This window comes from Coffea eugenioides, chromosome 4 (assembly GCF_003713205.1).
Source record: "Coffea eugenioides isolate CCC68of chromosome 4, Ceug_1.0, whole genome shotgun sequence".
Lineage (NCBI taxonomy): Eukaryota > Viridiplantae > Streptophyta > Magnoliopsida > Gentianales > Rubiaceae > Coffea > Coffea eugenioides.
The window spans coordinates 40,496,196-40,568,284 of record NC_040038.1 but is presented as its reverse complement, the minus strand read 5'-3'; the positions used below and the strand labels follow the sequence as shown (position 1 = coordinate 40,568,284).

General features: G+C 34.1%; 3 protein-coding genes and 6 non-coding genes across 9 annotated transcripts; 6 read left to right on the top strand and 3 right to left on the bottom strand.

Annotated features, from left to right (window-relative positions):
* Window positions 1-8,922: 8,922 nt before the first annotated feature.
* On the bottom strand, window positions 8,923-10,622 carry LOC113768380 (expansin-A15-like). The gene is made up of 4 exons (XM_027312716.1): window positions 10,560-10,622; window positions 10,308-10,438; window positions 9,901-10,213; window positions 8,923-9,758 (listed from the first exon to the last, which is right to left on the bottom strand). Exons 2-4 carry the CDS (start codon window positions 10,432-10,434, stop codon window positions 9,452-9,454), a joined length of 747 nt encoding a protein of 248 aa, XP_027168517.1. The 5' UTR covers window positions 10,435-10,438; window positions 10,560-10,622; the 3' UTR covers window positions 8,923-9,451.
* A 15,730-nt stretch (window positions 10,623-26,352) lies between these two features.
* Window positions 26,353-26,434, top strand: LOC113769737. The gene has a single exon (XR_003468283.1). It is a non-coding gene; the product is annotated as a small nucleolar RNA Z267 (small nucleolar RNA).
* Window positions 26,435-26,552: 118 nt separating this feature from the next.
* On the top strand, window positions 26,553-26,644 carry LOC113769741. Its single transcript, XR_003468287.1, has one exon. It is a non-coding gene; the product is annotated as a small nucleolar RNA R44/J54/Z268 family (small nucleolar RNA).
* A 247-nt stretch (window positions 26,645-26,891) lies between these two features.
* On the top strand, window positions 26,892-26,966 carry LOC113769735. The gene has a single exon (XR_003468281.1). It is a non-coding gene; the product is annotated as a small nucleolar RNA Z267 (small nucleolar RNA).
* Window positions 26,967-27,098: 132 nt separating this feature from the next.
* Window positions 27,099-27,183, top strand: LOC113769739. Its single transcript, XR_003468285.1, has one exon. It is a non-coding gene; the product is annotated as a small nucleolar RNA R44/J54/Z268 family (small nucleolar RNA).
* Window positions 27,184-27,560: 377 nt separating this feature from the next.
* On the top strand, window positions 27,561-27,637 carry LOC113769748. Its single transcript, XR_003468293.1, has one exon. It is a non-coding gene; the product is annotated as a small nucleolar RNA snoR122 (small nucleolar RNA).
* A 4,470-nt stretch (window positions 27,638-32,107) lies between these two features.
* On the top strand, window positions 32,108-32,185 carry LOC113769750. Its single transcript, XR_003468295.1, has one exon. It is a non-coding gene; the product is annotated as a small nucleolar RNA snoR122 (small nucleolar RNA).
* Window positions 32,186-35,962: 3,777 nt separating this feature from the next.
* On the bottom strand, window positions 35,963-36,313 carry LOC113769353. The gene has a single exon (XM_027313809.1). The coding sequence runs from the start codon at window positions 36,311-36,313 to the stop codon at window positions 35,963-35,965; it is 351 nt and encodes a 116-aa protein (XP_027169610.1).
* Window positions 36,314-58,373: 22,060 nt separating this feature from the next.
* LOC113767841 (thioredoxin-like 1-2, chloroplastic) lies at window positions 58,374-60,074 on the bottom strand. The gene is made up of 4 exons (XM_027312044.1): window positions 59,588-60,074; window positions 59,289-59,471; window positions 58,965-59,129; window positions 58,374-58,880 (listed from the first exon to the last, which is right to left on the bottom strand). The coding sequence occupies exons 1-4, from the start codon at window positions 59,801-59,803 to the stop codon at window positions 58,617-58,619; spliced, it is 828 nt and encodes a 275-aa protein (XP_027167845.1). The 5' UTR covers window positions 59,804-60,074; the 3' UTR covers window positions 58,374-58,616.
* Between the last annotated feature and the right edge of the window lie 12,015 nt (window positions 60,075-72,089).

Sequence of the window (72,089 nt, the reverse complement as noted above, 5' to 3'; positions counted from 1 at the left end):
CCTCTTGATGTAATGTATTCCTCCTTTGTCTATGTAATGTTCTTTCAATTTTCGGATCGAAATGTGCAACTTCTCTATTTGATCGGTGCATACACTACAAATAAAAACAAGAAAAATTTTACAGTTTTAATTCAACAACTTGAATAAAAACAATGAAAATATCTAAATTAATAGAGATGATTAGGCCCTAATATTGCCGCTCCCCGACAATGGCGCCAAAAACTTGACGGGATTTTTATATCAATGCAAGTTTAATTCCGATTTTACACCCGTTGGATTGCAAGTATACAGGTCGCAATTGTAGTACAAGATGTGTATCGGGTCGATCCCATGAGGAGCAATTTAAACAATTACTAGGCCCTTGTTTTCTCTATTATTTAGACTTACAATTAATTTGAGCAGAGAAAGTATATTGCTGTAGTCTACAAATCTGATTTACAGATCTAGTTCAACAAATCCTGAATGCAAATAGAGAAATTTCACTTAAGGAAGATTCTAGGGATATAGATTCCACTTATGGCATAAACAACACAAATGAATGGATTTACTTCTTGCTATTATTCTTGTTTAACTAGAGATTCATTTCCAAAATTACCAAGTCTCATTTTCATGATGAAATGGCCTAGAGCAATATAGATTTCCCAATTTTCATGGTGAAATACTACTACTACTCCGTTTTATTTCATGAAATGCTAAATAATCCACCTAAGTGTATCTCTATTTTCATGAACATACAACTCAAGCTCTACTCATGTGTTTCCATTGTTATTACCAATTCTCATTGAACAATAATAACTATAAACAAGCTATTGGTGATCAATCAACAACAAGTAATCACAGCTACACAAGTAGACAAGTTAATACAAGATATAACAAGTGTAAATCACATTCAATTCATATTATTTAGCCATAAGTTTCATCTACTCCCTAGACAAAGAAAATTAGCTACTCATGAATGATTTAACAATCAAACTCACAAGTTTATTAATGCAAAACATTATAGAGTACAAGTATAAGAAAGATAAAAGAAAGCATAGCCAATTGAAGGTGAAGTGCTCCAATTCCTGCTATGCTCTTGCACAATATGATTACAAGTGAAAAACTCCAACAATGCTTCTCCAAGAACTCCTATCTAGAGAGAAAAAAAATGTTACAAGATGAAAAACTAACTACGTATATTCCCCCTCTTCCTTCTCCCTTGTGTTTCTGCTTAAAAGGTGGTAGAAAGCGTACTCTTTTCCCTTCATAATTTCCTCCACTCAGATTTTGTAAAAAGAAGTCAAATATATGATATTTCTTTTTGTCTACACTCATTTGGTCTTCTCTTTTGTTGCAGAAGCATGTGCCACCGATTTCTGTCACTCAAAATAGCTAGAAAAGTTGTGAGAAAGGTAAAGAAAAACGGCTGTGCCACTTGCTGAGGAGAGAGGCAGATCCGAGCCACAAATCCGAGGAGTGAAAATGGATCTGAGCTCGGATCTGTGGATCCGAGGACTTTCCATGATGGATCCGAGGTCGGATCTTCCTGACCTCGGATACACTCCGCCAGAAATATAGACGACGGATTGGATCTATCTTGTACACACGGATCCGAGCTCGGATCCACTTTGAGCAATTTTCCAGTTTTTCACTTCTTCCCTTTTCCTGCATTTTTGCTCCCAATTTCTTGTGTACTTTGTCCTCTGGATGACCCTTACATTTCTTTCAGCTTGTGCATGAATTTCATACATCAATTACCTTCACAATTTCACAAAATTAACGCATTAATCCACTAATTTATCAATTTTTTAACCTTTAAACAATATTTAAGCAATTATCACCAAAAGAGTTCAAATATGGCTTTAATCTTCTCAAAACATACCAAAAATTCATGCCAAATTTGTACAAAATGTACATTAAATATTCACTTATCAATAATCAATGGTGTGGAACTCTCCAAGTGCAATATTTCTACTTGAATTTATGTGGCTTTATAAGTGGCTGCCCTCTTTAGGATAGAGCCGCAAGAGCATTCCTCAAGCAACCCTCTCAAATGCCAAAATAGAAAATAGGTTTAAAAAAAAAACCATGCGTCCATCACAATACCCAAGCTAAGAAAAATGTGACAACAGTAATTTTTTATTTGAGAATCGGTTGCGATTATAAAAATCCATTCTTTAACAGTATTATATCAAACATTTTCCAATTCTCTAGTCTAAGCTAGATACTATAGTCTTTGTTCTCCAAAAATAAAAAAGTGGAAGTTGAAGGTCATGGATTCGATGTTTTCATTTCAATCCAAAATGATTGCCCTCCTGATGTTCATCGTCCTTTGACAAATTTTCATCCCAATATTTGGAGAACCCAATTCCTCATCTACTCCCCTGATTCCGGCAAGGTGCTAAGATAATTTTTCCAGAACTAGGGTACACAAAACCTATTCAAAAGATAACAAACTTACCGATAACCCTATTATATATCAAACGTACTCAGGTTTTTAAGAAACTTTCTTGCATGTTTTAAAGAAACCTTAACTTCCATCAGGCTTTTTTAGTCATTATCATCATCATCATTATCACGACCATTTATGATTACTGTTAAGACAAGAAGCTTTATAAATGATTTAAAGAAACCTTAACTTCATCAGGGATATACATTAACTTGTCCTTTGATTTGCAGGCAATCTGGACATTGAAGACGTAGTTGCTTGAACAGCTAAAGGAAGAAATCAAGACGGAGCTTCATGCAACTGCTAATAATCCTTCACAACAGCTGCAATTGATCCATGCGATTCAACGACTAGGTATAGAATATCACTTTCAAGAGGAGAAACATTAGAGCTGGGAGGAGTTGATCCCCTAAACTTTTTTTTTTGTCATTTAACCCCCTAAGAGACAGGAATACCCCTCTATTATGCTAAGTTTTTATTTTCAAACTCTCTACTTCCTTTAATCACTGAACTTTAACCTACATTTGACTTTGACCACTCTAATTAATGGTGGTAAAGTTCACATGAGATAAATATCAATATCAATATAAAAACATGAGTATACTAACAATTGATTATTTTTAAAAATTGGCAAAAAAAATATCATAATAATCTCATTATAGGAAAACAACAAAAAAAAGGTACAGTATTGACATATGAATAAGTGATTGTAAAAATGGGTAATTGACTTTAAATAGTGTAATTAAAAGGAAGTGGAATAAAATTTTTTTCTTAATTTCTTAAATTGGAAAATAGATTAAATTGATTTGTAAAAATATATATATACTCCCTTCATCCTATAAAAATAGACTCACTTTTCTTTTGTATCTGTCCCAAATTATAGGCCTATTTCTTTTTTTAAAGAGTAGTTAGTTTGTTAGTTTACTAACATATCTATATGTTGACCTTGGTTGATCAGTCCTTGGTTTTGATGATTAACAAACCAAAATGTAGATTTGGACTAATGTTTTTATGTGAGAAATTTGTTAGAACAGGTCATTGATCCAAAAGAGAATCGAAAAGATTTGAATCAAAGAGAAGTTAAGAAATATGAAGGTTCGGACGTAGAGGGTCGGACGCTCGATAGAGGATCGGACGTCCGACAGACGACGATACTCTTCGGACGCTTGGATCGGACGCTCATTCATTGTTTCGGCCGTCCGACACAAAAAGAATGAAAGTTGAACATTCTGACTTCTATCGGATGCAGGGTTCGGATGCAGGGTTCGGACGCAGAACAAATGGTTCGGACGTCCGATAGGTGGTTCGGACGCATGGTTCGGACGCAGAGCAAATGGTTCGGACGTCCGACAGGCCAACGGCTAGTTTCGACAGCATTTAATATTTGACCGTTGGAGAGCCTTTTGGAGCCATTTCTCACCTTCTATAAATACCCCAAAACACAAGAAGACACAGACTTTTGCCAACACTAAATACAAACTTACAAGTAAGATCTTTGAGTAGAAATATTCTTTGTTGGTTGTATAAGGGGTTGGGAAAGTTGGGTTGTGAGGTTGCTCAAGTGAAGGTTACTCTCTAGGAGGAGTAAAACCTTGGTGAAGGTGAACCTATCAGTTGGAGTGGTAAAACCTTGATAAAGGTTGCCTCACTTGTATAAAATAGTTCTTAATTGAGTGGGTAAGCTTTCAATTGTAGCTAGTTGAGGGTTTACTTGGAGAGTAGTAAAATTTCTTTGCTCAACCAAAGTATGTTTGGGGTGAGGAAGGAGTGAGCCTTCACTTGTACAAGTTGGTTAGCACTACCATCAATTGAAGAAGCTATTTGGTGGATTCAACTCCAAGTTTGGAAGAAGTTTGAGAGTTTGATTGGTTTGAATTTCTTTTACTTTATTGTTACTCTATTTTTGTGCTTTAAAATTGCTTATATTCTTTGTCATTGTATTTACTTGACTACTTGTCTGGTTGAGTATTTTGGTTGTATTTGGTTGCATCGGGGCTAACACTATATTTAATGTACATAGTTATTAGAAGTTTGTGAATATACATTAGTTGCCTTCTAATGACTCCAAATTGAAAAGTTTGATTGTTTGACAATTTTATTTTGTTGTCCATTTTAGTCAAACATGTAACATTAATTAGACTGACTCTTGCATTGAAAAACTAAAGTACTCTCTAAGTTCCAAAAATATTATAGTAATATGTGCCTCTTACTTTGAATGAATGATCTAATATTATTAAGGGGTATTTGAGGAAACTATGAACAAAAAATAATTGTTGTAACTACATTAACTAAATTTCTTAATCAGTGTGAAAAAAGAAATAGACCTATCTTTACGGGCGGAGAGAGTAATTTTTTTTTTTTACTTTTGTAAATCAGAGAGTGGACATCCTAAATTTTTTTTGTTAGAGAAATTTATTATTTTTCTAAGAAATAAAATTTTGAATAAAGAAAACTAATTTGGAATAAAGAAGAGAAGAGAGAAGAAAAGGGAAAAAAATTACACAGTAGAGATACTCTCAAGGGGTTAAGTGATACGGAACAATTATTAGAGAGTAAAATGAGAATCAGGATATACTTTAAGAGAGTCATTTACAATTAACCGATATAAAAATGGTACCATTTGTATTTTGCAAAGTTTGAATTGAAACCAAACACAATTTTGAAGCAGCTACAAATACATGGGCCAACATATAAATAAAAGGGCAAAGATGGACTCCGTCTGTCTTTTCCATTGGGCTAAGACAGAGTCCATTGGCTTCTATTCGTAAGGAAGAACTTATAACAAATATGACAGGGAATGGAGAGACAGCCCAAGGGTAATCTGAAGGAAGCCACTAACGTCTTCCATTGATAGCATCTTGACCCCATTCAAATTTTGGGCCAATTTGCCCCATATTTCTACCAAAACGAGACTCATGCCAAACCCACGTTTGACAGGCAATCACATTGCGCTCTTAAGAAGCATAGCTGCGATAGCGTTGTTGAAATATTAATATTGTCCATATTTAAGTACTTAATATAAGATAAGCTAACCACTTTACAATCGTCATGATCAAAGTTGCTTCCATCAATTTTTTACTTTATGTTATAATAAATGAGTTATGTGAATATTTTTGAACGTTAAATGAGTGATCTGGTGATGTGCAAAATCATAAGGGAAAAAATAGTAACTTACCCAAAAATTATTTGTTACTAGGTGTTGAGGCAATATTCAATTGCAAGAAAACAACTGAATCTTTTCATTCTACCATGTCAAATGTGAAAATGAAATTTGTGATATTTGCAGTTTGAACGGAAGGGGAACATATTCCTTCAGCAGTGGAATGCTACTTGAAGCAATATGGCATAATGGAGGAGCAAGCACGCGATAAACTTTACCAACAAATTGAATCTGCATGGAAGGTCTTGAATCAAGAACTGCTTAAACCTAGTAGTTCTGCTGCAATTGAATTTGCACCTTGCAAAGCTGTCTCCTTCGAGTTCTACACTTTGCTTGTGTGATTGATGTTTTCTATAAGCACAGAGACGAATATACACACGTGGGAGAAACCATGCGAAGTTGCATCAATTTACTGTTCATTAAGTCCATTCCTATATAAGTTGCTTATAGTTATGTATACCATTTGAAGGATACATAACTTGGGTCATTCCTAAGTTGAAAGGGAATGGAATGGGTTTAAAAACTTGGGTCCAATGGAATGGGTTTAACCATTTTGATCCAATGGATTTCGGCCCAAAAGTTACTTAGGCCAACTCTTAGACTTGAGTCGTGATAGTTGATATCAGAGTTATAGTTTCAACTATACAAGGAAGTGCAAGGAGGAATTAAGAGTCGTGATAGTTGGTATTAGAGTTATAGTTTCAACTATACAAGGAAGTGCAAGGAGGACTTAAGTGCCATGTCAGTTGGGCCAGCATGTTGTAGTTTCAACTATACAAGGAAGTGCAAGGAGGAATTAAGTGCCATGTAGGGTGGAGGGTCATTTCTAGAGTTCATAGAGTCTAGAATTAAGTACCATGTAAGGTGGGGCCACATCTAGAGTTCGAACATGACCAAGTGGATAGTTTGAACCTCGCGTGGTCTCTATGTTGGATAAGGCTAGGACAGCGGTTATAGTTTCAACTATGCAAGAAAGTATAAGGAATTAAGTGCCATGTTAGGCGGATGCCCCTCTAGGAATTAAGTCCCACGTAGGGTGGGGGCCACATCTAGAGTTCGAATATGACCAAGTGGATAGTTTGAATCTTGCGTGGTCTCTACGCTGGATAAAGCTAGGCTAGCAGGTTATAGTTTCAACTATGTTTCAGATATGCAAGAAAGTGTAAGAAGTTAAGTGCTACATCGGGCGGGAGCCACCTCTAGGAATTAAGTGTCATGTAGGGTGGGGGCTACCTCTAGAGTTCAAACATGACCAAGTGGGCAGTCTAAATCTCGCGTGGTATCTATGCGGAGTAAGGCTAGGCCAGTGGGTTCTACTTTCAACTATGCAAGAAAGTGTAAGGAGCTAAGTGTCATGCCGGGTTGGAGCCACCTCTAGAGTTTGTACGAATCACCTCTAGAGTCCGAATACGACCAAATAGACAGTCTGGATTCTAACAGGCTTTTGCAAGAAATGAGACATCCCACATCAAAAGTTGGAAGGGAATGGAATGGGTTTAAAAGTTTAGGTCCAATGGCTACATAGTAACTTCGATTAACCATTTTGGCCCAGTGAATTTTGATCCAAAAGTTATTTAGGCTACCCCTTGGACCTGAATGATGACATTACAAGTGTCTAGCTGTTTCATATTTCCCTCAAAAAAAAAATTCATTCGTGTTATTTCTAATAGTGGCACGGTTGCTACTTGAGGTGTGCAACAAGGGAAAGAAGCACGAATGATTAGTTCTGGACAAGATTTACAACATTTTGAAACGTTTTGAGCAACTTGTGACTCAATGTAGATAACTTGTACAGCTTTGTCATATAAATATAATTTAAAATACTATTCAAAATTATCTATATATATTATATTAATTGTGTCAGAATTATCATATAAATATAATTTAAAATACTATTCAAAATTAGTTATATATATTATACTAATTGTGTCAGAATTAAATTATATATATATATATTATATTAATTGTGTCCAAATTGGTAGTGCTGTTATGGGAAATGTAAATTTTGAATTCTTGTGATCACGGCCGTCAACCTTTGGCATCGTTGTCATTTAATAACTGCGCCGTTTCCGTGAAAGAAATGCTTTTAAACTATGCTTTTTTTTTTGGTGTACTATGCTACTAACAAGGGGCGGAGCCACCTTGATGAGAAGGTGGGCAATTTGTAAAAATCACAAAATAGACTTGAAAATTTTGTAAAATTTTAAGTTCTTCTCACTATTGTCCCGCTCTCAATTTTAAAAAAATTATTATTTCTTGACATTGCCCCCGTAATTTGAAAACTAGTCATCTCTAAACGACTAATTTCTTTCTTTTAAGTATCTTTTCTATGATCCACTTGATTGAAAGCTATTAATTAAGATACATTTAATTACTAGAATGAGAAAATTTGTAGGAAGTAGAACAAAAACCCCCCAAAATTTTTTATTTCATTTTAAGTGTACAATCTTAATCCCACCGAGCGGAGACCATGGTTTGACCGCTACTAATTAGCACATTAGTTTTAGCTTTGTTTGGTGAGTGTATTAAAGATTCAAAGTGAATAGCCCCATTGTGTTGCGTGGGCATCTGTTCTCTCAATCTTTGTGTAGACGTGCTGTTGGAGAAGAAACAAAGAGAATTCCTTCGTGTTTGGTTTCTCCTAATTTATCACTCTTTGATTTTGGGAGATCAGCCTTTAATATTTTTTTTCCCTAGTATATTAATCCTGAAGTGTCATACCCCAAATTCCCAGTCAAATGGGGCACACAAATTACTGCTCGCCAAGGACCTCCAACTCCGTTGTAGACCGGTATCACAATGGGACTTTATTAGTTTATATTTTTTCTTCTTGGGGAAAGAATTTCAAGCCAGGTTTTGGTGGTGCAAACTCGTTTAGATTGGAATTTTATTAGATTTTCTAGTGAAAAAAGTTTTAAAACATTTTCCAATTAAATTTTTTTTTTTTGGGGTCGAAGCACTTTTCAAAATGTCCAAAAGATAACTCTACTAGAAACTAATTTCTGTTCTGCCAAAACAGAATATAATTTTGTATATGTGTGATGGAGCTTTTGCTGCCAAGACTAAAATTGTCATAAGCGGCACCAGTATCAAAAAATGCAATGAGAGGTCTGGGCTGGGAATACTTATCCAAAAGGATATGAACTAATGCTTGTGGATAGGTCTTCTTCTTATTGTGACATAAAAGCTCAGGTGAAAAAACAAATAGTATTAAAAGAAATACTATACTACATGAGTTTTAGAAATTTTAAAAAAAATGCTGAAATTAAAATTAAATAGCAAATACAACCAAACAAATTTCACATGTAGACATTGAGATAGATAGGGACACAAGTTCAATTTAAGGTTCAGCACCCAAGGTGTCAAGTCCTTTTATTGATGGCGATTGTCAGAAAAGGAAGCAGACAACATTAACGGTTTACAGTCTGATAGAATCAGATACTATCAATAACCACGCCTTTACCAGAAGGCAACACCACCACAAAAAAAAAAAAAAAAAAAAAAATCAGCTTTAGCTGAGTACAATAACATTAACTTCACCCTTAATAATACTCTTGCCTTAATCAACTTAAAGACATTAAACCAATCAAACCAAAGATAGTACCATGAAGTATTAATTGGCGGGTGGTTAGAACCGTAACCTACCACTGCCCTATTTCTGCCTTCCTAAAAAGACCTAGACAGAAACAAACTTCATGTGACACAACTAAGGAAAAATGGTTAGGGGCTCTTTAAAACAAGCCCTGCCCCAATTTTTCTTTTTCTTTTTTTTCTTTTTTGACACGAAAATTGCAATCTCTAGTGACTCATCCATCACCTATAAAATTCATTTACCAAACTAATACATAACACTAGTGATTCAATTAAGTGAATTGTCCACCAGTGAAGGTTTGGCCATAGGACCAGCTAGCAGGTATAGCATTGTTGCAGACCACGGTTCGACCATCACTAGTGGTGACCTTGAATGAGATGCTTTGTCCATCAAGAAAAGAGTTGCTTTGCCAGTTCTGTCCCCAATTTCTTGACATTGGTTGCCAATTACTGCTTGACCCTTTGACTGAAACGGCATGGACATCACCAGCACCTCCAACATTTGTGATTAGGACCAGGTTGAAGTAAGAATGGCCATTGATGGTAAATCTGATGCCGCCCTTCCTTTGACATGGCACCCTGTTGTTACATGTTCATATTTTTGTTGTCAGAATCCAATCTTTGACAGGAAAATTAGTCTTGAGTGTTGTGCTTGGTGATAGAACTTTATTTACCTACATGAAACTGAATAAAAAGGGAATGAAAAGGTGCAAGAATCTACCTTCTATAAGAGACTGGGACAATTCCAGCTCTGTATTGACCAATACGCTGGAAAACAGGCTGAGAGAGGTCAAAATGTTGCAGAGGTGGATTGCACCAGCCTCCATCATTGTTTGGGAGTGCATTGTTAGGAGGGCAAAAGTTGGTAGCTGTGACAATAATGGAACCAGGAAGGCAAGCTTTTGGGTCATTCATACATTTGATTTCAAAGCAAGCTCCACAGCTCAGTCCATTGTTGAACAATGCGGTGCTCAGAGCAGCTGTGTTTGTCCCATAACCTTGGCTGTATAGATTTCCATAGCCACAAGCCCCTCCTGCAGATAAAGAAAGAATTTAATTATTCTCCACAAGTTTATTAATAATTGGACTATGAGAAGGATTGAAGAGGAATATGTGATGAATTCTTACCCATTGTGCCGGAAGCATCACCGCCTCCATAGAAAGTAGCATGAGCATCAGTCCACCCCTCGTCATATCCATGAACAAACGAGGAAATGGAAAGATAGCCAATGATGAGAAAACCAAGAAGTTCCATTTTCCTGTAGAGAAAAAAAATAATTCAAATGAGAGTTGTTAGGAGCATTTATGATCCCTCAACATAAAAATCAAGAAAGAGAAAAACGTTTTTTTTTTTCTTTTTTTTCATTAGAGAATATTAACCTTGATGCTTGCTAAGTTGCTTATCTTTTTTCTGAAAGAAGAGAGGAGAGTGAAAGAGTGTGTGAGGAAAATTGAGCTGGGGAGAAATGGATATATATAGACCATTGGAGGGGAGAGGGGGGCAACAGGGGCAGGGCATTGCATGGCTAACATCATAGTCTATCTTTTTTCAGCTTTTTGCTTTTGTTTACCTTCTTTTTCTTGGCTGAATAGGACCAAAATCCTCAGTCTTCACACTGTGTACGGCGGGGACTCAAAACTGGGTGCAAGCGGTTATTTCTGTTTGTGTTCTAGGCATCTTTTTTGACTTACAACCAAGCGGTTTGGAACCTCGTCATGGCTGTCTCATTATTGTCAATTACTGTTTACTGCTCCTTTTGTATGGTAAAATTCGATTGGATTAACACATGAGTTCGGGGCAATTGATAAGTGAGTTACTAATACCAATGAAAGGTCACAGTTCGACTCTTGTTTGTAACGTTTTGAAAATCTCTGGGTCAGACCTTCACTCCTGAGCAGGAGTCGGACTTTGCAGGCGCTCTTCAGATTGAATTCGGATTAATCTAACTGAAGGTCGGGATACTCGGTGTTTAAAGCCAAAAAAAAAAAAAAAATTCAATTGGATTGCATGATGATGCTAGGCTCAGTGGTCACAAGATGAATCTAACTCTCACCCTGTATTGCAACTAAGAGCAACAGCAGCGCGGGTGTAATGGAGGGCCATTACACCACTCCATGACACGGTCTCCCATTGGGGCCGTGTCATGGAGATTACACGCATCATATGATGCGTGTAATCCCATTAGAAGGTGGGACTCATGATTAAATGTAATCCCATTATGTTATGGAGTTCAACTAATTACATTTCGAATTATTAATTAAGTATGGATTATTATGATATCTTTGCATTTAAAGTATCAAATATTTGTTTAATTTCCTGCATAATTATTTTTGAAAAAAAAGCAATATATTATTTTTGAAAGATAGAAAAAGATATATTATTCAAAACTTAAAAATTAATAATATCATTTTTAGAAAATAAAAATTCAAAATGTAAAAAATTTAATGAAAGTTAGTACTTTATTTTTTAAAAATAACAAAATTATTTTTAAAAATTACTTTATTTATTTATGGGATATGAGTTCTGCATTATTAAAATAAATATTTGATTTGATTGTGGACCCATGCTATTACACCTTATGGAGTATAATCCATTGTGAGTGAAAGTGTAATAAAAGAGGAGAAAGTGGAATGCTGATGTGGCATGTGGATTACACTCCACAAGGTGTAATAGCATTGTGGATGCTCTAACTGTGAACAGCTGCATTAGAAGAGAGAGCCATAACACGGACCAAATAATTGAGAAATAATTTTACAATTTTTTTGGATAAAATTATTAGTAACCCACAATGATTGAAGAACACAACCAGATTAGTAGCTTATATTTACAAACTAACTTGCACCGGGGACAAATATTAAGGCCTTGTTTGGACAGCAATTAAGGCCTTGTTTGAAAAATTGTTTCGTTTTTCGTAAAAATATTTTTCAATTACCTTTTTATCTCACATATATCAAATTGTTACAGTAATTTTTCTACAAAAAAATTCAGAAAAATGCAATCCAAACAAAGCCTTACATTATGTTAGAAAAAACTCACATATAGTGAGATTTGAATGCATAACCTTTAACAATTAAATGCATACTTTCCATTCTGCATATCAAATCATGTATCAATCTTGTAGAATACCCAGGGTTACATTCTACAAATGAAAGTTTGTATATTGAATTGCTTATTAATTATTTCTTTTTTCAGGGTTCCTTTCTTAATGGATTATATTAGATAATTGGAAATTAATTACCCCTCAAGATTACTGAGTAAGAATAAACCCTCATTCCACAAGAGAGAGAGAAAGCATGAGATTCCATTCCTCCCAGTCTCACCGACCAATCCTTAGCACCCTGGTTGTCGCCATGCCAAAAGTGTAGCACATTTAGTACTCTTGCGGTCGTAGCACCTGTAATGATAAACCATAATATGGACCACATAATTGACAAATAATTTTACAATTTTTGTGTGATGCACTACAGCGAATCCACAATCGTGATCCAAGCAACACAAATAGATTACTAGCCTATAATATTACCGCTTAACCTATAAATAGACGGACAAATATTAACATTACATTTGAAAAAACTTAAATATATTGAGACTTGAACCCAAAATCTTTATTTTCATAATTAAATACACACTTTTCATAACAGTAGAGATGTCAATTACAACTCAATTATATTGACTCACCCAAACTCGCTCACTAATAAGTGAATTTAGGTATACAATAAACTTTAAATGTGTCTAAATAGGCACTCATTAAACCCATTTAATTGGTGGATAGTGAGTTGAATCGACTCACTCATTTAAATTCATTTAAAAATAATTATATATTTAAACTCAATTAGTGTTAACCAAATAAATTAAATTTCTTACCAATATGATAATAATAAAATATCATTATTTCTTGTCAAACAAAATGCCAAAAAAATAAAAAATGTAAAATTTCAAGAAAACATAAATGAGTAATAGGGTATGCCTATACCCATTTATTAAATGGGTGCAAATGGACTGGCTCATTTTGACCCATTTATTAAATGGGTTGACCCAATTATGCTCATTACCAAATTATAACCTGCCCAATCTAACCCAAGACACCCATTCTGATACCTCTACATAATGGGTATCAAATTACAATTGTATCAATCTTATAGAATCCCAAGTATTACACTTCACAAGTGAAATTAATATTGCTCAACTGCATTATTTTTTTTAGGGTTGCTATCTTTGCGGTTTATATAAAAAATTATTGAAAATTATCATTCAAAGATAGTTATAAAACCGAACTCAGAACTCAACCCGAAAAAGTGATCGAGTCACCGGTTCAACTGCAACTTGAGTAGTTCAACTGTGGGTTGCACAATAGTTATATTATACAATATAATAATGTATTTTAAATTATAAAAATAGTAAAATTTTTAAGTTGGCAGTTCAATCGGCGACTTTTTCTTGATTTATCAGTTGAACTGTCGGGCCGTTAACTGGCCAACAGACTTGTTGCTTCACTGATTTAATTAGCATCCCAACTCGATTCTATGGTCAGTTTACTGGGTTGATCGGTTCGACTACTGAACCAGGCCAAATTTTATAACTACGCATTCAAGTTTAAGCTGACTAAGAGTGCCCCCTCTAGTCTCCTCATTCAACAAGATAGAATGAAACCAAGAGATTGAATATCCCCAAGTCTGACCGACCAAAACCCTCTCACTCCAGCGGTCGTAGTACTAGTAAGTATAGCACATTTACTCCGATGTTTGGTTGTTGAGCCGATTATTGAGACCTCAGCAAGTGTGAAATAGGGAATGACATTAATACTAGTAGACTAGTTGTAGCAGCAAATTTGACTCATTTATTTCTGCTAGAACAATCTGCAGGAGTGATCTTGCCATTTAATTTCCTCTCTGTTACGTACATTACACCTCCAATTCCAGTCCAACAAAAACCAAAGCACACTGCACAAGTCACAAGCAGAAGATATACCAAAAAAGGGTAGGGCAAGGCAAGATAACAAGCACATGGGTGATGTATGGGATGACTAATCAATGATAAGAGAGCTGTCATTGTTAGTTGTCATAGGTTGGAAGGAAAACCCAAGATATGTAGCATCTCTTCTTTTTTTTTTTTTGTTTCTTTTTTTTTAATCAAGAAAATGTTGTGATTGTGAAATTGGCAGAGTCATCTTCTCGATACACATCTTACAAAATTAAAGTCGAGTAGATTGATTAATAGTGTAACAATTGAGATCCCTTTCATTCCTACTCAGCAAACTTGACAAAAATCGTCACCATTTCAACCGAAAATATTCAGTGACAAGTTTCAAGCCTAATGAAAACTCTTAAGAAAAGGATGTGTCGGTCGAATTGTCAAGCAAAACTGAAAAGTTAATAATAAGTATTTATAAGTATAAAATTAGTATTTCAAAAACATAATAAGTATTCTTTAATAATGTGTTGCTCTTGTGACAAATGCTGATTAGCATTTTTAACATTGTCAATTTTGAAACTATAGTAGAGCTCCAATCTGGCCTTATGCATAGACCACTTGCGGGTTTGAAAGAAAGAATAGCTGCTCTCGGGTTTTAAATTGTGGCTAACTTGTTACTAACTGCTGATGCCTGAACTATGTAGAGTCTAGAATTTGATTATCAACTTTGGTATTTTTCATTTCCAAAAGGCTGCAACCTTAGCTATGGTGCATGGCATGTGATGATTTTGAATATCAAATCCCCAAAAGCCAAAAGAAAGAACTAAGTTTAAATAAGAAGAAGAAAAGAGTCGGCTCGTGATGATGAGTGGTCATATATCCTCCCGCATGAGCGGCTAGCCGCCCATGCCTCAACTTGAGCTGCCGCCTCTGCCTCTTTTTTTCTGCTTTACTGCCACTATCTCTTTTGCCATCTTCGGCAGGGCTGTTCCCTCCCTCTCTCTTTTCTATCTTTTGGACCTTTTTGGTTTTACCATATTCTTGGTTTATTACTTTCTTTTATTGCTGTATTCTTTTGTTTCTTTTCTTTATTTACTGTATTTCATTTCTGTGTTGTTTTTGTTTTCCCTTTATAATATTGTTTTTTATGAAAGATCTTTGGGATGTGCAACGTACTTTCATTGTAATTTTTTATAGTTTCGGGTAAGTATGACTCCAAATTAATCCTGTGGTTACAATTAGAGCAAGGACCTATGTTAATTTTGTGACTAGTTTACAGTCAGTTACATTTGATATTTGGCAGGTTAATTATAAACTTTTTTCTGTTCATGTACTCCTATGAAGTAAATATTCATTAACTAAAAGTGTAGACAATTCATTCTCCCCATTAATTTGCTCTCTATTTAGAGCTTTTCTTTGCTAAAAATTCAACAATGATGATAAATATTGTACAAAGTGCCATTGCGCATGCTTGTCCTAACGACAAAATAAGAAATAAAGGGAATAACAGTAAACAATATGACGAAAAAAAAAAAAGAATTGCTTGTACATTATGTAGAATGACAATATGTTCGCCCCTCGTGGGCAGCTCGGTTGGTCTCAGCAAGCTTCCTTAGGAGCTGGTGTCCAGTGCCCGCAAGGGTTCGAGTCCCGTGGTTACCGTGTTCGGGGGATGGGGCCTCTCCTCCCGGGCCGGAGTGGGATTAGTCGGGCCCCGTAAGGATTGACCCAGACACCCACTCCGTCAGCAAAAAAAAAAAAAAAGACAATATGTTCGATTCAACGTATCAATTGTATTTCATTATGGAAGAGCCAACATTCTTCATGGTAAAATAAAAATACAAACGTGAACGTTTAATTGAAATCTTTTCTTGATGTAATTCAAATAATTCGTGCACATAGAGACACTAACTAACTACCAAAATTTTTTCGTAAGTATTATTTTGTTTGCATCATAAAGATGGATGTGAATTGACCAAAATACTTGACTCAGATTCGCGAGTAGCTCAATCAAAGACTTAATTGGACTTGGTGTTGATTGAGTTCAAGCGACTTGATAAGATAATCAAGTTGAGTTCAAGTAGAAAAAATTAATACTCGAATACTCGTCATATTTTTTCAAGTTGTGTGTTTATAATATAATTTTTAATTATTTATTTTAAATTTATTAAATTTACCAAAAAATCGAGTTTGAAAGCTTGATTGAAGTCAATTAAGCTCAATTGAGCTTGATGTGATGGAGTACAAGTTCGAACTCAACTTTGAAGAATTTGACGAGTTCGAATAGAACATTATTCGAACTCGATTCGACTCAATAGCAATCCTAATTATAAACATGTTTTTCAATTACGTTTTATCTTATATAATTATTTCTAATAATATTTTAAATGAGCTTCTTTTCATATACTTTTACTATTTTGTGTGCATGAATCTGCCTCTCAGGAGCTTGTAAGTTTTAATTGAATAAAATGCAATCCTCAAGTCACAAAATTCAATTTCCATACCCAATCTGGCAACCATAAAAGTTCATATGCATGCGTGAAAACCACTCAATAGCTAACAACCACAAAACAATCTGGATCTTGTCCCCAACGTTTGAAAAGTAATAGTATTAGCTCAAGTTCAAAGCATACTTCCCCGTCATTTTAAAAAAATGAAAGTGAAAATCTTATATGGGAAAAAGCTAGCATCAACGTCGATTTGCTTCAAGAAAGCCAACTTGAAAACGTAAATGGTTTTTTATAGGATCGCACGTAGGCCGTTGCCTATGTTATCAACTTTGTCATTTTGTTCCCAAATTTATTCGGCCTTTATTTATTTTGCAAAAATCCGATAACGACCGATTGAAAAGAATCACACGTTAATGCACACGACAAATTCTGAAGATATGACAATTAAAGTATTGAAAAATATAAATTTGTAGGGCTGTTTTCAAGTTTCAAGTGGGGTCTTAGGCCAAAATCTGTTGTACATAACTTTTGCAAGATTGTGTTAATCTACTGATTGTGATTACCATCAGTTCTGCCAACAGCCATTTGGTCTGTTGGTTACCACCAAAACTTATTTGATAAGAAAATGGACCAAAAAGTAAGAAAAGTTTTCCACATAATGAGAAATAATCAAGGAAAAATAGAAAGCACAAAATACTTTCAATTTTCAAGTAATACGAACAGCTTTATATGCTAACCTGGTAAATAACTACAGATCTTTACAGTTGTTGTGAACTGTGTTTATGATACAAGTATATTTTTCAAACAATTGACTTATAGGAAAGAGTTTTGAAATTCGCGACTGGTAAATTATTGTTTATACTCTAATTTGCCTTTTAGGTTTATAATATTACTACAGGATAGTATAATATGGTTGTTTATTTTCCTCGGTATACTAAAACAAACTAAATTTTGATGTGTTTCATTAAAGAGTTTGACAGCTAATTATCATTTGGAGGAAATTCCACTTCATTTTACTATTGGTTAATAATATTTGCTACACATTTTTTGTTCTCCTTTTATTTTGCAATGTTTATTTCCAAAAAAAAAAAAAAGGATTCTCATAGTTTTATTTAGGGTAAATTACATGTAACTTCCCTGTGATTTTATTTATTGCCACATGACCCTCCTAACATTTCAAAATATCTACTTCATCCCCCTATAGTTTTACATAAAGTGAAAAATTAACGGAAAATAGCTATATAACGTTATTAGTTGAAATACCAATAGTGCCCTTACTTAAATGCTAAATTAATCGATGGATTAACCACCTTGTATTAAAGTATAGGGAGATTACATAGATAAATGCAAAAACCACAAAGGAGTAAAGTGGATATTTATACAAATTATAAAGGGATTGCATTGATAGTAAGATTTTATCACGCGTGCTTTTAAAGTGCGTTTGGTATAAACGCCGTAATAAATTGTACATTTCTTTCATTTTTCACTTTACATGAAACCATATGATGGTTATGTAGCTATTTTAAAACCTTAGGAGCCATCTGACATTCTGTAAAACTATAGGGAGTAATAAGTAAATTACCCTTTTATTTATTACTGACACACAAAGAATGGAGATATAACCATATAAGTACTCCATACTTGTTTTTGAGAATTAAGAATGACAAACTCAACCACAAATAAACTTTTCCAGAAGGAAAAGTAATGCAAGAAATTGAACCATCTAATTTTTAAAAACTTTTGTATTAATGGAAACGTGGAATTTTTTGTAAGCAATAAATTGTAGGAATATGACATGTAAATCCTACTTTGAGTTCACTAATAAAATATGAAATGGAAGATCCATTTAGATTATTCAAATACATGAAATAGCTTAATTGCATGGTTCGACCTATGCAATATTATGTGTAAAGAGTGGAAGTCGTATACACGACTGAAGGTGATTTTTTTTTTTTTAGACTTGGCTCCACTACACCTCATATAGGTGGATTATATCATCACAGGCAAAGACTGAAGGTGATTGATCCAACAACACAAGGAAACTTTTAAAAAGCTCCAGAAGAAGACATAAATGGCATTTTCAGAAAACCAAAATTGAATAAATGGTCCTTAGACCTTGGTGCAGTACCTATTATATAACCTATAAAATAAACATTATTCTATATGATTTTGGTTTCTTCACAGACACTTACTCCTTTCATTTTATTTTATACTCCCTCCGTCCCGTTTTGTTAGTCTTGGTTTTTTTTTCACACAGATTAAGAAAGTGTAATTAATTTGGTTGGAAACATAAATTTAGATTAATAATTTCCTAAAATACCCTTATGCTAATCACGAAGAGTGCCAATTAATATCAGTTACAGCTAATGGTGCCAATAAATATCAGTTACCGCCAATAATGCACCCTGATTGTTTCAATTACCGCCAATAGTGCCAATAAATAATAAAGATAGACTTTTCATTTATCTATGTATTGGAAAAGCTCAATGTATTCAATGTAGTGGGTTAGTATTTAATAACAATGGATTAATAACAAGATATTTAATAAGGGTATTTTAGACAATTTAAAAGATTACTACATTCCTTAATGGGAAAGTGGACTACAATTTGGGACAGACGAAAAAGGAAAACAAGACTAACAAAACGGGACGGAGGGAGTACTAGTTTTGGTTTACTAGCATAGAATAAAATGTATAAATGGCCATTAGGGCATGGTGCACCAATAATGTAACCTCTCAATGATCAAATTTTGTTTTTTTTTTTGTTTTCTTTACAAACACTTACTCCTTTTATTTTAGTCCATATTAGTTTTTGTTTCTTGGGAAAGAGCAATTTTATTTCGAAAGAATCTTACTCCCTCCGTCCCACTTTGATAGTCATGTTTTCCTTTTTCGTCTGTCCCAAATTGTAGTCCAGTTTCCAATTAAAGAATGTAGTTGTATTTTAATTTTCCTAAAATACCCTTATTCAATGTAAGTTGTTGTTACTATAAACCTACCCCATTTAATGAGAGTTGATTCTTTTTTTACCATCAATTCAAGTTCCCATAAAGTTATACTCTAATTAATGTGAGAGTATTTTAGGAAAATAGCTACCTAAATTGATTTTTCCAATAAAGTTAACTACTTTTTCTTAAACTGTGTGAAAAAATAATGAGAACTATTAAAGTGGGACGGAGGGAGTATTATATTACGGCCATAGAACGGCGGAACCAAGACATTGGAAAATTGTATGAATTCTGTTTCACCAATTCCCTCGCACTATGACTGCTGTAAAAGCAGTTCCCGCTTTACATTTCAATTTTCAACCAATAATAAGTGTGCTTTCAAGAATTTGCTCAGAAAAAGAAAGAGTCTTACACTTTCTTTTGACCGAATTTTATTGGAGCAATAGAATAAACATATTACCCTAATTTACATGCCATGTTATCAAGCTTTTTTTTTTCTTTAGGTCACGATCTCAACATTTACTAGACTCAGTTTCAAGACTCAGTTTCAGTAATTTATTCAAATCTTTAATATCAACCCTTACTAGAATTTCACTCTTTGACTACTCAAATTGTTTTAAAGTGAAGGAAATTTGTTACATTCAAATGGCTTTTCTCAAACTAAAGCTAGAATTTATACTTGGTTTTTTTTTTTAAAAAAAAAAAACTAGAATTATTGTACATCTTATGGATTATGACCCTTGAGCTTTGAGGCTTTGGTCACCGTCAAATCCACGAAGAAAATCCAACAAAAGATTATAGAATGTGAAAGCTAGTGGTACTTAGCTTGACTTTTGCTAGTGAACGAACCCTCTTTTTCTTTTCGTATTTGGGGACAATCAAGAAAACATGGTTCCTTCCGTCACGGTGGACACCTTGACACTTGGTACAAGATGAAAATTTTCATGAGTTAATATAGAAAAGTTGTTTCCTCTCCCAGCAGAAAAAATGACAAAGAGAGAAAGAAACTTGTTACACTTCTTCTTCTTCTTCCTTTAGCTTTCTTGCCTATCAGCATCAAAATTACTTTTGAAATGGCTGTCAATGATTCTGGCTATTTTGCATAATTACTCTTAATCAAAACCAATCAGTAGCTAACAACCAGGAAAGACACACCTGACTTTGTCCCCATGATTTGATGATTGATGTGCCTCCAAAGTTGAAAGTATCCCAACACTAATTAGGCCAAATTTATCACTCTTGAGATTAAACTTTTATCTTGTAGAAAAATGTGATTTCTCAATTGCTTTTTAATTTTTCGAAGGGGCAGAAATTAAGCGACCACAATAGGAACGTGAATGGAAAATATATTTAAAAATAAATAAATAAAATTTTTTTCCTAAATAACAAATCTCAACCAGCCACAAAATTTTTTTTTTGAGTTCTATTATTGAAGGCCTTTCATGTTAGGTGTATTGATCCTGTTGGAGAGTTTTATAATCCATTTTGGGTACTGTACTGATGAGATTTAATTCATCATTAGATGTTAAGTAAGAGTTATCAACTTTTAGATAATTTTTAAGAGTTTTGTTCATCAGATGACGCGACAAGATATAATTGGATTAGAATTTTGAATACAGTACCAAGAAAAAAAACTATGGTATTTTCCATATTTTTATATTCATTTGAGGTTTTGCCTTTCTATGAGATTTCAACGTAATTATGAGTTGGTTGAAGGATTTTAAAATGTTAAGTTGTGAAGAAAAGCTAGCTTGGTAAGATATATCCTTTTGTTTTTTGAATCGTGGGCTTTTGCTCGCTTTTCATTTGAACTGTCAAGACATGCGCACGCTTTGTTCGAATCACTTGACAGCGCATCTTCCAGCTTAATGCGAGCGATGCGCGTGCATAAATCTATTAGGTTTCTGCTTTTACTCCTGAGTTCAATCTTTAAAACCTGTAGTAAATATTTCTTTTGATAAATTTTTAAGAGAAAAAAAACAAGAGGCAACTGCTAATGCCAAATTTTATTGCCGTAGCTGTTCTCGTAGTAAATACTCAAACTTGCCCTTCTTATGCCAAAATGGATGTTGAACTTGAAAGGGGTAGTTTTGTCATTTTAATCAAAATTTCTATGCATAAAATATTTAAGTTACGGCAATATTATTTGCCAAAAGAAAAAAAATAAAAACTATTTTGACTGCCTCTAATTTTCTCATGTATTGAATACTTTTTTTTTATATATAGGATTGCATCTAACTCACAATTATGGGATCAACACAGACAAACCACAACTCAGTGATATTACAAACTCACTCACAAATCATGGGTTAAATAGTTAAAGACTACATTATTAGACTAAACAAGTCACATATTATTCTCCGAATCACATGTAAGTACACTGACATCTTAGACAACTAGTACTTTTTTTGTCGTAATGGCACATGTCTAATCTACTCCTACTCCTACTCCTAAGGGGGCGGGGAAGGGGGGAATCTACTCTATGGGGAGTTCCAACTGAGTCGGGGGAACTTGACGGAGACTGAACCACCATCAGACCAGACTGGTGCACCACATACCCGTATGGATTTAGAACAAACGTCATATTGAGACACATTGATGGGAATCAAGATTTGAACCCTTAATCCTCATCCCATAATTAATGTGATGGCCGGCCAACTCCTCTAGAGGGAGTTGGTTTCGTAGACAACTAGTACGAGAATTGAGTTTATTGTAACTTCATAAATGAATCAGGTGATGCTGGGCATTGGGAAAGTACATGTTTGATTCCAAGAGGAAGTAAATGGCCTCTTCTCAGTTGCATGGATATAGCCAATAAGGCCGTGTTAATTTGTGACAGTAGTCAGTGGCAATACCAGGTTCAGTGAATATTGTCATGTAACAAAGGTACATAATTAGTTGTGGCACAATGTACAATTTGGAAAGCAACTTGCTTTGCAAAACAAATTATTCTGCATTACTTGTCTGCATTTATCAGCAAGGTGGTTACCCCAACAATGTACTTTGGTGGCTGGATGGCATATGCCATTGAAGATTATGAAAGGGGACTATTCTATGAAATTCAATGCAAACTTAGGGCATGGTCCTTATTGTAGGTTGCCTTTGGTGAAACCTTAGCCAAATTTGGATAAAAAATTAAATGTGGTAAAAATGTACTAGACAACATGGCGCAATGACAAGTTGATACAATGATTTGCATAACCAATCAACAAGTTTTTTTTTAGAGTGGTGAAGTATAATTTAAGTTTCTGATTAAAGAAGATTTCGGTATGTATATTTCTCATGAGTATTAGTTAACAAGAAATTCTTGTGCCTTTTTTTATTATTCTCTATTTTACTCGGGTTGATAATTGGCACTTGGCAAGGAACTTCTACTTGTTATTCCGCTCAATATCTAAATAGTAGATCTTTTCTCATTTTAGTTTCCTAATACTCTTTATGCTAACTTGAAGTAAATAGTAACACCCGATGTTTAATATGTTCACAAGATAGAACCATGCATGAATATTTGGTTTTACATCAAAGAAAGTCTATGAAATATGCAATGATGAGCCAATACTATCTCCCTCATGTCCAACTATGTTGGAAGAAAGAAACATACAAGATAGCAGCATGAGTTTGGATTCGACTCTCAAATCTTCTCTTTCACTTTGTAAAGTTTGGAGATTCCAAATAGGGGGAAAAAAAAGCACGGACAAAATTGTTGTTGACGTATTTTAAACCAAGCATATTTCGAATTTTACTAGTTTTAGAAATTGATTTGTTGTTTGGTAACTATATTAGATTTGGAATCATTTGTTTGTTTAGAAAATAGAGTTGAGTCATGTTTTGATATTATAATTAAAATAGAATTTGTAGTTATGTTTCTCTATTTAAACACTTGGAATCCTAGGTTTGTAGTTGAGGGAAATTAATGAATTGAAACAGAATATTTTGTTTCCTCCCGTGCCTTTTTTATTATTTATTATTCGTAAAATTTTAATATTTTTTTATTATTTATAAAATTTTAATGTTACTTCCGCTGCGTAATTTTTTGTTCTAACCATTGTTAATGTTTTCCTTTTATTTTCTTTTTTGGTTTTTCTTCTCTTTTTTATGACGGACATTATTTTACAACTTCAAAGGTGCCATAAATTTTGGTTTTCTTTACCAACCTTAATTTGTGGAAGTTTGTCTGCTAATCAAAATGTAATAATAGCGGACAGGACATTACTCTTTAGACCAGGTGCCATTAGATAAAAGCTTCACGTGCTAGTGTTCTTTTTTTGAAGCAAAACCAGCAAACCAAATTTTCTGTAGTACGAAAAAGTTGGCCAACTCCCATATGCACAGCCTAGAAGATAATTAGATAAGGAAAGAACATTACTGTCGTTTGGTTGATTAAACACATTAATATTTGTGCATAATGTCGGCTAAAGTTGTATTCTTGACGGTGTAGCTTTAGAAAGACTTTATGATGTGGAATACCAGTATTATATGTTTTTCAGACTAGACAATGCTACTTTACTTTTTAGATTTCTATATTTATTTATTAGCTCTAATATGTATTCTTGAACCAGAAGAGAGGAATCAAAAAGCTGTTTTGCGTCTTCTAAAAGCTTTTTTTTTTTTTTTATTGGGGGTTTTTCTTTTGGGCTTCTAACTGCATTGTTGCTTTAAGCTCCCTCTCGTGTCTGTCATTTTTCCACCTCACGACGAATCATTACACTATACATATATGAGTCGGAACTAGGGGTTTTGTGTGGGTCGAATATAGATGTTGTATAAGCGTTTAAACGAATGAAGTTCCTGTTTGATAACTCAATTCTGCATTTTAATTTAATGGATTCAAATCTTAACATATTCAGATTGTTTGATAATAAAAAATTGAACGTCTGAATTAATTAAGTGACACTAAATTTTCTAAACAAAACTTGCTCCCAAAATTAAGTGATAAACTATTTACTTATTACTGAATATGATATGCACTCAAATGTATTAGATTTAATACTTAACAATTTAATGAATTCAGACTTTATATTTTAAATTTTAAATTTCACATTTTAGTTTTATCAAACGCACTCGAAGTTGAGCACGGATTCGACTCCTAAAATTCTTGTACTTAAACTCGTCAAGTTCCGCGAGCTTGAAGAGCTCAAACTTGAGTTCGTTCTAATTTTAACTTGTACTTGAACTCGAATTCGAGTTCAATCGAATTTAGATAATATAATTAATGTCTTACTTAATTTTAAACAAAAGATATGATAGATATTTTAAACTAATAACTATAAAAGAAATTTAAGATATATCGAGAAAAGTTCAAACTGAATCAACATGAGTTCGAGCTCAAAAGCAAACTCACGAATATGTCGTTTAAGCTCGACTTGTTTGTATCTCTTGTTTTGTACGCCTTTAAACGAGTACACCTAATTCGTATAAGCCTAATACTGCGTACTTCTAGACGAAATGGAAAACTTCCAAGGTCTAAAACTCAAGGTTGATGGGATTCGGGACTTCGTAAGCTCGTACCAACTTCGCATGGATTTGCTTGTAACCTATTTTCTGGGCTGAACAAAAAACAAAGAATAGTTGAAGAGCCCAGTCAAAAAGAGAAGTGAATCACACATCATCGGAGCCAACCCAAGTTCAGCTATTAGGCGTTGAGTGAAGAATTACACCTTAGAGGGGCCATCAAAAGCCCAACACTGGATACTGGAAACCAATGTCCAATGTTCAAGATGAATTGGGCTTTTCCAGTTCACTTGTATCTTTGCGATATGGATTTCTAGTCTTCTCATCAACAACATTTTATCACCCAAGAGCCCAAAAAAAACTCTTCACTCCAAAACTACCCTTATTTTGTTCCTCTTCTTTTAGCTAGATAAGTGTTTTCCTTTTGAATTTTGCATCTTTTTTAAGAATTTGATACAAATTGGTTGTAGAAGAATCATTTATTTTTTTCACAAAAATAGAAAGCTAGTTGGACCCCATAAATCTTCAACAATATATATTGCTTCCACATTATTTCATAGTGTATCAAGAAAGATTATTACTATACTTTCATTGGAAGAAAAAAAACTTTCTGCAAAAGTAGCTAGAACCAAATGTGTTAAAACACGAATATGCAATCAACTCTAGGCTATGGTAAGCAGGCTTAAACTATATACTAATTGATAGTGCTTAGAATTCATTACCATTTTTACCATACTTATAATCGACCAAAAATTACTAGTAATATTTTTTTTTTTGAAAAATACCATATTTGATCGCTAGGGAAAACTACTTCTAATTGCTTTGAGAAGCAAATGCTAATCTTGAATTGATCTACAGCTACAAATGTGATTTGCAAAATTTTGCACTATAAGAACTAGTAGTATTAATTAAAGTAAAATTGTAGAGCTACGAAAATACACTCATAATGAAAAAGAAAAATGCAAGCGGGACAAACCGAAATACCATCAAATGAAAGGATCTCTTTGCAAATTTGCGGTTGTCCTCCTTAACCCTAATTTCGAGCTCTCTGGAGTCCCCTGTGTCCATCCTCCAATGTATATATATATATATACATATAGCCCCAATTCTCATGCCACTTGATAAACCCTAATATTCCTAGCAACCATTCTTCTATGCTCTGTTTAAATTATTTGCTAAAACTGTGTAATTGTTCAGCCATCTAAGTGCGATTTATCGGTTTTTTTGGGTACTTTTTTGTTGCAAGTGATGATAGACTGATACATCTAACTCCTTTTTGCCGGAGAAGGAAGAATTTGGATTTTAAGGAAATCAGAATCTCTGATGCGTACTTTTACTTTCGATCTTTCGCCAAGAAAAAGTACAAAAGGGTTTTTCTTTTTATTTTTTTTTTCTTTTTTGATTCATGTTATCCCTATGCCAGTGATGGTGTTAAATATACTTTGAGTAGCTTTACTCTGAAAAGAATTTAATTCTGAGGCTGCCAAGGCATTTTTCATTTTTTTTTTATTTTCTTCTCTGCTTTGTTTTAGATTTTATGGCAATTTTGTTGTTTTTACCATACTTTTTGATTTTTGGTTTTGCTGCATAGATTAATGTGTGTTCATTTCCTAAATGCAAGGGATGATAGAACAGACAGGGACATCAGAACTCCTTTCTGGAGAAAGATGACTTGGTCTTACAATGGGAATCTCTCTGATGCATTTTGTTTTTTGAATTTCTGCTTTCTGATTTTTGTATTTACGTTTAATAGAGCATAGTAGTCTCAAATATAATAGCTTTGAGCATGATTTAGGTGTCTGATTGGTTAGTTAGCTTCAATAAATCGCCTAGTTTAGAAGAACTCTTGACTTGGAGTGCATCTACAAGAAAATTTTGTGAATTTGTTTGATTAGTTGCTTTTCCAGCATTGGCGTATAGTATTGCCCTTTTAAATGACTTGAGGGTTTTAGGTATTGCCCAGGATGGTGTTAAATATACTTTGAGCGTTTCTTCTATGAAAACAAATAAAATCTGAGGCACAATCTTCTGTTTCTCTTAATTGTTTAGATTTTTCAGCTGCCGTCTGATCTCTCACTACTGTATAATTTTTGGTTAAAAGTTGATTATGCTCATGATGAGGTTGAAATTGTAAATTTGACTTCTATTTGAATGTGTTTAGTGCAAGTGATGATAAAACAGACAGGGACATCAGTACTCCTAGTGAGAATGGTGATTTGTCAATGGGAATCTCTCTGATGCACTAGTAGAGTTTTTGAAAGATTTTTTACTGGTTTTCTCGTTGTGCATGGGATTTGTGCAATTAAAAGATAGGCCAATGCTTGAATTTTGAAGTGTCTTCTTGTTTCATGGTTACTTTTATAACTTCATTTGAAAGAGTGCCCTCAGCTTTCATGACAGCTTTTTGTTTATGCTGAGGTTCCAAAGTTGAAATTGCCAATGATGAATGTTTGCAATATCATGATTTGGCATATTGATTCTGGAAACATCATCGCAGGCTGAGGCTCCTTTTTTTATTTCTTTTTATTTTCAGTTCTGTTATTTTTCCTTCTTTACACTGCCCTATATATTTTGCTTTAGATCAAATAAATGATGTTTTTTCCGTCGGAGAAATACTGGTTTGCCAATGACGATTATATATTGCACGTGTTATCAGAAACTAGGTGATGATAATTAAATTGTCACTACCTCTGAGGCAAACTAGCTTCTCTTTGTAAAATCTGCTGTCTGCTTTCTTTCCCCTGTTTCGATCTGGATCTTCCTACTTGTTTTAAACTTGCAGTTTTGTATTTTGTAAACCACATTTTTTTTGGGGGTATAATAAAACCACATTCATTTCAAGCATGCGCCAAATCAGTTGAAAATGAAGCAGCACTTTGTTCTGTAAATCAGTTTGTGGTTTGTCTAATGTTGGTAACTGGTTGGTAGATACAATATAATCAAGCACCAGAGCTACTATTGCTTGGTTTGTCTTTGCTGTGCGTTGAATTCCAAGTTGTACTGGAATAAGAAGGATGAGATGTGATTTCACTAGCTTTGAGACAAACTTTTGCTTGTGCTGATTTTGGGGCTGTGGTTGCTATGCTAAAGTTATTATTACATGACAAGTTCCTTTTTAACTAATTTCAAGCTCCTGCTACTGGTGCTTTTCTCTTTAATCACAATGGACAATTTGGTAGCATGTAAAAATGAGAAGTTATACAGAACCCAAGATAGTTTTTCTTAGAATGAATTATAGTTACAATATCTCAGATGAGATATGTGACCTGTTGTTGCTCTAAATGAGGAATAGGAATGATGATCTATTTTTGAGACAACTTTAGGCTTAGTTTGGGAGTTTAGGATAGAAAAGAAAAGAAGGGAAAGCTTAAGTTACGAGAGAAGAGATTGTTATGTTGTTTGGGAGTTTTGAGAATTAATGGAATGATTTTGGATATGGAAGTCATTAAATATTTGTTCAAGACATTTTTAAGGACAAAATAGGCATTTTAGAAAAATTAACAAGCTTTCTCCAAACTTTCTCTCCATTTCTTTCCAATTTGGGAGGAAACATTTTTGTCACTATTCATCCTCCCATTTCCTTTCTTTTCTTTTCTACTTAAAACTATCAAACAAAGGAAAATCAGTCTTTCTCTTCTTTTCCCTTCTTTTCTATCCAAATCATTCACTCCCAAATGAAGCCTTAAGGTCAATGCAGACAGGCTGTTATTGGCAAAACTTGTTTAGTCATCTCAGTGACTATTGGTTAAGCAACGTAGACTTTGTACTTCTTGTTTCTAATTGATTACTTAGTGTGTGCCTTGTTTGCTGTTTTGTTCAGTCTAGACTTGTATAGGGCAATGAAAAGCCTGATGGTTACTTCTTATGGATATTTGTATATAGAGCATCCTTCGGCTGTTATTCATTGTAGCCGTTTTAGGCAAAGCTCGTTCACTCCTCTACATGATCATCAGTTAAGCAACTTAGGTTATTGTGCTTGTTTTACCCCAGTTGCATGTGATATGCTTGCTGTTTTGTTTAATCTAGATGCAACCTTAGGGTAATGAAAAGCCTGATGATTACTTCTTAAGAACGGAGATTTGAACGGTGCAACTTGTTGTAGTCTAGCGAAAAGCTGGGCTCCAAAGGCATCCAATGTAATAAACATTTCTAAAGGAAAATGAAGGCTATTAACTTTGCATTTGTGTCTGATGATATCCTATTAAACTTACTTTTGTTTTGTTTGCTAGTACGTCATTGCTCTTGATGTATTTGCTTCTGAAATTCGAATTATGTATGTGTAGCTATTTAGCATCTTTGACATTCTTTAGACGGCCATATAGTTTGCTGTCAAGACTTAATGACTAAATTTCCTGATTGAAGGACGAATGATGGAGTGTTCACTGTGTTGCACAATATGTTGCCATAAATATGTCGCCGTGTATAAGAAAGAATTCACTGGGCTTTGATCTAATGGCCAGCAGGGGCTTCTTAGAGCTGCGTCTTGTATCTTGCACGGATGCCGGGAAATTCGAATCACGCCTAGCGTTTACAAGGGAAGCGTGGTGCTTTCTTTCCTGAAAAAAAAAAAAATTCAGAAAGTTGTATGAGTGTGACTCAATATGATGCTGGCTATACCCAGTCGATCTGGAGGTCGGATCTCTTCCTTTGGCCCCCCAAATGTGCCAAGTTAGCAGGGATTTCTCCTTCCCTCTCAAAGTAGGACTAGACTATTGTGGTTGCTGTTTCTTTGTTTATTTATTTATTTTATCATCATGGGCAAGAATGAAAACGTTGAATACTTAATTATAATTAGTTAAAGCTATACTCAAAAGTAGTACGGTTTACCTATTCTGAGCACAGGTTATAAATGACCAAAAGGACAGTGATGCCAAGAACAGAAAAGAAAAGGAAAAGGAAAAGCTACTGGCCAAGACATCAAAAGGGGAGTTATGATGACATACAAAAAATTCTGATCAATAAGTGAAACAGGTAAAATGAATTAACAATCGCTCAAAGCATTCATTGGATAAGCTCTTTAAGGGATAATAAATGACACAGGATAATCACACTAAATTGAGGATCTCTTCATTCAATACGACTCTCTAGAATCATAATCCCTTGTGAAGTGAATCTGTACATTTTCTTTTCTGTTGAAAAGTTATAACTTCCTGTGGGGTGTGTGTATAAATTTACCTTTCTGTAAAAGGGTGTATAAATTTACCTTTCTGTAAAAGGGTGATACTTAAAAGATAAGCTATTTAGTCTCTTTAAACCTTCATTTTCTCAAATTTTAGATAAAATAGATTATATAATTATTATCAAAAAAGTAAAAGTAAAAGGGTGATACTTAAAAGATACGTGAAGTGAGTGCATAAATTTACCTTTCTGTTGAAGAAGTGGCACCTAAGATACTTATTTCATATATGCTTTATATTTAAGTGCACTGGAAAGACAATAATGACTTCGTCAAGTGCCTTATCTTTATCTAATTTCTGGTGAACGTTGGTATGCCATCTGGAACAACCTATAGTCTCTGTCTCGCTGTCAACCATTTTTAAACTGTGCGAAGGGTTGAAATCTAAAGCTGACAACATGTCCTGATGATTCTTTTTATCCTCTAGAAGGAGCTCTTTCTAGATTACACTTCTAGCTCTCAAAATCTAATTGGATTCTGGATTTCCTTTACTTGGCATAAGTTTTTTTTGTTGATCCTTGCCACTTTTGTTCCTTAAATTATAAGCAGTTGGTATTGTTTCTTGTTCTTCTTCATTAATCCAGAAGAAAAGGGCTAACATTTTTTTTTGTCCCCTCTCTCTTTCCCTTGAGCTTCTACATATTTCATCAAAGCTAATTGTTAATCATTTCTGAAGATGCAACATCGTTTCCTGTGATGAATCTGTAACAATTTCTTTGAATCATTTTAGCTGAGGCCAATATCAATACAGAATCTTGCAAGATTTTTGAAGCATCGTTTCAATGGTGCTCTTCTCATCAAGCCCCTACCCAGAAAGGGGGAAAAAAATTAGGCACCCCACATGGAGAATAATCATATTTGGTCGAACCATTTTGCCTATTTTCTTTTCTGGGAAGGCTGTTCTGATTTCCCAAGAAAAAAGGGCCAGTGATGCACGCATATGTTACACATTTTATGACGTGACCATATGATTATGTTTAACATCATCGCAGCAACTGAGGCCCTTCATTTTTTTTTTTCATTTATTTTCTGTTTGCACTTTTGTGCTCTAATTCACCCTTTTTTTTTTGGATGATTTGCCTGGAGTAATTTGCTTGAATTTGCCTATGATGAGCAGTTATTACTGCACAACATTTCATCAGAAATAACCATGATGATATGTGATTTTCACCACCTCTGACTTCTGAGGCAATTTACTTCTACTTTTCTTTGGCTGTTTCCCTCTCCTGTTTTAACCACTCATTCTGGAATTTGGATACAGCTGGTATGAACTTGCATTTTGTTCTTTGTAAACCTCAATTCTTTTACATATTAAGACAAAAACCGGGTACTAACAAATTATTGATCTTGTCTATGAGGTGAAAAAATTGTCCCATGTATTACAGATGGGATTAGTTGTTACTTTTATGAGTGACCTTCATAAAACATTCATTACTGGAGATTATTCACTCTACTAATTCTGGTTTTAGGATAAACACCCCTGCATGCAATCCTTGTTTTCCTTGGCTCTTTTTATCTTCTTGCTTTCTTACTTGTACCAATTCTTTAATTTTTTGCATAAAATTTCTAAACTGAGTACCTGATTTCAGTAACCTGTAGCAGAAGTTGGCTTTATATGCAAACTGGAAAATTGATTAGTCCGTATGACAAATAGATTAGAGTGAATTACAACTTGATTTTGGACTGTTTAAATTTCCAAAAACCATTGGATTTGGAGGAAAAGGGTCCCATTTGTGTGGTGGATATGGGGATGGACATCCATTGTTGTGGGTGGTATAGAGTTTGCCACATAAGCAGTTTGACCAAGAAATGCACTCTGGTCTGTTCTAGCATATGATTTGGTAGTACCATTTTGCCTACTTTCTTTTAATCGGCCAAGAAACAATTGCCAACATTTAATTTTCATTCTATTTCCTGTTTGCACTAGTGTGCTTTATTTCACCTTGATTTGCCTAAGTAATCAACCTGATTTTATTAGCAAAATCTTTAATTGGCCGATGATGAGGGGATTGTAAATTGCACGTATTATCAGAATCTTGATGATATGTCAGAGTCCGTACCTCTGAGGCTATCCAACTTCTATTTTTCCTTTTTCTTCTGGTGGTTTTCTCTCTTGTTTTTGTTGATGTCTCATTTTGGAATTTGAATATAGCTAGCTATTGAACTCGAACTTGTAGGTTGTAATCTTCATTTTCTTTATTCTAAGACGAAAACTAGTTTTTGAATATTATATATATATATTCAGGGTCAGCGCTATACTGCAGCAAATTTAAGCAAACCCCCCCCCCCCCCCCCCCAAAAGACCAACAACTTGCAGCCTCCTTAATTTTACAAAATTTTTGGAATAGTCAAGAAAGCTTGACAGAGTTTTAAATTTTTCTTACAATTGCCCCCTATATTTTGAAAAATCCTATCCTCCTTGACATTGTCTCCCTAAATTGAATATCGTTTTGCAGAATATTTGTATTATTTTTAAGGTATAATATTGCCTCCACTGGTTAAAGGTCCTGACTCTGTCAGTGGTACTGGTACTGGTACTAGTCATACAACTGGGATCTTCGTATGAATGCCCCTTGCGGGCAATTTTGGTTTTCTTTTCCACTTTTGTCATTTTGCTTTGTTCTTTGTACCAATTCTTTAAATTTCGCAAGTATAACTTTTAAACTAAATGCTAGCTTTTCGGTAACCTATAGCGTGAGTTAGCTTTTATACGTAAACTGGAAAATTAGTAAGTCAATAGGACGAATAAGTTAGCGTTGATTAGGGTGATGCTGAACAAATAGCTCGACTCAAGCTTGTTTTGATTTAGTTCAAGCTTACTCGTTTGAGCTCACAAGTCAAGCTTGACTTCCTATATTGTGTACTCGAAAGTTCGATGAGTCTAATCAAGTTTTTTTATAATATTACATATATATACTAATATTTATTATTGTAAAATATTAATAATATCTTTTATTTAAAATTTTATGTGAAATATTAATTTTTATTACGTGAGATTGATTAGAGTTGAATAGGTTCGATTAAATTCGATTACGCTCGAATAGGCTTGATTGACTTTGATTTGATTCGATTAGATTTAATTAAACTCGAGCTTGAATAAGATAAATTGAAGTCGAGCTCGAGTTCAAGCGCAGTTATTTTACCTCGAGTCGAGCTCCAGTAGTATACTATTCGAGTTCAACTCAACTCGAATGCATTCCTAATGTGGATGATGAATTGGATATGAATTTGGATTTTGTGGTCCAAAATCTGTTTCAATCATAGGAGGAAGGAAGTCCTCCGTGAACTTATATATATATTTATTTTGAAAATGTTAATTTTTATTTTTGGTTGTATTTCAAATTCGTTTTCGATTTGAGTTTTCTGAACTTCTATATAAATGGGTTCAACTTGAACCCAGAGATATTGGATTTCTATGTAGTGGCAAGATCCTTTTAGTTTTTAGATAGAGCTTTGTTTAACTATATGATATTCTAAGACCAAAAGTTATCATATGATTAAACTTACAAACTATTCTTAGTGTAATTAATTTTAATCCTTAAACGGCTGCTCTAGAGTGCTATTTGAGCTTTTGGACTTCTTCAACTCCCCCATCTAACGTAGAAAACTAGAAGCACAATAATCCACTTCATCTCAAACTTAGTTTAAATTGTATGACGTCAATTAGGTAACTGTAAAATTTTCCTATTTGGATTTCATCTTTTAGGAACTTTTGGTGGCATTTCTAGAAAAGTAATATTTTTTGAGAAGTAATTATATGAAATTAAAAGATAGTTGAAATACATATAAAGAGAATAGACAAAAAATAAAAGATCTTTTAAGATTTACGTACTAAACATCTGTTAAACTCTCTCTTTCTTCTTCATTAAGTTTCCTTTAAACTAACAAAAAAAACATTCTTCTTGCTTAGAGTTTCCTTTAAATTGCTAAAGAAAATTAATTGTGATCCTGAGTGACAAGTAGATGCTTAATCTGCTCCAAGACTTAGAGGTTCTAGATTTAATTTTTTCCTCCCTCTGGCTTCCTAAATTTCACTCCAAAAGGAAAAATGATTAATCCTTATTAACTTTGTGGGCATTTATGTGGGTTGGATATAAAAAAGTAGATAATAATTGCTATTTCGTGGGATCCACGATGGTTATAATAAAGCTGGACCTCGTTATTACAAAAAAGAGCAATACACAATTTTTTTTTTTTATAACAAACGATAACAAGATTTATATTAACACTTGACATTACAAGGATTAATTACAAAAAGGGGCAATTGCACTCAAATAATTTTGAGCTAAGTCGGTTAGCCACACTGGGAAATGATTTTCCCAATTTAAGTCATTAACTAGCTTTACTGCATATTGAGCTAGCATATAACTACATTGATTTCCGGTTCGATGGACAAAAGAAAAACTACACAGTTCAAAGACTTTCCTTAATTCTACAATGTCTTCCAAGATAGTTGCTAGATTTCCCTTTGGCATTTCATTTGCCTCTATCTAATCTACCACTCCATTGCAGTCTGTCTGGACGTCTATTTTAGTCCAACCTACATTTTTGGCCATCATTAATGCTACTTTTACAGCTAGAGCTTCTTCAGTGCTTGGTTCTCCCGTTTTGTGTTCTACCAGTCCCATTGCTCCAAGAATCTTCCCTATCCAGTTCCTTGCTATGATACTTTTGCCAGTTCTAATCATCTTAGTTGAGATAGCAGCATTTGTGTTGATTATAATGACGTCTTCCTTAGGTGGCTTCCACTTCCTTTGGTGTTGCTGAATTGTGTGAGTGCTACTACCTGTTTCTTCTGCTTCTACATTTGCTTTATCAAATTCCATCCATTCCTTTTGCGTCTTTTTGCACAGTCCTTAGAGCATCTCTTGTTTCCTCTTCAAAGATCTTTTTGTTTCTTGCTTTCCACAGTACCACTATATGGTTACTGTGAGATTTATGTGGTCCGTACCTTGTTTCCTTGTTCCCGTCCTCATAACTGCTTGCCACCATTTCCAGATGTTGTGCTGTAGATTTTCCAAACCATCCCATCTGATAGGAGCAATTTTCCATACCTTCTGCACTTCAGGACAGTAGAAAAACATGTGTTCTAGGGTTTCGATATCTTCACCACAACCATTACAAATGTTGTCTCCTTCTCCTATTCGCGTGTATATAAGCTCTTTGACAGGACACTTCCACATGAAATGTTTGTGTTTGAGTTTGATATTGAGACCCCACATCTTTTTCCACATATTTTGTTTGCTTCTTTCCCAACTTGTTTCTACTCTTTCAGCTTCTTTCAAACCTTGTTGCTCGTTTTCCTCTCTGGCCAACATGTAACCAGATTTAACAGTATAGTTTCCTGATGCAGAGTGTTTCCAGAAAAATCTATCCTTCCTTTTAAAGCAACTGATGGGGATGCTTGCTATCAGTTCTACATCTGAGGTGTTGAACCATTGTTGTAGCACTTTTGTGTTCCATTTCCCATTATCTATGAGATCACTTACTTTTTCCAATTCACAATTTTCTGGTTTTCTTGTGGTTACTCTTCCATTTGGCCTCCCTGTTATCCACTTGTCGCTCCATATATCAATACTACTCCCATCCCCTACTCTTTTCCACAAGCCTTTCAGAAGAATTTTCCTTGCACTATGAATGCTTTTCCAAGCCCATGATGCTGACTGTGGAGGGTCATTGTCTATCCAACCATCTTTTTTCATATAGTTTTACCTTTACTACCTTGCTTGCTAACAAATTTGGAGCAATTAAAATTCTCCAAATTTGCCTAGCAAGCAGGGCCGAGTTAAAGGATTCCAAATCTTGAATGCCTATGCCACATTTCCCTTTAACTTTTGCTAACTTCTTCTAGCTGGCCCAATGCACTTTCCTTCTGTTATCCTCACTTCTCCACCAAAAGTTGGCAACTTTCCTGCTGATATCCTTGCATAGACCTTTAGGGAGTCTAAAGCAAGACATTGCATACGAGGGCATGGCCATGATGACAGCTTTAACAAGTACTGCATACGAGGGCATGGCCATGATGACAGCTTTAACAAGTACTTCTTTGCCCCCTTGACTCAGTAATTTTTGTTTCCACCTTTGCAGCTTGCTATTAACCTTGCACTTTATATTGCCAAAAACCAGATTCTTGGTTCTGCCTATGGTCATAGGTAGTCCAAGGTATTTGCCACTGGTTGCTTGCTTCATATTGTCCATTGCTGTGCACTCTCTCCTTTTGGTCCTCTGTGGTGTGTTTCTGCTGAAGTAGACTACAAATTTGTCAAAATTTACCATCTGTCCCGAAGCTCTGCCATATCGTGCTAAGATATCCATCACTTTTCACAGCCTCCTGTTCATCGACTTTACAGCATAACATTGAGTCATCTGCAAAAAACAAATACGAGACCATATGGGAATCTTTGCAAATTTTCATGCCGATTAGTATCTTTTGATCCACAGCCTTCTTAATTGGGCAAGAAAGTCCTTCAGCACATATAACAAAAAGATAGGTTGACAAGGGGTCACCTTGTCTAATACCCCTGCTAGACTTAACCTTTCATACTTTCTCGCCATTCAGATTAAAGGAGTATGGAATAGTGGAAATACAAGCCATGATTGGGCAGAAACCCATTTTCATCATCAATCTCCCCAGAAAAGTCCACTCAACCCTGTCATAGGCTTTGGACATGTCAAGTTTAATGGTCATGAATCCATTTTTTCCTCTTCTTTTGTTTTTTTAAGAAATGGATAAGTTCATGAGCTATCACTACATTGTCTAGGATCTGTCTTCTCGGAATGAAAGCTGACTAAGAGGGACTAACGCAGTGCTTAAGAACAGTCTTGAGCCTATTAGCTACAATCTTGGCTATGATTTTGTACAAAACAGTGCAAAGTCTAATAGGTCTATAATTGGTTAGATTGACTGGGTTTTCCACTTTAGGTATTAGGGTAATGAGAGTTTCATTCACAGATTTGAGGATATTGCCACTATGAAAAAAGCTATTCACAGCATTCACAATGTCAACCTAAACAATTTGCCAATAATGCTGGAAGAACAGAGAGGACATGTCGTCTATACCTGGTTCTTTGTTCGAGTGCATAGAAAAAATGGCCACTTTGATTTCTTTTTCTTCAACTAGCTTAATCAGTGTTTCATTCATCTGCTTGGTAATAGTATGGGGCATTGCTTCTAAGATCCGCTCCATATCTTTGGACTCCCCTGTGGTGAAGAGTTCTCTGTAGTGGTTGCAAAGTTCCCTTTGGATGTCCTGGACATTCATGCACCATTCACCATTTGACTTCTGGAGTAAGCTGATCCTGTTCCTTTTTCTCTTTGCCATCACACTAAGGTGGAAGAAAGCTGTGTTTTTATCTCCTTCTTTTAGCCATCTGCTTCTTGATTTTTGGCTGCAATATAACTCTTCCTCTTTGTATGCCTTGCTCAACTGTATTTTCAAATTGGTCATCAAGCTTTTCTTGTTTGGATCCTTTCCAGCTTTTGCATTTTTCAGCTGATCCTTGATTTCATTTATTCTTACTCGCGAATTGCCTCTAATCTTTTTGTTCCGCTCCAATAGAGCAAATCTGCATCCTTTGATTTTTCTTGCCACCTTGAACATCCTTGACCCTCTTTGTTCTTTACCCCATGCCTCTTGGATCACTTCTTTTGACTCTGGATTCCTAGTCCATCTCTGATAAAAAAAGAATCTTCTATTGTATTTTCTGTTGGTTGGGTAAGTATCTAACACAAGAATGCAATGGTCTGAGGCTTCTTTCTCAATATGAGTGCATGTTGATATGTCAAACAGTTGCACCCAGCCTACACTTCCCAAACACCTATCTAACCTTTGTTTGACCTCTCCATCCCCTTCCCACAAGTTGCTCTAAGTCCATGGACTCCTTCATACCCGATATCCACTAACTCATTTTCCTTTATGAAGTTGTTGAAATCTTTAAAACTCCCATCCCCCCATTTTTCTTCATTGGACCTTATGTCATTGAAATCCCTAGTAACTATCCACCTATCTCCCCATATTCTCTTCCTTTGTTCAATGTACTTCCATTGTTCTCTTCTTGTTTGGTCTTCCGTGCTGGCATATATCCTTATTAGCCACCATTGGCATTTGAATTCCTGATCCTCTATACATGCTTCTATACAAAAGTTGGTGACATTGATGTCCACAATATTCAGCTCAACTTTTCAAAAAAGAGCTAAACCACCTGCTTTACCTTTAGGATTGACTATGTAGCTCTTATCATACTTGATCTTTCTCTGGATTTCCTTCATATACTTTTCCTGATTTTTGGTCTCGCACAAAAACACCATGCTTGGAGAGTGCAGGAGCAGAACCTTTTTCAGTTAAGGAACTGCCAAGGGGCCACCCACACCTCGACAGTTCCACACCACTATCTTCATTTACACAATGGAGGCATTCTGGGGCTAGCCTTCAATTCCCCTTGAGTTATTGGTATATTCACTTACATCTTGATATTCTTCCTTCGTGATGCTTCAATTTCATCCTCTTCCATTGCATCTACTTCCTGCAATTCTAATATATTCGTCCTCTTTCCTCACAACCGCCCATCCATCATCTTGTTCGAGACATCTTTTAGTGGGGATTTGGTCATCCTTTGTGTTCTCCTGAATGACTTCCTTCCCTTGATTGCCCTATCTTTTGTCACATCCTTGTTATCCTGATTCTCCTCGCTTTCTTCTGGACTTGGGACTGTGGTGAGGGTCATATTGTGTGTTTGTATGTTCTGGCCTTTCTCCTCTATTACCATTGCTGTTGCATGTTGTTCCATTTTCTCCTCTCCATCCTGGCTGTTTTCTAAGTTTTTCCCGGAGCTCATGGTCTTTTTGGTTCCATTTGGTTTTATCTCCTTCTCATCCTGACCACTGGTTTCCTCTTTCTTACTCGCCACCTTATTGTGATTAAGGTGCTCAGCAAGGATTTCATTCCTTAGTTGTTGCATCTTTTTAGGTTCTCTTTCACTACTAGCCCTATGTCTCATCTCTAACTCTTTTCCTAGCGGTGTTACTTTGATGCTCAGTAGTTGATTGCCTTTTGTTCCTTCCCTTGTTGCCATCTTACCACTCCTCTCCTCAGCTGTCTCGGTTCTTCCTTTAGGTGCTTTTTCTGGACTTCATTTTCTGACAACTGGAGATGCCATAATGTTTCCAACACGCATCCATGCTCCATACTAAGCTTCTCTGTTGTTTTGGCCCTCATTATTTTCCTCTTTGCAGACATTGTCTCCATGCCCAACCACTCCACACTTGTATCTAGACATCTTTCATACCTGAAATCCACCCATGTCAATTCTCTGTTGAGTTTCACTGTGGTTCCCCTAATTAGTGGTTAAGTGATATCAACTTCAGCGAGGATTTTTATATGTCTTCCTATTTTTTCCCCTCCTGGTGGTATAATGACATCTCTTACCGATTTAAACATTCCTCCTATTTTGAAACCAGCAGCTCTACTCATCCAGTGTATTGCAAGGTTCCAGATTTGGACCCATAGATGAGGGTGTCTGAAGAAACTGGGGTTTCGTGTACATCTGGCTGACCATTCTTTGACCACCAAGATTTGGTTGTCCATAATCCATGGACCGTCCATAAGGGCTTTTCTCTTGTCCTCTTCCTTCTCAAAATTGAATCGAAAGAAGTTTGGTCCCAGTTCTATCACTTGTAGATTCTTGGGGTAGCCCCAATCATGATTGGTGAAATTTTTTAATTCCAGCAAAGTTAGCAACTTTGTCCCCTATCAGCTTCCCCACCAAGCTTCATTTGTAGCTTTCTACACTTTGTTCCACATCTTCGTTGCTTAGATCTATGCCTCCTAATTCTGTTGTTGACAAGTCGAATTTCTGGAAAGCATTTGCCAAAGGATCTTCCATTTTCGCAGACAGAAGCATGCCTCTTACTATTACTTGGATCCGAATGCCAGATTCAATTAAACCTGCAAAAAAAAATCTCAGTGTGTTCAAGATGCTTAGGACCTAACAATAGTAGAAAATAGTGAGATGTTTGTGTAATGGGTCAAGACTGGGAATAATTAATGCTCCATGAGTTTGCTGCCACTTATATTGTGAATAAGATCTTGGTCTGATTTCCTCATTTAGTGCGAGGATAGTCGAGAATTAAATGGTCCTAGAAAGCAATTTTTGGTTTTCTGGTCTTGTTAAAAATTGAGTGAAAAAGGGGCTTAAATGTGGGTGTTTGTATGAGATGGGTAGCTGGGTGTGGGAACTCTTGTAGAATTTGGGATCTTGAGTTTTGAGATCTGTTTGTGTGTGATCTGATGTTGGATCTAGGATTTTAGAAATGTGTTGGATTTTAAAATTTGAGTTTTGAAATTTGGATCTTGAAAAGCATAAGGCTCCTACCGAGAGGAGGGAAACTCTAAAAGCTACAGAGAGAAGCTCTCATTGTAGAGAGAATAGCAGTACACAATTGTTAGTATCTAATTTAACGCCTCTGTCCCGTCCGTCTGGTCACTTCAAATAATTTGTTCCATTTTTGTTTAACTGCTACTTTTATTGTGCTGCTAAGTTATCTCCTAATAAAATTTTAAGAGTTATTGATTGCAGGACTTATCCATAGCAATCATTAATTAATACACGTGAGAGTTAAATAGGGCGGAGTAGATGGGACAAAGACAAAATTTAGGAGAAACGATTTTAAGCACCTAATATAGAGGTTGGGTATTAATGCCCAGTTACCCATTGACTTTTATTTAGGGAAATGTCTTGCTTAATGGATCAGCAACTGAAGATTCTTTGATATTTAATGTCACACTCCTGGCTTCATTTGGATTTCTCATTTTTTGAAAAACAAGTTTTTCATATATAATGTTACAATAATATGTAAACAAAAAAACACTCCAAAAATACCACATCTATATAATATATATAAAAATAAAAAAATAAAATTTACACCATTTTTTTCTTCCATTTATCAGTATCATCCCTACCCACTCCCCGCTATTATCCTTTCTTTCTCCTCTTTCCTCTCCTTCTCGCTTCCTCCTCCCCTTCTTCCTTTCACTTTCTCTCCTCTTTTCCGCCATACCTCACCGCTCCCCTTCCCTCCTAAATTTGGCCTCAACTAGAGGCTATGATCTGGTTGCAGCCAGATCGCGATTAAAAGGACCGCAATCTGGTCACGATGTCGTGACCAAAGGCCACGACGTGACCTTGGCTAGATCCCTCCGGGAAAGGGGGGGTAGATGAGGGGTAGGGCATGGTGGGGAAAGGGAGGGGAAGGGGAAAGGAGGAGGGGATGAAAAAAGGGAGGAGGAAAGAGATGGAGGAGGGGAGGAGAAGGAAGAAAGAAAGGAAGGAGGGAGGATGAGATAGAAAGAGAGGGAAGAGAAGGGAAGGGATGGTGCGTGGTGATGGTAATTTTTAAAAAAAATATCACCAAAATTTTTAAACTTTAAAAATATCTCAAAATATTTTTCAAAAACATCATGAAAAACATCCACAATAAAAAAATTTTCATATACACTAGTACAATAAATATATTTTAAAAATACCCTAAAAAACAGCTAATCCAAGTGAAACTTACTTTTTTCAATTACTTCCGGGTAGGCATGGCCACGGTTCCAGAACCACCGGTTCTGGTTCTTCAAAGAGGTAGAACCAGAATCGCACCATATAAGATGATTCTGGTTCTGGTTCCAGAACCGCCGATTCTGGTTCTTCAAAGAGGTAGAACCAGAACCGCATAGTTCTGATTTTGGTTCCTTATGGTTCTGGTTTCCGATTCTATATAGTTGTATACAATTTTATTTAATTCCTTATCCTTACCAATTTTAATACGAATATAACAATATATTTAAAATTTCAAATAAAATGTATAAAAATAAATACAAAATAAAGACCATATTTTAATTTTACTATTATTCTACAAAGTTAGAAGTAATAAATAGATAATATAAATTTTATGAAAAGTACATTACATTGTCAAATTAAAAAATACATTACACTATCAAATGGTTGTCATGTGTTGAGTTTCTTGAGTTGGACAATCATCAATGTTGAAGATTCTATTTGAAGAAATATTGCAAAAAATATTTTTTTGCTTGCTTGATTTTGAAGATGAGCTACTACCATCAAAACTTGTCATTTGATAGCAAAAAAAAAAAATGTAAGTAATAATTTAATACTTACAAATTATAATGATAGATATTAGATGAATAGAAAGAATTAAATAATTAATAAAATATATAGAAAGTTCATAAAATTTAAACTTTCTTAAAACCTATTAAACACAACAATTTTTTTTAATTATCTCACTACTTATATTAATTATTTTTAACGGTTCTGGAACCGGCGGTTCTGGTTCTGGTTCTATTTTTTAGAGAACCAGAACCGGAACCTTTATCCAAGGTTCTACCACGGTTCTGGTTCCATGGTTTTGGTTCCTGTTCTGGTCCAATTCCAAACGGTCCGATTCCGGTCCGGTTCCCAGTTCCAAATGGAACCATGGCCATGCCTACTTCCGGGTCTATTCTAGATTGATGATATCTGTAAGTCAGTTTCGATCTTTAGACAGGTTAGTTTTTAAAAGGTTAATAGGGATCATGTGAAACTAGCAGGTCTTGTTTGGATTGTCATTTTTTCTTTAAAAAAAATTTATATTTTTTAATCATCTTTTCGACTGATATATATTAAATCACTACTGTACATAAGATAAGGAAGCTAGGCTACTGTAATATGTAACCCTCTTATATCTAATAATATTTAAGTTTTTCTTTCAAAAATAATTATTTCAAGGCAAATTTCTTTGCATTCGAATTCCCATCCCAACTGGTACTTTCGAGAATAATCTAACTTTCAATTCGAAGCAATATTTTCAACAAAAGATAATGCTGATAAAGTAAAGAAATGTGAGGAATTCAAGGTGGTAGTTGAGAGAGTAGAATTCAAACTTAAGAAATAGAAGGAGCATTATTTAATCAATAAAATCAATACTGATGAAGATCTTTTACTCTAATAAAAAGAATTGACTATCATGGCAACTAACTTCAGCATGGATATATGTGCAGTTCAACTTAATTAATGTTTATGTGGCTAATTTTTTTTCCCTACGTGCCTGTAAATTGAAATTATTCAAAAAAAAAAAGAGAAAACAATTGCTAGCATTGAATTCTGTTACTAGTCAAACTTGATATAGGTTTGCAAATCACACTCAAAACAAGAATCATGCTTCTATGCAAGAAGCATGCTTCTCTGTTCTTGGTCAAAAGTTTTTGGCAGGTTGAGAAATCGATTATGTCTAAGCGTGGAAATTTGACTGACAAGAAAATGGTTTGTCAGTTGAAATTTAAAATTGTGCTTCTATGTCTTTCATCTGGAGGTCCAATGTCCATGTGAAAAATAAAGAAAAGAATGCCAAGTAGAGCTTTGGGCATACCAACCAAAATAATAATAATAATAATAATAATATATGATTGTGTTTTGAAACTGGGTAAAATGTAGAAACCTCCCACGAATTATTATAGGAGTTAACTATTTTAATAGGCACTTTGCATCCTAAGTTAACTAAAAATGATAGAAAAATTAACTTCGTTTACTTAATTTGTGAAAGGGTTTTCCTAAAATTCACCTAATTTGCCATGTATATACACATACTAATAATTATTACCATCCCTTATATTTATATACTTTTTCTATTTAATCTTATCTACTCTTTCTTATATTTATATACCATTCCTAATTAATTTTACATTTTAAAAAATATAACACCTGAAATATATCTTATTGAGTGTCTATTGGGTACCCGTTAGACAGACTCTTAATATAATGACAAACTTACCATCTATTGAAAGTTTAAGTGGCTTGTTGCCGTTGGTTAAAAAAAAAAAAAAAAGTTTAAGTGGCAAAAATATCCTTCGGTTGGCAAAAAACTCACTTTCAACAAACTAACTTTTACATCATAACAAAAGTCTAATTAAAAACGTATAAAAAAGGGGATAACATCAAAAACCTTCTTTGAGATTTCTCCTAATATCACTTAGCACTCTAAAGTTCTAAAAATTACTTTCCCTAATAATTACAAAATGATTATGTTAACCCTGACTTGATACATAATTTACATATCAAACAAATAAAACTCAAAAAATTAAAGAAAAAGAAATGAAGATCACTTTCTTCTCTTTTCCCTTTCTCTAATATTCTCTTTTACTTATTTTTTTGGATGATTATGCAATTTTTTATTTGCAAATTATAGTAAATTAAATTTTTTTATCTTTTCATTTTATGATTGTGATAAAGTGGGGTATGATTTCTTCGTTTATTTTGAGTTAATTGTTATAATGATTTACTTCAACTTAAAGGATTGAGCCAAGGGTTGAGAAGAGGCTGGGGCAAAAATAAGATTAATAAGAAATTGGTTTTGAGCATATAGACTCGAAATTAATGCTAGTATATTTTTTTACAAATATCTTTTTTGTTTTCCAAATATATAATTTTATGGCCAACACGAGATTATTTTTTAGCTGCTAGTCTTTCTTGGAATTGTTGAATTCAAAGCCAAGCCTCAATTGATGACTTTTTCAAGCCAAAATTGAGGACTTTGAATTCTTTGGCCTAAATTTCTAAATCCCACATCGGTTAAGTTTAACATTTGAGAGGTTGTTTGAGAACTATAAATAGCTCTCAAACAAACCAATTCAAGTACACCAAGCAAGAGCCAATAACTTGCTTTCTTCTCTCTCTTTGTAATATTTCTTCTAGTGAAATATTAAATTGTCGGTAGTGTCCGAGGACGTAGGCAAATTAGCCGAACCTCGTTAAATTCTGGTGTTCTATTTTATTGTCTATTTAGTAGCTATATTTGTAGGTATATTTGTAGTGAGTTATTGTGCAATTAAGTGCATATATAGGTGATTCTGTCTAGGAAATTGGTACTTAAGCAGGCCAGTGTGCCTCACCAAATATTTCCTGGGAATTACCATTTTGCAATTTTAGGTACAATAATTTACTCGTTATACCTTAACTTTGGTAGGGCTTCCGCAACAATTGGTATCAGAGCTCGAGGTTTCTTAGTATGCTCTGTGGTTGCAGCATGGTCTGATCTTCCACATCAGAAAAGATTTCTTGGGCTATTGTTACTCTACATTTAGGAGCTACTAAATATAATTTGTAGAGATGGCCGAAAGTAGATCTTCATCTACAATGCAAGCATCAACAAGCTCGTCATTATCTATTATGGCGAGAAATGTTATGACGAATACAAAATTAAATGTGGAGACATTTGATGGTACCGGTCATTTCGGCATGTGGCAAAGTGAGATTCTAGACGCGCTCTTTAATCAAGGTCTAGACATTGCCATCGAAAAAGAGAAACCAGAAGAGATTGAAGAGAAGGAATGGAGGACGCTAAATCGTTTAGCGTGTGGTACAATTCGATCGTGTCTTTCAAGGGAACAAAAATATGTGTTCTCAAAAGAAACCTCTGCAAATAAATTATGGACTGGATTGGAGGAGAAGTTCTTGAAGAAAAATTGTCAGAACAGGCTCAACATGAAGAAGCGTTTATTTCGCTTCACTTATGTTCCTGGCACAACTCTAAGTGATCACATCACTAATTTCAATCAGTTAATCACTGATCTGATGAATTTAGATGTGACATTTGAAGACGAAGATTTGGCTCTCATGTTGTTGGGATCTCTTCCTGAGGAGTTTGAGCATCTTGAAACAACTCTACTCCATGGGAAAGCTGAGGTGTCCCTCAGTGAAGTTAGCTCTGCCCTGTACAGCTATGAGCTCAGAAGAAAAGACAAGCAAAATAGCAGAGATGGAGCAGCAGAAGCTCTGGTAACTAGAGGACGCTCACAAAACCAGAGAAAGGGGACGAGAAGAAGATCCAAGTCAAGAGCCAGACTAAGTAAAGATGAGTGTGCCTTTTGCAGAGAGAAAGGGCACTGGAAGAAGGACTGTCCAAAACTGAAGGGTAGACCTGACAAAGAAAAAGCTATTGCGGATTCAAATGTATCTGAGTGCATTGATCAAAACTCAGATTTTTCATTAGCTGTCATGCCTACTGGTCATTCTAGTACATGGCTATTGGACTCAGGTTGTAGCCATCATATGACGTCCAATAGAGAATGGTTCTTTGATTTCAAGGAAAAAGAAGGTGGAGTCGTTTACACGGCAGATGAGACCACATTAGCAACAAATGGGGTTGGTTCAATTCGGCTGAGGAATCAGGATGGATCAATTAAGATTCTAACTGATGTCCGATATGTGCCAGAATTGAAAAAGAACCTCATTTCTGTGGGAGTACTAGAATCAATGGGCTACAAGGTGTCGGCATATAATGGAGTGATGAAAATCATTTCAGGTGCATTGGTGCTGGTGAAAGGAATCCGGAAAAATAATAACTTGTATTACTATCAAGGTAATGCAGTTGTTGGAGTAGCGGCCGTGGCTTCCAGTGATGATCGAGAATTGAAAGTAACCAGATTATGGCATATGCGCTTAGGGCATGCCGGAGAAAAATCTTTGAATCTTCTGATGAATCAAGGACTATTAAAAGGAGCCAGTGTTTGCAAGTTAGATTTTTGCGAGCATTGTGTCAAAGGAAAGCAGACAAGGGTAAAATTTGGCACTGCAATTCACGATACCAAGGGTATTTTGGATTATGTGCACTCTGATGTGTGGGGACCTTCCAAAACAACTTCTTTGGGAGGCAAGAATTATTTTGTTACCTTTGTCGATGACTTCTCTCGAAGAGTATGGGTGTATACTATGAAGGCGAAAAGTGAAGTATTGGGAATTTTCATCAAGTGGAAAAAGATGGTGGAAACTCAAACAGAAAGAAAGATCAAACGCCTTCGAACAGACAACGGAGGTGAATACACTAGTGATCCGTTCATGGAGGTCTGTGAAAATGAAGGCATTGTTCGGCACTTCACAGTCAGAGATACACCACAGCAAAACGGGGTGGCAGAGCGTATGAACCGGACATTGGTGGAGAAAGTTCGGTGTATGTTGTCCAATGCTGAGTTGGGCGGACAATTTTGGGCTGAGGCCTTAGCATATGCAAATCACCTCGTTAATCGCTTACCATCAATTGCTATTGGCGGCAAAACGCCATTAGAGAAATGGTCGGGAAAACCTGCTACAGATTATGATTCCTTACATGTGTTTGGTTCTACTGCATATTATCATGTTAAAGAATCAAAGTTGGATCCAAGGGCGAAGAAGGCGCTCTTTATGGGGATCACAACAGGCATTAAAGGTTATCGCCTTTGGTGTCCCGAAACGAAAAAGATAGTTTTCAGCAGGGATGTCACCTTTGATGAATCTACCATGTTAACAAAGGTAGATGTACAGCAGAATGATAGTACTCCCCAACAGGTGGAGAGCACTCCTAAGCAGATGGAGTTTGAAAGAAGCATTATCAGACCAGCAGTGGATATCGGAGTAGATGAAAGGACTCCTATGGTAGAAGAAGAATCAACTGAAGAAAATGTTCCAGTTGAAGAACTTTCACAGCAACATGAATCAATTGCAACCAGTAGGCCAAAGAGGACAATCAGAAAACCTGCTCGTTTTGCTGATATAGTGGCCTATGCATCCCCAACCATAAATGTTGATATTCCTGCCACTTTCAATGAAGCAGCTCAAAGTTCGGATAAAGAAAAGTGGAGGATTGCAATGGATGAAGAAGTACATTCCCTTCATAAGAATCAAACATGGAGGCTAACCAGTCTTCCAAAGGGAAAGAAGGCAATCGGATGCAAGTGGGTATATGCAAAGAAGGAAGGATTTCCTGACAAGTCTGGTGTTCGCTACAAAGCAAGATTGGTGGCTAAAGGCTACGCTCAGAAGGAGGGAATTGATTACAACGAAGTGTTTTCTCCAGTCGTGAAACATTCCTCCATCAGAATTTTATTGGCTTTGGTAGCACAATTGGATCTGGAACTTGTCCAATTAGATGTAAAAACTGCGTTTTTACATGGTGACTTGGAAGAGGAAATCTACATGACTCAGCCAGAAGGATTCAAAGTTGCTGGTAAAGAAAAGATGGTATGCAAGCTTGACAAATCGTTGTATGGATTGAAGCAGTCTCCAAGACAGTGGTATAAGCGATTTGACAAGTTTATGATGGGGCAAAGGTACACAAGAAGCAAATATGATGATTGTGTATATTTGCGCAAGCTACGAGATGGATCCTACATATATCTTCTTCTTTATGTTGATGATATGTTGATAGCTTCCAAGGATCAAGGTGAGATTGAAAAATTGAAATCTCATTTGAGTCGGGAGTTTGAAATGAAGGATCTCGGCGAAGCCAAGAAAATTCTCGGCATGGAGATAAGTAGAGATAGAAGATTGGGGAGGCTTTATTTGACACAGAAAGAGTATCTTAGTAAAGTATTAAAGAGGTTTGGTATGAATGAAAAGACTAAACCTGTTAGTACTCCACTTGCTCCTCATTTCAAGTTTAGTGCATCGTTATCTCCAAAGAATGATGCAGAACGAGAATATATGGCAAAGGTACCGTATGCAAATGCGGTGGGTAGCTTGATGTATGCTATGGTGTGTACAAGGCCCGACATTTCACAAGCAGTTGGAGTTGTGAGCAGGTACATGCATGATCCTGGCAAGGAGCATTGGCAAGCTGTGAAATGGATTTTACGGTATATTTTGAACACCGTAGATGTTGGATTAGTATTTGAGCGGGATGAGAAGATTGGTCAAGGCGTAGTTGGATATTGTGATTCCGACTACGCAGGAGATCAAGATACACGTCGATCAACGACTGGGTATGTTTTTACACTTGCTAAGGCACCAGTCAGTTGGAGGTCTACCTTACAGTCAACAGTTGCTTTGTCTACTACAGAGGCGGAGTATATGGCAGTTACGGAAGCTGTTAAGGAAGCAATTTGGCTTCATGGATTGCTTGATGAATTGGAAATTGGACAGAAGTCTATCAAAGTTCATTGTGATAGTCAGAGTGCTATTCATTTAGCAAAGAACCAAGTTTATCATGCAAGGACGAAGCATATCGACGTACGGTATCATTTTGTGAGGAAGATTTTGGAAGATAGTACGATACTACTTCAAAAGATTCAGACCAAGGAGAATCCTGCTGATATGCTTACGAAGGTTGTGACAACTATCAAATTCCAACATTGTTTGAATTTGATAAATGTTGTGCACGACTTGAAGATTGGCGCTTGACAACGCATTTGAAGACACCACCGAATTTGAGGGAAAAAAAATTTGTATTTTTGGTGGGATTAGAAATTATGCCAAGGTGGAGATTTGTTGAATTCAAAGCCAAGCCTCAATTGATGACTTTTTCAAGCCAAAATTGAGGACTTTGAATTCTTTGGCCTAAGTTTCTAAATCCCACATCGGTTAAGTTTAACATTTGAGAGGTTGTTTGAGAACTATAAATAGCTCTCAAACAAACCAATTCAAGTACACCAAGCAAGAGCCAATAACTTGCTTTCTTCTCTCTCTTTGTAATATTTCTTCTAGTGAAATATTAAATTGTCGGTAGTGTCCGAGGACGTAGGCAAATTAGCCGAACCTCGTTAAATTCTGGTGTTCTATTTTATTGTCTATTTAGTAGCTATATTTGTAGGTATATTTGTAGTGAGTTATTGTGCAATTAAGTGCATATATAGGTGATTCTGTCTAGGAAATTGGTACTTAAGCAGGCCAGTGTGCCTCACCAAATATTTCCTGGGAATTACCATTTTGCAATTTTAGGTACAATAATTTACTCGTTATACCTTAACTTTGGTAGGGCTTCCGCAACAGGAATAAACAAATTTGTTTGGATAGTGGGTTATTTTCCCAAATATATTTGCTTACATCACCATTACAATTTCCAATACAGTTTTTTATCTTTCCAATTACCTTTTTATCTCACATACATCACATCATAAAAAGTGTTACAGTAAAAATATCTCAAATAATTTACAATCCAAACAATTAAGTTGCTAGGAGTATTTTTATTCAGTAAAATGAGCAACAATGGCAGTTTAGGATTTAAAAAAATTTTGTTACGTAAATAACAAAAGTAAGGAAGGTAAGTGATATTTTTAAAATCTTAGGGGTACCAAGTGCTATTAAGAGAAAATTTTAGGGGAGGTTTCTGATATTATCTCTGTAAAAATATATATGGGGTCATTTTGAATAACAATTATTCCTTTAATTTGAAACTATACTTTTGATTTCTTTTTATATGTATACAACTAATTGAAAATTTTTGGTTTCTATTTTTTGAACTTTTAAGCCCAATAATTTGTTTACCAATATGTTAATTCTAATTTCAATATAGTAGTGAACCTTTGCTGCTATTATTGAGCTAAATTCACGTAAACATTTTGGGGTACTACTTCATTTAAATTCTTGTGGGATTATAAATGATTTTTGCTATTACATGAAGACATGGCAAATTTTTGCATTGGAACAAAATTATGAGACTTTAGAAATTGTAACATCAATCCTTCAATTTTTTTTTAATTTTGTCAGACATATATGTTTTCACTTAAATTTTATTATAAAGTGAGAATAATTAGTCTATTTGATGTGAAAATTTTTTCTTACTAAAAGGCTATTTTTGCCACTTGAAATTTTTAATACAGGTTAACTCAGTCACTTAATCAATTACTTGGATAGAGTTAATATTTTTTTTTATCATTTTTCAATCAACCAAGGGCATAAAGCGTCTATTAAAATACTTTAGGGTATAAAATGCAATTGATACAATAATTCTGTGAGGGCTTTCTGCATTTAACCCTTTGAAATTTACCTTCAATAACATGGCTTTTCAACTTTGAATTGCGAGTCGGTCAGATGTGAATTCCACACCGACATTATTGAATTTCATACCTTCAATTTCAAATTTGGAGAGTCTAAGATCTGTTGTATTGTTTCAGGAAAACAATCACAATAAATTTGAAAACAATAAGAAGAGCTGAAAATGACACTTACATGCGTGTAAGTGTCTTTTGATTTTGAAGCCATGGCTAATGGCTCCACGCGCATTAAGGTTTCTAGACAGCAGACAGGTTGATAGATAAGTTGAATGAAGTGGCATAAACACATAGAAACTCAACCTTCCTTCCCTCTTCCATGAGAAAAGTCCAATAAACATCAGAAACATTTGTTGGCTTGGAATTGGCACATACAAGGAACTGGTCTTCGCCAAAGAAAATCAAAGGTTGCCGGCTAGCCTAAGTGCAAACAAGAAATCAAATTATGAATTGAAATTTTCAAGCATGTTTGATTACTGCTATGGTTGTCCATTGTCTATAGCAATGAGAAACTAAGCCAAATATTATAAACAAAAGATACAGTTGGATGGATCACTGCACTATATAGCTTGTGAATGAAATAGAAATGAGGTTTGTTAGAACAAAGAATCTGGTAACTTAAGGATCTATTGGAAGCCAAAAGTTTCTGAAATGGTTTTGGCATTTTCTATCCATTGAAGGGGATTAATATTGCCTATCAATGTCCATAAACATGTAAAATAGTGGCCGAATACCTTGTGACCCTTGGGTTATCTCTTCACTACAAAACTGACAAGTCTCAAACGCATAAACTAACTAGAACTTTGATTCTTCTTTGTAAGAGAAATCTTGACATTTGCTATCAAGTTTCTCCAAAATCTTGTTATATTTTAGAGGTAATTTACCATAATCCTATAACAGATACTATGTGTAGTGGGGCAAATAATACCTTAAAAATAGTGTCAAACACGCCCTCCAGATCAACCAACATCTTTAATCCCACTTTCTAAGTGAGATTTGTATAATTCAAATTTCTGCACTTTTGTGTACTTGTGTATCAATTACACCAACAATGTCTTGGAACCAAATTATAAGGGAATGCTCAACTGGAACTGAACTGAGGATATAGCTGCAAAGGATGAATTTCTAATCTATTAACAAAAATTTGTGGAAGGCCGGTCTGCAACATAAGTAATTATCTGTGTTATTCATCAAGGACATTCAAAATCTGGAGAATTTTGGTCACCAATATGAAGTACCAGGGCCATGCATACTTTGGTGGTGGCATCTTTCTACGCGAAATCTAAGGGAAAATATAATATAATCATCATTTATGAGAAAGATGGTCATGTACTCAAAGTAATGTCTTTACGGCACATGACGCGTCAGACAAGATAAGGATAAATCCTTGAAAGATTCCCTTATTATAACACAAATTTTTTCATCTGATGACAGATTATCCAAATAAGTAGGGCTTATCCAAAAAACCAAGAGCCCTCCTTCTGGATAACCCTCAATAATTCTGCACATTCTTCTGGATAACCCAAAATTGCCACCTAAAATTCTTGTTTTCCTTTTTCTCTTTTTTTCCTTCTTGCTTTCTTCCTTGTACCAATTCTTTAATTTTGCTTCCACATATTTCATCCAACTAGTTGCTAATCATTTCTTGAAATGCGGCATTGTTCCCTGTGATGCATCTGTAACGATTTCTTTGACAAGTTGTAGCTGAGGCTAATATCCATACAGAATCTTGCAAAATATTTGAAGCATTTTTTTCAGTGTTGCTCTTCTTAGAAAACCCCTTCCCTGAAGAGGGAAACAAAAGGCACCCACACAAAGAACAATCAGATAGATTTGTTAGAACCAATTTGTCAATTTGTTTTCTCTAGCAACACTCTTCTAATTGACCAAGAAAAGATTGCCAATGATGCATATATATATATATATATATATATATATATGTTGCACGTATTATGATGTGATAATATGATTATGTCTAAGATCATCGCAGCAAATGAGGCTCTTAATTTTTTTTTAAAATTTTCCGTTTCATTTATTTTCCATTTGCAGTTTTGTGCTCTAATTCACCATCTTTGGTTCATTGGCCTGTGTAGTTTGCTATAATCTGCAGTTATAATTGCATGGAAATAATGATAATGATCTGTGATTTTCACTACCTCTGAGGCAATCAACTTCTATTTTCCTTATTTGTTCTGGAATTTGGATATAGCTGGTATTGAACTTCTATTTTGTATTAAAAAAAAAAAAACTTCTATTTTGTTCTTTTTACGTAGTAAATCTCATTTTTTTTTCATAATAAAACAAACTAACAGATTTTAAATCTTGTCTATGAGGTAAATATAATCTACAATACAATGACAGATGCTTTTAATTTTCTGAACTTCCACAGCAAAACCTTCGTTCTTGGAGACTACTTCGTGCTATTAATTCTGGTTTTTTGAAAGAAAAATTTTCTTCTCCTTTCTCTTATCGTTCTGCTTTCTTCTTCGTCCCAATTCTTTGAATTTTTTTTAAACCGTATTTTCATTTCTCACCACTTTTGGAGAGTAAGTTTTCTTAAGCAACGGATCCATTTCTTTTCTTCCACTTAGAACTGCCAAACAAAGGAAAATAATCCATTTACCATTCTTTCCCTTTGTTTCTCTCCATTTCCTTCCATCCAAACTGGAGGATTGTCATCATTTATTCATCCTGAGGTTAGTCATAATAGAGTGCTATGTGGACTTCGGGACTTGTACAACTCCAACTAATATGGTAGAAAACTAGAGAGACGGTGATCCACCTCATAAAAATGCAAACATTAACAATGATGTTTGGACTGCATTTTTTAAAGGTTTTTTGGGGGCATTTGTAAACAAATGGCATGGCATTGATCAGATAATTATGAAATCTCTAATTGGTTCTTATTTGGATTGCATCTTCCAAAAGTTTTTGGGAATATTTATAGCCGAGTAAAACTGTAATATTTTTTTGTCGAAATATAATGTATGTGAAATAAAAAAGTGAATAGAGAATGATGTAGGTTCCAAACATTTAGGGCCGTTTTGATAATTAATTTTTCTTGCTTAGAGTTTCACTTGAATCGAAAAAAGCAAAAACAAAAAAAAGAAAAGTATTAATTATGATGTTGAAAGATGAGTGGATGCTTAATCCTTTTTGTGGGCCTTTCTGTGATTTGAATTGTATGACAGAATAGATAGCAGTTGCCATCTGGTGTGATCCCAAGGTTCCTAAATTAAAGTCGGACCACGTTGTTATGATAAGATCAGTGCACAATTATTAGTATATAATTTAGGGACTGGACATTAATGCCCAGTCAACTATTGGCTTTTAATTAGGGAAACGGCTCAGCAACTGAAAATGCTTTTCTTGGCCCAAAAAAAAAAATGCTTTTTAGATATCAATTTCATTTAATGCCAGCCACTCTTTGGGATGACAACTGAAAATGCTTTGATGTTTAGGCCTATTCGATAATTCAGTTCAGCACTTAAATTTAATGAATTCAGATCTTAACATATTTAGACTATTTGATAACAAAAAATTAAACATCTGAATTAATTAAGTGACACTTAATTTTTTAGGCAAAACTTGCTCCCAAAATTAAGTGATAAGCTATTCACTTATCACTGAATGTGATAAGCACTCAAATGTATTAGATTTAATATTTAATAATTCAATAACTTAATGGATTCATACTTTAGATTTCAAATTTCAGGCTTCAGTTTTATCAAATGCACCCTTAATGTCATGGTCCATTTTGCTCAATTACTTCGAGCTGAATTTCTTTTGCATTGCGAATTCCAACCTCAACTAGCACTCTAGAGAAAGGACATGATGTGCGGGTATCTATTGGATAACTCGTTGAAATATATTTCTAAGTGTAAATTTTTTTTTAAAAAAATAAAGTTGATTAGGAAAAGTATATAAATATAAGGAAAGATATTAATTATCAATCTGTACATATACACGGTAAGTGGGATGGGATGGGATTTAGGTATGTTAACGAGTACCCAATAAGCATCCCATAGAAAAACCCTTAGAGTAAAGCGTAATATTTCATTTTCAATTTGAAGCAATTTTTCAACAAAAAGATAAATGCTAATAAAGTTAAGAGATGTGAGGTGGTAGAAAGAGACAAGAAGGAGCATTATTTGATCAATACAATCAATACTCAAGATCTGTTACCTAAAAGAAATTGACTTATAATGGTAACTAATTTCAGCATGGATATATTTGCAATTCGACTTAATTAGTGTTTATGTGACTATTTTTTTTTCCACATGCATATAAAGAGAAATCATTCACACAAAAAAAGCTAGCACTGGGTTCTGTTTCTAGTCAAACTTGATAAAAAGTTTGCAAATCACATTCAAAACAAGAAGCTAATGCAAATCACATCTGCTTCTATGTTATTGGTGAAAATTTTTGGCAGGTTGAGAAGTCGGTTATGTCTAAGGTTGGAAATATTGACTGACAAGAAAATGTTTGTCAATTGAAATGTGGAGTTGCGCTTCTATATCTTTGATCTGGAATTTCAATGGCCATGTGAAAAATAAAGTAAAGAATGGCTAAGTTTGAATTTGGGTTAAAAAACACTTTGCACGATAGATTATTCTAATCGCCACTTTACACCCTTAGTTAACTAGAAAATGACAGAAAATTAACTTTATTTATTTAATTAGCGAAATGACTAACTTGTCGTCCATTAAAAAGTTTGAGTGGCAAGAATAACCTTCGGTGGGAAAAAAACTTCCACTTTCAACAAACTAATTTTCACATCATAACAAAAAATTGAAAACATATAAAAAGTAATATATGATGTCACTTTGAATAACAATTATTCCTCTAATTTGGAACTATACTTTCAATTTCTTTTTATATGCATACAAATTATTGAATAATTTGGGATTTTTTTTGAAACTTTTAAGTCCAATATTTTGATTCCTAATATGCTAAGGCTAGTTTTACGTATAGTAGTGAATCTTTCCTACAATTATTGTGCTAAATTCATGTAAAAATTTTTAGGTACTACTTCATTTAAATTCTTGTGAGATTATAAATAATTTTTGCTATGATGTGAAGATATGGCATTATGATACTCTAAACAAAATAATGAGATCTTAGAATTGTAACATTAATCCTTCAGTTTTTTTTGTCCCACATATGTGTTTTCACTTAAAGTTTTATTATAAAGCGAGAATAATTAGTTTATTTAACATGAAAGATTTTTCTCATCAAAAGGGTATTTTTGCCACTTGAACTTTAATAGAGGATAAATCAATCACTTAGTCAATTACTTTGATGGAATTAATTTTTTTCATCATTTTTGTCATCAAGGGTGTAAAGTATCTCTTAAAATACTTTACGGGCTAAACTACAATTGACACAATAGTTCGTGTGGATTTTCTATTTTTAACCATTTGAAATTTATATGCAATAATGGTCTGTCTAAAGGGTGCCCTAAAAGCACTCGTTAAAAAAGTATTTCAGGTGTTAGATTTTTAAAAATATAAGATTAATTAAGAAAAATATATGAATATAAGAAAATTAATTAGAAAAGTGTATAAATGTATGAGAAAGTAATAATTGATAGTGTGTATATACATGGTAAGTTGACTGGAATATAGGTGTGTTAATGAGTGCCCATAGGACACCCATTAGAAAAACTCTAAATGACATTGATATCTCAAAAGGGAAAATGACATGATTCATTCTTCACATGTCACAAAAATATTCTTTTCATCTATCACAACCTAAAATGAAGCAAATTTGTTCTTGACATTTAAAAACTGAACTTATTACATCTCTAAAGTCAACTTTCAATTTGAATGCAGCCACCTAACAACTTGATTACAAATTTCGGGAATATAAGTGGTAGATCATTTAGTTAATTCAACTTAATATTCACGTGAAATTTAATAAATCTAAAAATAAAAATAAAAAATTATAACATAATAAAGAAGGATCAATCTTTCCTACATTGTCATTGTATACATTGACCTGCAACATCATTTCAATTTAAATTTAAAACCAAATTTTGTATGTATGGTATACATCTAAACTCGCAAATGTATATGCTAACAGTGCATGAAAAGATTAAACCAAAACAGAAACCTTACTATTCCAAGACAAAGAATAGACTTTTTATGTTATAATTTCTATTTTTTTTTCCTTTTTTGGTTCAATAAATGTCATATGAATGTAATGGAGTTGATCAAATGATCTATCAATTCCATCCTCGAAATTTATTACTAAGTTATTAGATGGTTTGATTAAGATTGAAAGTTGGGTTCATAGATGCAATAATTTTAATTTTTAAATGTCAGGACGAATTTACTTTGTTTTAAAAGTGAGGAATGAAAAAAATATTTTTACGAAATGTGAAGGATCAAACGTGTCATTTGCCCAATCTAAAAAGCATCTTCAATTGCTGAGCCGTCAAGCAAGGCATTTCCCTTAATTAGAACCCCGGATTGCGAGTCTGTCGGTTGTTAATTCCGCACCGACATTTTATTGTCCTGTTTTAGGAAAACCACAATTACAATTAATTTGATAACAATAAAGAGGGCATAAATACATTAAAATGACACTTAAATGCGTGTACGTGTCCTTTAATTTTGAAGCTATGGCTCCACGCGCATTAAGGTTTCTAAACTGCGGGCAGATTGATAGACAAGTTGAATAAAGTTGGCATAAACGCATAGAAACTCAACCTTCCTTCCCTCTTCCACGAGAAAAGTTCAATAAACATCAGAAACATTTGTTGGCTTGGGATTGGCACGTACAAGGAATTGGTCTTCGCCCAAAAAAATCAAAAGGTTGCCGGCTAGCCTAAAGTGCAAACGAGAAATCAAATTTTGAATTGAAATTTTCAAGCATGTTTGATTACTGCTAAGGTTGTCTATTGCATGTAGCATTGAGAAAGGAGGACAAACTTTAAAAACAAAAGATAGATATGTCTTGAAAGTTGGAACGAAATTGTTGCAAAATACAAGGGAATGTGCCACTAGATTTTGAAGACTTATAACTTAGGTGGGGAGTTCAAACCCTACGTGCACCAACAAAATTCCTCTTGATTTAGTCAGGTCTACATACTAATTAGCTCCTGATACACAAGCAAAAAAAATCCTTCTTGATTTAGTCAGATGTACATACCTACTAGCTCCTGATACACAAGTCTCCTTAACCTCTCTCTCCCTGTAGATTAAGATACAATAAGTTATATAACTGTTATCGTAGCTGGTAAAAAAAAAAAAAAACCGTGCTTGTAGTTGGATGTCAAAAGTTTGTGGAAGGCCGGTTGGCAACATAAGTAATTATTTGTGTTATTCATCAAGGACATTCAAAATCTGGAGAATCTTTCTCTAAGGGTCATGCCTGCTTTGGTGGCATGTCATTATACAGGAAATCTAAGGCAAAATTATTCATCATTTATGAGAAAGATAAGTCATGTACGCAAAAAGTAATGTCATTACAGCAGATTACACATCACACAAGATAAGGATAAATCCTTGAAAGATATAGCTGTCTTTATAACACAAATTTTTTCCATCTGACAACAGATTAACCAAATATGCAGGGCTTATCCAAAAAAACAAGAGCCCTGCCTCTGGATAACTCTCAATAATTATGCACATTCTTCAGAAGAAGAATTTCTTAAAGGAGGGAGCTATATTTTTACTCCCATAAGAATTCTCCTAACTAGGACTACTAACTAATCTCTAAGATTAGGCCATCACAACAGCAGAGCCTCCATTGACTCCCCTCTTCTTTTCATCTTTAACCACAGGACTGGACAGATCAAAACCATTCAACACCACATCCTGCAGTTGCTTATCCTTCTTCTCAGTTGCATATTCTAGTGGCACATTTCTTGATATTTGTCCACTTGAGGCTAAAGCCAATAGCTCAGATTCTTCTAGCCCTCTTGCTGGACCAAGACTACAACCTTCAGTCCCATATTTTGCTAAAGCGTCCTTAAATTTCTTGATCTGCATAACAAAAGAATAATAAGCCTCAGAAGCAAAAACTACAATTCTTAGACCAATGAAGCAATAATGGATTGATTTCCTTACCGTTGCATTAGTACAACTGAAGCTACATAGCCTGCCCTCTGCACCTCTATAGAATCTGAAGAATGGTAGGACATGAATATGCAAGCTATAGCACATGGGCTTGAGTTCTTCATAATTGACTTTGAGAAAAATTGCATTGGGGTTTGATTCAGCCAGTTGACAGATCTAACAACAGAGAAAATAAAAAAGGGGTAACTAAAAGCACCAAACCAAAAAAATAGTTGCCAATTAAATCCACAATTGGTAATAAAACCATCCAAAATATAGGATCAATCTTCATAATAATCCACCAATATATATAGAGAACACATTTTGCAATAATACCTTGGGATGCAAAGCCTTGCAACCTCCACAACCAGGGGAATAAAAGTCAACTATAACCAATCTATCTCCAGCATTTAACAATGAATCCACGAGTTCTTGTACAGAATGGATCTCAATCATGTTCGGCTTAAGAGTCTTCTCCCACCATCTCAAAGCTCTGCTAACAGAAATTGATGCTTGTGCCTAAAAATATTCATCAAAAACTTGAGTAAAGTTTGCAACTTTGAAGCCACACATAAATAAATATTCAGGGTAAAAAAAAAACAAAAAACAAAAAGGGCCAGGAACATCATTCATACCTTAACAGAAAAAGTAGTTGGAGCTTTGACATCCCAATAGGTTGAATTTTGGACTGAATAATCCAATTGTTTCCCCATGAAATCTTTTGATCTTGAATTTGATAATTGGAGAGCCTCAACGGACGGAGAAACCCCTAAAGACCCTTTGGCTCTACAGCCGAGAAGGGTATCACTTGAACCAGAAACATAGAAACCGGTCTTCAAACAACAAGCCATTTCTGATACCTCCAAAACAAAATTTCCAAGCTTATAACCTCAAAAGATTGAAAACCCAGAAAAACCCACTTCTCTTTTTGGATCAAAAACCAAAATTTCTATCAAATGGAAACGAAAATCCAAGAAAGACACCTTCTCTATCGCTCAATCCAAAACTTGCAGCTTCATACCCAGAAAGAAACACAAGGGAAAAAAAATTCTCTGCTTGACAATTTATTTATTTTTGATGGTTGAGACTATAAGAGATATGACGAGGCTTAATGGAGGAAGATGGGACAAGCAACAAATGACGAAGGGGGGTAAGAAACTACTAAAATAATAGAAAGGGGAAAAGTGGAGGGATTGTGGGGTCATTGATACGGATAGGAATAACGAGTCTACCATTTTAACTTTATCCAAAAAAAATTAATTATGTTTGGTTTGGATAATGTTATTTTAGAAATTTTTGAAAGCACATTTATGAATCTCGTTAAATCCAGGAAAATGTTAATTGTGTTTAGATTAAAAAAATATTTTTAAATAATACTGTATAATGCGTTCCATAATAAAACCATAGTTAAAAATAAATTCATGATACGAGCAAAAAATAACCTATCCAAAAAATTCCTATCTTTTTTTTTATTCATGTGAAATGACAAAAATATCTCTACTCTTTATTTTTATTAAAACGTCATAAAAAGAGGGATTATTGTAAATTCAATTCAAAATAGGGATATTTTTAGTAGTAACCCATACGGTCAAAAGTTAAAGAGAGAACCATTAACAAATAGCTAAGGGTTATTAAAATTTTCCTAAAAATTTTTGTAAGGATTGGAGATTAAGAAAGAAATTTGTTTAATGGATGAAGAGTGGGTTATATATATATATATATATATAAAATTTTTTTGATTGGATTTTTAGGAGCTTTTGAATAACTATGTACATGGCTACCTATATTATCGGTCAGCTAATACGGTAGCGTGTTCTTTGTTGGAAGTTTGTAGAAAAAAATAATACGGTAGTTGTGTTCTTTGTTGGAAGTTTGGATAAATGAAAGTCGGCCAATAGACCATATGACTCACATCTGACTGTGTTCTTTTGGAGCTTTCGATAAGATTCAAATCTGAATGTATATATTTGGAAAAGAAGATGACAAGTGCATCAAGAACATTTATATTCATTAGGCTGATATGCATTATTAAAGGCTAGTACGAAAATGCCAAAAAAAAAATTCTAGATAAACTTGAGTTCCTTCTTGGATCTACCTCAAAAAATCCAATGAAATTTTACGAGTCTTCACATATTGCTTTGAAACAGAAGGATAACAAATCAGAGCCCACTTAATTGAACTTTACATATTTGGTAGCTTGAATTCAAGACATGGTTTGTATTCCAATTCCCAAAATTTTCATGCTTCCCTAGTTAAATAACAACTACGGAAGATTCAATGAAATTGGTTTACACTTTGCTTTTATTGTTGGATTTTTTTTTTTTAGTGTCCGATGAATATTTGTTAATACACCTTGAATTATATATAATACACTATGTGAATACACACTTTCATAATTATCGTACCACTTTTGTATTGGACATAATTTAAAATTAGTGACACTTTTCTAAAAAAGTACTAACACCTCAAACTCTTCTTAACGAATGCATTAGGGCACTCGTTAACTAAATATTTATTTTTATACCTTTACTACATTGAGTGAGAAGTTAAATTTCAAAATACATTCTTCAATTTACTTGCTTTTGGCCACCACAAGGCATTATGTAAAGCACAGAAACATTTCTTGTTAGTCTCTAAAAAGACGAGAAAAAAACTTTAATGGTGAATGTTTTCCTTGTATTTTTTATCCTTCTTAGGAAAAAAATTGGTCATATTTTTTTAATAGAGTTTTATGAAGCTCTTTGTGTTTGTTTAAGGGTCCATTTGTTAGATGGTATCAAATGCTTAAAATTTGGAGACAAAAGATATCTTGTACCGTAAAAAGGAACAAAACATATCATAGTTATTGCTTTGGACATAGGGTTATAAATTTGTGATCCTTAGATATCTGCAATTTTCATATTCCATATAGTTTTGTCTTATTGAAAACATATTATTATGTGGTATCACAATTTGCGACCTTTAATATCTTCAACTATAAACAGAAAATGAATGCTTTTCTTTTGTTTTATTAAAAATATGCAATTTGCATAAATTGAAAACTAAATAGTGATTAGCTATTTCAAGATGAATTGAAAGATAATTCATTGAATGGTGATTGAAGTCGAACCTGTCCAAATTTTTTTGGATTTTTTCTTACCAAAAAAATTTTTTCTTACAAAAAAAAAATGATAATTCATTGAATGGAATTACTAATGTGAATGTCACTCCTTTTCGCTTTTACACCGATGTGAAACGTAAAAATACCGTTATTTTCATTTAAATTACAATTTCATAAAAGGGATGCTTATAATTCCAATGAATAATAGAGATATTTTTTGTATAAAGAAAGTCCCCTTAACAAATAAGAAAGTGATATTATCAACTTGTAAAAAAAAAAAATTCTAATCTTCAATTCAACAAATAAGTGGTTTAGAAAAATATTTGTTTAATGGACACGGAGTGGATTAAGGATCTTTTACAGGATTTGTGGGAACTTTGAACACTATGTTTGGTACTGACTTTTTTTTTTTTTTTTCGATTCATAAGTACAAAAAATTTTGAATTCCAAAGCTTTTACTTAAAATCTCTTGAATTTACCATCCAACACAATTCCTTCGGACATTAGGTATTTTAGATTTGGGGACCGTCACATGATTATCTATATATTATCCGTGCGTCAGTTTGGTAGTCAGCCAGCGTGGTTTCACCGCGTAGCTGAGTGTATTCTTTGTTGGAATTATAGATATGGATAAGGTTCTTATCTACATATTTTGGAAAGAAATAATTCCTGCATTATAGATTTGGAATGAAATAATTACTGCATAAAGAACATAATTTTCATTGGGATGATAAAACGTTGATATGCATTTATATAAAAGTACAAAAAATGTCAACAATTGTCGACAAAAACTTGAGTTTCTTCTAGCATCTACTTTAGAAGTCCAAAAAAAAAAAAAAAAAAAATTGAAATTGAATTCTAACAATTAGATCATGAGTGGTGTTGAACTTTCCTTTGAATGAGTACATTTTTTAACAGGTTTTTGGTTGCTTGAGTGGCCAAAATTTGTCCACAACAAAAAGATCCCAAATTTATTGTTGTTTTTGTCATCCGCATGAACTGGTCTAGCTGTTGGTCCGATTTTGTTTGTATTAAAACCGGCATATCCTTACAACTCCCACATAATAAATTATGGGAAAAGAAAGATAAGCATAGAAAATACTCTGGTCTAGTTCCAGCTACGAAGATCGAGGCAATAACCAACCATGATGTCCAATTTTTTTTTTTTTGCTGACGGAGTGGGTGTCCGGGTCCATCTTTACGGGGCCCGATTAATCCCACTCCGACCTGGGAGGAGAGGCCCCTTCCCCCCGAACACGGTAACCCTAGGACTCGATTTCTGGTGGGGGAGTTGGACAACGACTTCCAAGGGACTGTCGTGACCAAACGAACTGCCCAAGAGGGGCAACCATGGTGTCCAATTGGAGTTTCTTTAGTTCTTTAAATTTTAGAATCCATTTAGATTGTTATTTTTATAATTTTTTATAAAAAAAATATACTATAATGATTTGATATATATGAGATAAAAATATGATTAAGAAAAATTTTTAGTAAAAAAATAATTCAAAAGATTATTATTTTTTTTGGTGCTTCTAAAATTTTGCTCATCATATTTCCATCCAAAGATATACTATAACGTCGTCATGAGAAAAACACGAAAACAAATAAAGTGAGAAAGATTTAATACTCATCACGGGCTTTTATACTTTCTAGCATACATTTACTTTAGTTCCACGGAAATGACCATTAAAAATTTAAAATGCAGACAAAAATTGCAGTATCCCGTGATTCATGCGGCCAAAAACGAATTAATGAACAAAGGACAAGCTTCTCTTTTTTTTGTCAAACAAGGACAAGCTTCTCTTAGTAGCTGTCACTTCTAATGAAAAAGGGATAATATTAAAAACCTCTCCCTGAGTTTTTTGATAATTTCACTTGGCTCCACTGAGGTTTATATAATTATGACTAATATTGTTGGTGTGATAAAAAGACAAAATTACCCTTCACTAATTGTCAACTCATTGAAAAAATCTATCAAAAAGTAAAACTATTTCGTCTCTTATCAACCAATAACTCAAACTAGAGTTTTCGCCCATTAACTCTCTATTTGCTTCCTCCTACAATTTCTTTCCTTCTAAACTCATTTATTTATTCCTATCGACTAAATGTGTAATGTCATCACCAACAAAACTACCATCCACACCAATCACTAGTACTTACCTATCTTGGTATCTATTTCCAATTATATCTTTTTCATTACTATTAAATAGCGTATTTGTTCCCCATTTTTCAGTACTATGAAACAGCTTCTGTGTTCACCATTTTTATTTTCAATGTTTGATAGGTATTTGCAAATTGAAATTGTTAAACGACAAGTTGAGTGATGATTTCATTATCAAACTAGATGGAAATGAAGATAGTGACCGTGATAAAAAATAAAAAATTAAGGATGGAAGTGGAAGATGGACTAAATAAAGATTATATTGTTATGGTTGTTATGAAAAAATATTCCTGATATACTTATAACAACATCATGTTTCTATTTTTGATTTTCATTTATTAGTGATGTTATTCCTACAGGGAGAATTTGATTGATTTTAAACTCTATGTTAATAGAGTATATTAGATGTCTGTATTAGTAGTGATGATTTAGACCATTTTATATTAGAAAGGTGACAGCCATAGAATTCAAATTTAGGGATATTGATGAATATTGCTGTATATTAAGCAAATTTTGAAGTTGATATAAGATTGTAAGTAAGGTTTTGAGTATCTAATGCGGCATTTTTAATTGGAGGCCTTAGTATTTCGTCCCTTCTTTTTTAAGAGCTTTGATTGGGACTATTTGAGGTAAGAGACATTATGTGGATGGAAGCCATTATCTGGACAGCTAAGAGCACGTAAGCAATGAAGCAACATTAGGCATTAATGAATCAGACTTCCCCATTCCTCTGTTCAGAAGTCAGTCCATGCAGTCACCAACTATCCCATATCAACTTGTTTACTAAGGTTTGGAGTGAATATATTGGATTCTGGATTTGATTGAGGATAAGGTTTTCAGAGGCGTTGCCAATGGTTTTGAAGCACTTTTGTCCCATAGTTTTGTTTTGAAACTTGAGAGAATTTTCCTTCAAAAAAAAAATTTTTTTTTGACAGAACTTTTATTTGATAAAACCAATGCAATGGAATCTTTAAAACGGACGTTTGCAGATTATAATCATCAAAAAAAAAAAAGAAAAGAAGGGAGATAGATGAAAACTTTAATTTGAGGAGTCGAAAGTGATGCTTGTACATTCATCATGTTGCACTTTTCTTTTTTGGATACAAGAAGTTGCATTGTGGTATATAGATTTACACCCTTTCATGAAATTTTCATGTGAATGGCGGCACATTCAGGTTTAATAAAAGGCAAAAATTATTTTCTTCATATATAAACTATTCTTGATTATGGAATTTGCTATCTGAACTCATCATCTTTCCCAATTTCCATAAAACGGACCAAATACATAGACAACATGGGATCTTAATTATAATTACTGTGGAAGGTGCATATGAATCTTTATCGACAACTGACTCTATCACTTGTGTTCTAAACGATTATCCTCCCCTTTTGCTCTTTCAGATTTTTAAGTCTATTATAATTATTGAATACAAAGAAATTACTTGAAGTTTTTCATAATTTTCGTAGTTAATCAGTTAGATTTTTAAGTTTTAAATGACAAGTTAATATTGTATTATCTCTTTTTATGCTAATGAGCCAGCATTAGGGGTGCCCCGCAGGGGCTAATGGGGAGGGGGTTGGGGTGGGGACGGGGACGGGGGGAATTTTTTTCCCCCCGCTTAGAAACGGGGCGGAGGGTGGGGGAGTGTACCCCCGCCCCATCCCCCACCCCGCCACCCGCTTTAAAAAAATAAATATATAAAATATATAATTTAATTAGTTACAAACTTATGATAATGATATTATTAGTTATATGTATTATATAATGTCTATTAGTATATATAATATAATTGATATTATTAATTATACTAATAATTATATATGTGTACTAATACAAATTATTAATTGGTTATACTAAATTTACTAATACATTTATACTAAATCCCTAATTACACTTAATACAATAACATTTTTTTTCTTAAAAAAAGCACAAGCACAATAATGAATTAGTGATTGTATTTGTGCCAAAAGTGAAAACTTGACTACTTTAATTATATTTATTTCATCATGTTGGATTGTATTCAAATAATTTTTATTTGATTGTTTTTATAAGTTTCAATTGTAAAATTACAATGAATAATAATTTGATGATGTGTTGATATTTTAGTACTTAATTATTTGTTAAAATTTAACCATAATAAAATTATATAACAATTTTTTATTAGCCCCGCCGGTGGAAGCGGGACGGGGCAGGGGGAACGGGGGACGGGGGGTGGGGGGAGTTTGTAGGCAGCGGGGCAGGGGATGGGGGAGGGGTCCCCCGCCTCGTTGCCATCCCTAGCCAGCATGAATGTATGTCATAAATTTAGAAGGCAACTTAAAGAATCTAAACAAAAAAAAATAAAAAAATAAACAAAAGATACTACTAGGCAATAATGTAGTTGAGACCTTTAGAACCTATAGTCGCGAGAGCATCTTCTTAACATTTGTAATGATTGGAATCAAATCCATCCAAACTTTTTATTGCTAAAAAAAAAAGGAAAATCGCTAAAAAAAAAGGTTATAATGTATTCAACGGGGGAGAAGTTTTAAGCGGGTGATAAATACATAAAATTAACTTGCTCACTCAGCATGCATAAAATAGTTATAGCTTTATCTTTACTCTGTGGATTATCGGTTCTTGGCCTGTTAAACCACAGGTCATTAATTTCACATAATCTATGCTGCATTCCAAACGTGGATGGTAAATGGAAACTTCTTCTTTATCTTATCTAGAAATGTGACCAGTCCAACCCTTTCGAATTTATCCACATTAACTAATTTATTAACTTTAAGGGTCTGTTTGATAACATAAAAAAGTGCTGAATCTGAACTTTTTCAGACATTCGGATGTTTTGAGTGTTTGATAAATGAAAATACATTTGCTGAATTTGTTAAGTAGTGCTGAACTTGTGTGTATTTTTTTCAGCACAAGAATCCTAACTGAATGCTTAATTCTGATAAGAATTAATAAAATTATTTCAACTACCTTATCTTATCTACCAAATCTACCCTTGTTTATTAATTATATTCAAAATTCTTATCTAATTAAACAACTTAATATTCTCTATCTAATGGTTTTCTATTTATCTTTTCTGCCTTTCTAATGACTTTCACATCTTCTCCATACTCATCATATAATATATTTCATCTTTTATATTAATTTGATTTAAAAATAAATATTATCATTTTCATGCCTAAAAATTTTAAACTAATTAAATCATAGGTTCTATTTCTTTTTTGGATGAAAAGATATAAGGGCAAAATTGTTAAATTTAACTTATTAAGCATTCAGTATAAATGTTTATCAAACGGTATAAATAGGTTCAGCATTAAAATTCAGACATTCATATATTTCTTTTCAGTGCTTAAAATTCAATAAATTAATTGTTTCAGTATTCAGATTTCAGAATTCAGACTTCAGAATTCAGATTCAGTTTTATCAAACGCAACATTAATCTTTAAGCTTTGTAACTGTCTCAGAGACTCAGACAGGTTGAACCGGTCACCCCGCAGTTTTGTTGACTATTAATAGGTAAAGGAAACAACTATTAACAGGCATTATCTTGTTAGACCTGCATCTTTTTTGTTTATTTATTTTTTGGCAATGAATATTGGTGACTGGTGATGTTCAATTTCTCTTGAAGAAGAATACTAGGGGACCAAGCAAGGTGTGGTTTTAAACTTTGAGGAGGAAAAATAAAAATAAAGTGTTAAAAAGTAAGGTGTTAGGTTCCATGAGATGCAAAATTGTCAAAAAGAAAAGTCCCAAATATAGTGTTGGTTTGTGTTGTTATATTAAATCAAAGATCAAAAATAGAAATTTTCATATTACTATTTACCAATGTTTTAGTCAAATTAAGGTTTTAATAATTCTATTGAAATCAAGTTATGGTAATTTTATTATTTAAGGATTAGTATTCTATTGAGAATTTCTTATAATCAACAGACTTGTTTACTCAGTCATCTAGTTTATAAATAAGGAGTCTTATTGGTGATTAGTTAAGAATAGTGAATTTGATAACCGTATTATTATGGTGTGTGATTAATATATCATTGCCGATATTATACCTCTTCTCTTACACATATATTTGTACGTGTGTAAATTGCCTCTTCGTATACATCATTTCTATAAAATTTATTTCCTGTAGATTTGTGGACTTTTTTAGGTTCTACACTTTGTCTTTTATATGAGTTGGTTTTGTCTGTTTGCCAATTGCTACAACAAAAATACATATAGAGGGGATAGATGAAAAACGAGAAAAATACATATTGTTTGGTATTAAGAGGTGGTGGTGCTGGACGACTGGACGGTCGACTTAGGCCTACTTTGTCGGCTGAGACACTAAACAACCTTATTGTACAATTACGTTACTTGCAAAACTTTTAGTGTCTGAGATTCCATAATTTAGACGTGATTATGTTCTTTATTGGAACATTGGACAAATGGCAGTTTGCCTGTGTTGTTTCAACGCGTAGCTGACTGTGTTTTGTGTTGGAATTATATGGATATGGACAAGGTTCACATCAAAACTCTATTATGCATATTCTGGAAAGAAATAATTACTACATTATATATTTGGAACGAAATAATTGGTGCATAAAGAACATAATTTTCATTGGGATGATAAAATATTGATATGCATTTATATAAAAGTACAAAAAAGGTCAAGAATTGTAGAAAAGCTTGAGTTCCTTCTTGCATCCTCTTTAGAAGTCCAAAAAAAAAAAAAAATCAGATTATTGTTTCTCTGAATGAGATACATTTTAACAGGCTTTTGGTTGCTTGAGTAGCAAAAATTTGTCTACAGCAAAAATATCCCAAATTTATTGTTGATTCATCATCCACATGAACTGGTCTTGTTGTTGGTCCGATTTTGTTTGTATTAAACCAGCTTACCTCTTCAACTCCCACATAATAAAATATGGAAAAAGAAAGATAAAAAAAAAAAGAAAGAAAGTACTCTATTGTTTGGTCTAGGCCAGCTATGAAGATCGAGGCAATAACCAATTAACCATGTTGTACAATTGTTTGGAAGAATCATGTGAATGAGAAAAGTTGGAGTTACTTTAGTTCTTTAAACTTTAGAACCCGTTTAGATTGTTATTTTTATGATTTTTATAAAAAAAAATATATACTGTAATGATTTGATATATGTGAAATAAAAAGATGATTAAAAAACTTATTTACGAAAAAAGTTAAATTTTTTGATGAAAAATGTAATTCAAACAGATTATTATTTTTTTGGTGCTTCTAAAACTCTGTTGCTCATCATATTTCCATCAAAAGATATACTATAAAGTTGTCATGAGAAAAACAGAAAAACAAATAAAGTAAGAAAAATTTAATACTCATCACGGGTTTTTATACTTTTTTAGCATGCATTTTCTTTAGCTACAGGGAAATAGCCATTAAAAATTTAAGGAAAATTCGCCAAATTGGTCCCTGAACATTGACACTAAAATCAATTTAGTCCTTTATGAATTTTTTAAATCAATCAATTTTGTCCTTGAACTATTTTTTATTTTTCAATGTAGGACTTCTGCGGCCACACCACCAAATTTTACATCTCTTGCGCCATCAATCAGAGGTAGTTTTGTCTCGTTGGGTCATATTTTTCAATTAAGAGATTCGAACTAACACAACACACAATTAAACTTAAAAACATTTTGAGGAAATGGTCTTAGCATCGATCTGTAGGGTTTTGTAGAACATTTTAATGGTGGCCAAAATTCATACTAATCTGATGGATAGATTGGAATCGCCGACGATGGAGGATGTTGACGAGGACAAGAATGGCAATGATCAGGTGGACTCATCCCAAATATCAAGCTTGCTTCGTTGAGACCCGCTTTGTGTTATCTTTTAGCTATTTGATGATGGTATTAAGTGTGTTGAACGGTTAAATAATGGAAGGATTTGGTGGGTCGACTGATTTTTATGTAAAGATTAATCTCGTAGGGCATGAACAGATCTGGAGATGGTGAAATTTGTTTCTTTTCTAATTTTAATTTTAATTTTAATTTGTCTGTTTAATCATATGTCGTATCATTTGTCAACATAACCTTTGAAGATGTTGAACTAGCTGACCTTGAAGAAATCCCTGTTCAAGTGGAGAAAATCATAGAACATGTGAAGAAGAAGAAGAAGGGAAAATCAGAAGCGGAATTACATGAAGAAGATGACCATAATGAAGTTGATGATGAAGCTGTACATTCAGATTCATCTGAAGGTGATAGCTTCCATGACAGTGACTAAGATTTTAGCAAAGATGATGATGAAGAGATATTCCAAACTTGTGTTGTGGTCCTGAGAAAGAGTTAGGTGCTCGGACTAGGGGACAAAGTGGAGGCACTATTTTCAAAGGGCAAAGACTATTGGCACCTGCATCCAAAAAGAAAAATGGTGGAGCCAAAGCAACGGCTATAAGTGAGCAACACTTTGATGATGAAGAATAGAATCTAATCCAAGAAGAATCTGATTCAATGAAATTTTTTTTTGTCGCAATGATAATATTTGTATAACTTACTCTAGTTTAATTTAGAGGAAAGGGGAGCCAAACCGACAGATAATTCCGTTGGAGAAAGTCACTTAAGAGTGGCAACTACAATTAAGTGACAAGTATAAACCGTTGTCTCCCACCCCAAGTCGTGGTGGTGGCCAACAAAGCACAAGCTTCTATTAGTAGCTTCACTTCTAATTAAAAATTCATAGCTGACTACATCTTAGCTAGGATCACATTAAATGGACATTTGTAGTTTTCTATATGAAATTATAGAAGTTCACAAACTAGTGTACTTTACAAGGTATATGGGAACTTGATTGTGAGTTTTTATATGTAGTTTTTTTTTATTCTGTACCTTAAGATATAAGATTGGCACATACTATAACTTTTAAATATTACCATCCACCCTTTGAATTGAGTAAACTTTACCTAAGAAATTTGAAAATTGAAAATTTTAATTTTTGCAGACAATTAAAGTCCTAACTCATCTCTTAGGTACACAATAGAAAAAACCATTAGATATTGCAGATGAGTCTATGACTTGGTATTTGAATTCGAGGGTCTTGACCTACAGGAGATGTAAAAATACATACACGAAAAGCACATATAGGTAGTTCGTTTTGGCAAACGCAAAATGAAAGAGTAATTACTTGCATGATGACTACAATCAGTGACGGAGCCAGGATTTTTTTTTTGGGGGGGCCAAAATTGAAATTCCATTCAAAGATGACTAATTCATATATATATATATATATCAACTCTCATAATATAAACTAAAATTGAAAAAATTTAGGGGGGGCCAATTTTATTTTACACACATATTTACATATTATGAATTAAAATTCTCAAAACTTAGGGGGGGCCATGGCCCCCCTCTGCCCCCCCTTGGCTCCGTCATTGACTACAATAGAAATCAGGGTATTAGAAATTACACAACTAATCCATCACGGTGCAATGCCATGAAATCAACTTGAAATAGCTAATAAAAAAAGCAATTTAATGCCAAAAAAAGGGAAAAACTAAATGTTGAGATTTACAGAGATAATTGTGTTGTATAGTAAGAATTAAGCTTACCACCTTAAGACAGAAATATTAGATCATTCCTAAACTTAGTTGGAAAAGATTAATTACTTCTTAGTTGGGTGCACTTAGTAATATTAGATCTTGGTAAGATTTTGTTATTATGCACATGCCCATTAAACCTCCAACTTGTTCATTAAGGTTTGGATAGAATATATTGGATTTTGGATTGATTGAGGATAAGGTTTTCAGAGGCGTTGCCAATGGTTTTGAAGCATTTTTTTTTTCCATAGTATTGTTTTGAAACTTGACAAATCTTTGATTTGATAAAACCAATGCCATGGAATCTTTAAAACGTACGTTTGCAGATT

Bases quoted from the DNA above. Each gene is read 5' to 3' on its own strand.
- LOC113768380 (XM_027312716.1), bottom strand. From the start codon at position 10,434: ATGGAACTTCTTGGTTTTCTCATCATTGGCTATCTTTCCATTTCCTCG. The intron at 10,214-10,307 runs GTAAGAATTCAT...CTTTATCTGCAG, and splicing joins TGATGCTTCCGGCACAATGG to GAGGGGCTTGTGGCTATGGA. The intron at 9,759-9,900 runs GTAGATTCTTGC...ATGTAACAACAG, and splicing joins GTCCCAGTCTCTTATAGAAG to GGTGCCATGTCAAAGGAAGG.
- LOC113767841 (XM_027312044.1), bottom strand. From the start codon at position 59,803: ATGGCTTGTTGTTTGAAGACCGGTTTCTATGTTTCTGGTTCAAGTGAT. The intron at 59,472-59,587 runs GTATGAATGATG...GAATATTTTTAG, and splicing joins CAACTACTTTTTCTGTTAAG to GCACAAGCATCAATTTCTGT. The intron at 59,130-59,288 runs GTATTATTGCAA...CTCTGTTGTTAG, and splicing joins GCAAGGCTTTGCATCCCAAG to ATCTGTCAACTGGCTGAATC.
- LOC113769353 (XM_027313809.1), bottom strand. From the start codon at position 36,313: ATGGACAATATGAAGCAAGCAACCAGTGGCAAATACCTTGGACTACCT.